A 65,687-nucleotide genomic window follows, 5' to 3' on the forward strand; every position below is an offset into this window, starting at 1 on the left:
AATCGGGATTACATTTCGCTGCAGGAATACTACTGGAATGGAATTAAATGAAATGGAAATAAAATGAATTTCTAAGAAAGGTGACAAATTACACTTTAATTTGAAATAGGGCCTTCAAGTGACTGCCACTCATCTTGATTAAGACCCATATACAGTATTGTAAATGAAACAATGCCCCATACTGAAGATTCCATCTATAAATGTTTTTCCCTGCCCTGTCTTAATTCCCAACTGGTTTTAATAATACATCATTAAAACTCCTGGTTACCTGCACACAGATTAAGCCTAGAGCGTTAGGCCGGTAATCAGAAGATCACTGGTTTGAATCCTGGAGCTGAACAGTTGAAAAATCTATTCGCTGTGCCCTTGAGCAAGGCGCTTAACCCCAATTGCTCCAGGGTCACTGGACATTGGTGACCTCGCTCCCCTCCCGCGGGGTGTCTCCGGGGAGTTGGGTTATGCAAGAAACACATTTCCATTACACTCTTGTAGAAGTTTGTAACAGGATAAATATAAGCACCCCATAAATTATTATATTCACCATTGAGCATGCTTTTTAGTCCAGGACCAACCTTAATCTGTGTTCGGGAAACAGGCCCTTAACCTAGTCCTGGAGTAAAAAGCATGCTCTATGGAAAATCTTCATTGAAATAATGTTTTAGTAGGCTTTATCTCTGTCTCTGAAATGGGCTCTAATAGATTTATCAGACTTATTTGATACAGCTGCATTCTGTCTACCCATAGCTACCTGGTCCTATGTATTTGACTACTTATATGGCCTCCATTTTGGTGCCATAAAGAGAATTGTCCCCTGCCGGTTTCTCGCCCATCCATCACTCATACACAACGCCCCGAGTTACTGGCCATAACGGTGAGTGAATGATACATATGATCACATCTCCCATTCCGCCTCATTAGCTTACTCACCTCACCCCCACTGATTCACTGGCTGGAGAGTACTAATTCAAAACCACGAGTCGTCGCGTTCAGGCGGATGTCCTGTCAGGGTGCAAGTTTAACCGCGGGAAAAATGGTTGCGGACATCAGCTCCGAGCCCTGTTAATTAGATTTATCACTGCAGGAGCCTAGGAGCCTTGCCACAAAATGAAATTAATGTGTTGTGGGGGACTCAGTGGTGGAAATAGAATATGTCTCCTTCGATTTGTGAAACAATTCTTGCTGAACCTGAAATATGTAGGCTGCCCCATGGTATGAATAAATAATTGACGGCGTGGAAAGTGCGTCGACTGAGTAGCAAGAGTTTCCTAATGGTTTCTCAGTGGATATTTGTAATACTGACAAGTATTCCTAACAGCATAGTCCTTTGTTTCTGTCACTGTAGGCCTATACACTGTATGCACAATGCCAAGTTATACAGTATCTTTGCTTACTTTCAAAACAACCTACAGTATGCCAGCCTAAACCAGCGGTTCCCAAACTAGGGGCCGCGGCCCCACGTGGGGTCACCTGATATGAAAATGTGAGAATTTCCAAAATCCTGAAGAAGAAAATATATAAATTATATACAAAAATATTATAATATCGTCTTTGCATCTCAAAACCATTGTAATGTGGTTAACCTTAAAAATCTAAATGAAAATTATTCAAACATAAAATATACAATTCAACCAGAGAGTGGGCTTAGATCATGGGAAAAGGCAGCACTTGACCGTTGCACTTGAATCATTCCCACGGTGAATGGCTAGGCCCCCTACGCTATGAAACCACACACTATTGCAGAGACTTTGATATTACCGGCCACAATTGGTGAAAACAATTTGTGGAGAGGCAGAGGCACAGAAACTCACATCAATACCTTTGTCAGATAACACTGTTAAATTAAAAATGTATGCTATTGCTAGCAATCAAGAGGAAACTCTAACTGAACGATTCAAAAACTCCCCAGCTTAGCTGTGAAGACCCGAGATGCCCATGCATTGATTTTTGTTCGCTATACATGTCGGGGGATGATATTCACGAGGACATATTGTCCTGTCTCAAAATTCCCGAACATGCAACGGCACAGTGGATGTTCAGTGTGCTGCGTGGCTATATTGACAAAAAAAAAAAGATTCCATGGGATTGAATGGTAGGCTCTTACACGTAATATCTTTGAGAGATTTCTTAGAATCTGCATGTGATGTTCATTTATAAGAAGGGAAAAAAGCTTCACCTCTGTGATTTTCCATGTTAGACCAATGGAAAAAACGTTGGTCTCTCCTTTGTCACACTTGCCGTCTCTGCGGTAGGTTTTGCTCAGATTTTAATAACAGATGGACTCCACACACCTTCACAAGACACACCATATAGTGTAGAATCTATACGGCTTAAATGAAATCGGCTATGTGTCATCTCTAAAGCTTCATCCCAAATGGCACCCTATTCCCTATATAGGGCACTACTTTTGACCAGAGCTTTATGGGTCAAAAGTTGTGCACTACATAACTAGTGCCTAACATACAAGATAAAGAGCCTGAAAGTCTTGTACAAGGGATTCTCAAGAATAGTTATTCTCGCCCTCAGCTCTGAAGAGGTCTCTCTCACAAGTTGTTGTTTTGATGTTGAGGCTGAGGACCCGCTTTAGCATTCCAGCAGCGAGGGCACATCACACAACAATCTCATGCCATTGGAATTTAGGGTTATCATTGTGTTGTTATGTCTGAATCCTCCTACTTGCTGTCTTGGGCTGGCACACTCTGCATTTAAGGCAGATAAGAAAGTAATTGAAAACTAGAAAATGTTGGGGGTGCTTGCTAGCTTGTTTTAAAGTATTTATGGTTGTGAAATAAATTATAGTAGTGGTAGTGACTGCAGTAGTAACGGTACTGGTTTTAGTTAAAGATGGAAAGATTGATTGATTGGTTGATTGATTGGATATGATAATATAGGATAGCCTGAACATGTGAAAGTTGGTTTGGTGTCTCAAGCTTGAACGGTTCAAGAGTTACTGTTGGTGAGTTATTTTACGCTAATGTAGCTCATTTATATAGTTATAGTCGATACAAGTTTTTAAGAATTTAAAGTTAGGATAGCTTGAACATTTGAAAGTTGGTTTGGTGTCTCTAGCTTGAACGGTTCAAGAGTTTATGGACAATTTTATATAGTTATAGTTCATAAAAGTTGTAAAGAATTAGAAGTTATGAACATGTGAAAGTTGGTTTGGTGCCTATACACTATATATACAAAAGTATGTGGACACCCCTTTAAATTAGTGGATTCGGCTATTTCAGCCACACCCGTTGCTGGCAGGTGTATAAAATCGAGCACACAGCCATGCAATCGCCATTAGACAAACATTGGCAGTAGAATGGCCTTACTGAAGGGCTCAGTGATTTATAATGTGGCACTGTCATGGGATGTCACCTTACCAACAAGTCAGTTCGTCAAATGTCTGCCCTGCTAGACCTACCCCGGTCAACTGTAAGTGCTGTTATTGTGAAGTGGAAACGTCTAGGAGCAACAACGGCTCAGCCACGAAGTGGTAGGCCACACAAGCTCACATAACGGGATTGCCGAGTGCTGAAGCGCATAGCCCGTAAAAAGTCTTCAGTTGCAACACTCACTACCGAGTTCCAAACTGCCTCTGGAAGCAAAGTCAGCACAATAACTGTTTGTCCGGATCTTCATGAAATGGGTTTCCATGGCCGAGCAGCCACACACAAGCCTAAGATCACCATGTGCAATGCCAAGAGTCGGCTGGAGTGGTGTGAAGCTCACCGCCATTGGACTCTGGAGCAGTGGAAACTCGCTCTTTGGAGTGATGAATCACACTTCACCATCTGGCAGTATCGACGGACGGATCTGGTTTTGGCGGATGCTAGTAGAACGCTACCTGTCCGAATGCATTGTGCCAACTGTAAAGTTTGGAGGAGGAGGAATAATGGTCTGGGGCTGTTTTTCATGGTTCGGGCTAGGCCCCTAAGTTCCAGTGAAGGTAAATCTTAATGCTACAACATACATTGACATTCTAGACGATTCTGTGCTTCCAACTTTGTGACAACAGTTTGGGGAAGGCCCTTTCCTGTTTCAGCATGATAGTGCCCCTGTGCACAAAGCGAGGTCCATGCAGAAATGGTTTGTCGAGATTGGTGTGGAAGAACTTGAATGGCCTGCACAGAGCCCTGACCTCAACCCCATCGAACACCATTGGGATGAATTTGAACACCATCAGTGCTGGCCTCACTTTTCTTTTTTAAATGCATATATATATATTTCTTTATTTTTATTAATTTTTGTTTTTGCGTGGCGTGCCAAGCCTTGGCTTGACGTTTATCATCTCACTTATTTTTGCCAGTTTTTTTTTTTTTTATATAACTGGAGAAAATAATTGAAATTGCATGTTTTGGTTTCGAAATTGCGTTGGTATTCACTGTATTTTTGTAGTTCCCAAGGTATGGCAATCCTGATTAGCCAATGGGCTTTCATGATTTTTGCAGGAGTTTCATATTATTAGTTCAGCGCAAGAGATGGGGATGGCGAACTGAGCTCGAGGAATCGAGGAATCCGGGAGAAAGAGAAATGGAAAATAATCGCGGTAGCTATTGATAAAGAACAACATCAAGACGAAGCAGCTGATCGATGCACTGTTGAGCGCTACATCCTGAGGGGTTTGTGCTGATTGTACGGAGATTGTGACAGCCGGTTAAATGGCGTCCCTTGACAAGGCTAGAACAATATGTATCTCAGGAGAAGTGCAGTACTATCATAAGGAGAGTTATACTCGGGAATACGGAGGAGGAATGGAGGGAAAAAGAGAGGAAGAGGAGGTCTAAGAGAGAGAGGGAGGAAGATTGTGAGCTTGAGTCTGTTAAAAATGGCGGAAAAAGGGAGATGGTTTGTTGAAGAAGAATGGTAGAAAGTGTTAGCAGAGTGAGCTGAAGACAGGAGGAGAAATGGAAGAGAATGAGGGGGAAGTATCGGAGGTGGTAGGTGGGGTGAAGTTCTCAGAGCCCGAGGTTTGCACCGAGGGTCAGAATAAAGATGAGTCTGTGACAGTAGGAAAAAGTGGACCCTTGCCTGTTGGCTGATCCATTTGTGGTTTCAGGGTGGGTGAAAACAGAGTTGGGTGCTGTGGAATCGGTGAGGGGAACAAGAAGTGGTCTAGTGATAATTGCTTGTGTTTCTGCTGGTCAAAGGGAGCAGGTGCTCCGTGTGAAACGAATGGGGGCAAGAGATGTGAATTGTTCTTCTCTCAAGAAAAGGGCGCCATTGAAAGGCGTGATTACTGGGGTAGCGGTAAATGTGAAAGTTGACCAACTGAAGGGGAAGATTCCCGGTGTTTGTGATGCTCGTCGTTTGGTGCGAGGCAGACAGCGTGGCGTGAGTGGAGAGATGGATGAAAATGGATGCACTCACTAACTGTAAGTCACTCTGGATAAGAGCGTCTGCTAAATGACTAAAATGTAAAAATGAGAAACAGAAGAGTTATTTTGAGTTTTGATGTTGAGTCTTTGCCCGACAAAGTGATGTTAGGATATATAAGTTATCCGGTACAAGCTTTTGTGCCGAATACATTACGTTGTTACAGGTGTCAATCTTATGGGCATGTGGCAGCAGTGTGTAGGAGGGAGGTTCCTAGGTGTGAGAAGTGTGCAGAAGGGCATGAGACAAAGGAATGTGTAGCAATGGGGAAAGTAGTGGTATGTGTTAATTGTAAGGGTGCCCATGGGGATCCGAAATGTCCGGTGCGAGAGAGGCAGGTTGAGGTTTCCAGGGTTAGAGTAGTGCAGAAGTTGTCATATGCTGAGGCAGTGAAGAAAGTAGAGGAAGATGGGTCAAGGGGGAGGGATCCTGAGAGGAATGGTGTGAGTAGTAGATCTGTACCAGTACAGAGGGATAGGCCAACAAGTGATATATGTTTCAGTAAGATTGGATTTTTGGCTTTTATAACAATGGTTATCAACTATACTGCAGGGATAGAACGTAAGTCGCAAAAAATGTAGGTTGTGGTGGCAGCTCCAGAGAGGTATTTGGGTGTGCGAGACATGACATCAGAAGAGTTACAGGGAGTGTTAAGTGGTGATGTCCCATCCTTTCAGGCTGTTGGCCTGAAACAGGAATAAATAGATTAAAATAGTGGAGTATGGTAGTTATTATTATTTTTTATTTTTATTTTTTTGAAGCAAAGTATAAGGGAGTTATACTCCAGTCTAGTAGGTGGCGGTAATGTAACATTTATTGGATGCCAACCGCCGTTAAACCTCATCGAAGAAGAAGACCCCAACTCGCCTCTCCCGCCAAATTCAAAACCAAGGCAGCACTGAAGATAAGAGATTCGTTTTCACATGGCTAGCAGCTAGCAAGACTTCTTTTGTTATTTAAAAAAGTTCAGGGCGCAAAATGTAATCAGCAAAGAAAAATAAGGCAGATGTCCGCTCATGTATTGCCTCTTGGACAAAGGAATATAGATTTGTTTTACTGAAGAGCCAGGCTGTTTGCGCTCTCTGTTGTAAAACTGTTGTTTGTCGGACATCAAGTGTACAACGTCATTTTGAAACAAGACATGAGAAAAACCTCAAGGATGAGGCGGACAAGGATGAAGGAATCAAGAAGGCCGTGTCCAGGTATGAAAAGCAAAGCAGTGTGTTTACAAATCTACATGCAGTTAAAAATCAAGCTACAGAGGGGTTCTACAAAGTTCTGCAGTGCATTGCTAAACATGGAAAACCATTTACTGATGGGGAATATATCAAGGAGGCTTTCCTCAGTAGTTCGCAGGCTTTATTTGAAGGATTGCCTAACAAAGAAGCAATCATCTCAAAGATAAAAGACATGCCTCTGTCTGCCAGAACTGTTGAAAGGCGCGTTACCGAGATGGTTGAAAATGGAAAGGAGCAGCAAACTGTAGCGTTCAAAGATGCATCTGTGTTTAGTGTGGCTGTTGATGTGAATGACATTCCACGTCTGGCAGTTGTTGCAAGATACTGTGACTCAGAGGAGGTACAGTTGGAGTCGGAAGTTTACATACACTTAGGTTGGAGTCATTAAAACTTGTTTTTCAACCACTCCACAAATGTCTTGTTAACAAACTATAGTTTTGGCAAGTCGGTTAGGACATCTACTTTGTGCATGACACAAGTCATTTTTCCAACAATTGTTTACAGAAAGATTATTTCACTTATAATTCACTGTATCACAATTCCAGTGGGTCAGAAGTTTACATACACTAAGTTCACTGTGCCTTTAAACAGCTTGGAAAATTCCAGAAAATTATGTAATGGCTTTGGAAGCTTCTGATAGGCTAATTGACATAATTTTAGTCTATTGGAGGTGTACCTGTGGATGTATTTCAAGGCCTACCTTCAAACTCAGTGCCTCTTTGCTTAACATCATGGGAAAAATCAAAAGATATCAGCCAAGACCTTAGAAAAAAAATTGTAGACCTCCACAAGTCTGGTTCATCATTGGGAGCAATTTCCAAATGCCTGAAGGTACCACGTTCATCTGTACAAACAATAGTACGCAAGTATAAACACCATGGGACCACGCAGCCGTCATACCGCTCAGGAAGGAGACGCGTTCTGTCTCCTAGAGATGAACGTACTTTGGTGCGAAAAGTGCAAATCATTCCCAGAACAACAGCAAAGGACCTTGTGAAGATGCTGGAGGAAACAGGTACAAAAGTATCTATATCCACAGTAAAACGGGTCCAATATCGACATAACCTGAAAGGCCGCTCAGCAAGGAAGAAGCCACTGCTGCAAAACCGCCGTTAAAAAGACAGATTACGGTTTGCAACTGCACATGGGGACAAAGATCGTACTTTTTGGAGAAATGTCCTCTGGTCTGATGAAACAAATATAGAACTGTTTGGCCATAATGACCATCGTTATGTTTGGAGGAAAAAGGGGGCGGCTTGCAAGCCGAAGAACACCATCCCAACCGGGAAGCACGGGGGTGGCAGCATCATGCTGTGGGGGTGCTTTGCTGCAGGAGGGACTGGTGCACTTCACAAAATAGATGGCATCATGAGGAAGGAAAATTATGTGGATATATTGAAGCAAGATCTCAAGACATCAGTCAGGAAGTTAAAGCTTGGTCGCAAATGGGTCTTCCAAATGGACAGTGACCCCAAGCATACTTCCAAAGTTGTGCCAAAATGGCTTAAGGACAACAAAGTCAAGGTATTGGAGTCGCCATAACAAAGCTCTGACCTCAATCCTATAGAATATTTGTGGGCAGAACTGAAAAAGTGTGTGCGAGCAAGGAGGCCTACAAACCTGACTCAGTTACACCAGCTCTGTCAGGAGGAATGGGCCAAAATTCACCCAATTTATTGTGGGAAGCTTGTGGAAGGCTACCCGAAACGTTTGACCCAAGTTAAACAATTTAAAGGCAATGCTACTAAATACTAATTGAGTGTATGTAAACTTCTGACCCACTGGGAATGTGATGAAAGAAATAAAAGCTGAAAGAAATCATTCTCTCTACTATTATTCTGACATTTCACAGTCTTAAAATAAAGTGGTGATCCTAACTGACCTAAAACAGGGAATTTTTACTAGGATTAAATGTCAGGAATTGTGAAAAACTGAGTTTAAATGTATTTGGCTAAGGTGTATGTAAACTTCCGACTTCAACTGTAACAGCCAAACAGTCATCACACGGACTATACCACTACGCTACCACCCATCCCACGTATTAATTGCTATCACTCATTTAACAAAACTTAATTAGAGTATTCTAGCCATGCCCAGGTCAAATAAATTGTTTGATGGGCCCACTGAATAACAGCTAGAAAACAGACACATTCCTCTCAACATTCTAATATGGTTCAGTTTGTAGTAAGTGGTGAAAATACACTGTTATGGTAGTCTAAATGTATTGAATATCATTCATACATGCAGGTTTTTGTCGTATCTACTTTAGTGCTACCTTTCCCCAGTAAACATTTTTTTTCTTCTTCTGCGTACTACAGATGTCGGATGGTAATATGACCCATTTCGTCGCAGGAGGCAAATAATCCTGCAGCAGGAGGAGTTTAATGTCTATTTAATATTTAGAATCGCTGCAGTTGGAAGTGATGTTTGTAGGCTATACAATAACCTAGACCGCAGGCCCACTGGGCGTCAGTTCAAGTAGCATATCTAGGCTACGTGCAGGCTACAGCGCGTCCCGTGTGGATTATAATAAATTGAAAATATTTGTAGGGGGTAGATGTATTTTTTGTTAGGGAAAATCTTTTTTTTTTTTGGGATCAATTGTTTTATTATATGTTCAAGGCAAGAAATTGACAAAATAAATGAATTGCCATCTCAGTGCCTGTGTGGTCCAGTTGGTATAGCCACTGACAACGGCACCCATATGCTAGACTAGGCATGGGTTTGAATCCGGCCCACTACCGCCCTTTGAATATTTGGAGGAAGTAGTACTGGTCTAGTTACTCTCTGTGGGCTGTACTGTCTGGAGGAACTAGTACTGTTCTAGTTACTCTCTGTGGGCTGTACTGTCTGGAGGAACTAGTACTGTTGTAGTTACTCTCTGTGGGCTGTACTGTCTGGAGGAACTAGTACTGTTCTAGTTACTCTCTGTGGGCTGTACTGTCTGGAGGAACTAGTACTGTTCTAGTTACTATCTGTGGGCTGTACTGTCTGGAGGAACTAGTACTGTTCTAGTTACTCTCTGTGGGCTGTACTGTCTGGAGGAACTAGTACTGTTCTAGTTACTCTCTGTGGGCTGTACTGTCTGGAGGAACTAGTACTGTTGTAGTTACTCTCTGTGGGCTGTACTGTCTGGAGGAACTAGTCCTGTTCTAGTTACTCTCTGTGGGCTGTACTGTCTGGAGGAACTAGTACTGTTCTAGTTACTCTCTGTGGGCTGTACTGTCTGGAGGAACTAGTACTGTTCTAGTTACTCTCTGTGGGCTGTACTTACACTCTACTCTAGTCATTTCTGAAAGAAGTAACTCACTTTTTACTCCGTAAAAAAAAATGTATCTCCTGTTTTTAGCTCCCCATATGATCTCTGTTTTTTGGCCAACTAGCCACCTTGCCATTGGCATAAAGAGTAAATAGATTAATCAGATGTGTAAATTGAAAATAAACATGGGCCTGTATATGTTCTTTCTTGAGCAGGGGGACCTTGCGGGCGCTGCATGATTTCAGTCCTTCACGGCGTAGTGTGTTACCAATTGTTTTCTTGGTGACTATGGTCCCACTTGCCTTGAGATCATTGACAAGATCCTCCCGTGTAGTTCTGGGCTGATTCCTCACTGTTCTCATGATCATTGCAACTCCACGAGGTGAGATCTTGCATGGAGCCCCAGGCCGAGGGAGATTGACAGTTATTTTGTGTTTCTTCCATTTGCGAATAATCGCACCAACTGTTGTCACCTTCTCACCAAGCTGCTTGGCGATGGTCTTGTAGCCCATTCCAGCCTTGTGTAGGTCTACAATCTTGTCCCTGACATTCTTGGAGAGCTCTTTGGCCTTGGCCATGGTGGAGAGTTTGGAATCTGATTGATTGCTTCTGTGGACAGGTGTCTTTTATACAAGTAACAAGCTGAGATTAGGAGCACTCCCTTTAATAGTGTGCTCCTAATCTCAGCTCATTACCTGTATAAAAGACACCTGGGAGCCAGAAATCTTTCTGATTGAGAGGGGGTCAAATACTTATTTCCCTCATTAAAATGCAAATCAATGTATAACATTTTTGACATGCGTTTTTCTGGATTTGTTTGTTGTTATTCTGTCTCTCACTGTTCAAATAAACCTACCATTAAAATTATAGACTGATCATTTCTTTGTCAGTGCGCAAACGTACAAAATCAGCAGGGGATCAAATACTTTTTCCCTGTAACTGTATATAGGTTATAGGTTGAGAGATTTTGTGAAAGAGCACAGTTATAAAGATATGGCATATAGAAGCAAACCAGATGGACATCATGAAAATGATCGGAGAGGTTGAGGGTAGAGGAAGTTCAGGAGTAAAAACAAACAAAATTGAATTATTGTAAAATTGACTGTGTCCATAAAATGTATATAGTATGTATAAGCTGGAAGTTGAGGCCTAAGCATTGTTGTTCACTAGTTTACTCCAATTAGGGAAGGGGTGGTGGGGTTGGAAAGTAATAAAGGGAAATATATTTTTTTAAAGGATATGTATATATATATATATATATATGTATTTATATGTGTATATATATGTATATGTATATATTGTTTTTTTTGCGAGAAAAAAACATATGGGGGATTGGAAGTGATGCAGACAATTACATTGATGGAAGTTACAATCTATCTGCAATATTAAAGCTGATCTACCCCTAAAAAAAAAGTAGTTTTACTTTACAGATTTTCAGTACTCTACCCAACTCTGCAAATTATACATAGCCTAACTATAAAACGTGGGCGAGCATCCACACTGGAGGAAAGTTGATCATTCTGCAGTAGGCCTACGTCTGTCAATCAACTGATGGCCCAAATCAGCTCATCAACTCAGCCAGGGAAACACAAACAGTAGATTATCGTTCTTTATGTGACTATTAATAGGATAATGGTTGGCCTACAAAATGTAGCCTATAGGAATATAATCAAATAACAAGGGGCCTATTGCAACCATTGATGGCACTAGATTATCACCAACTGAGATCTCTCTAAACCATCAATATGCGCTAAATTCACCTGCACAGCTGATCTCAATTGCAACCATTATTGGTCACCTCTACCACTCCCTAAAAGATGATGTCGGTGTTACGTTCGTCAGAGATATGTAAATAATGACAAGAGGCTCATGTCTCCGCCCTAACAATGGGAGTCGTCCCAAAAGCAGGAAGGCAGATGACAAGCTTAGGTCTGCACATTAAGCCCATAGAAACACATTGGGCTTATTTTGGCGAGAGTGCGCCTCTTCCTCTCCTCCTTAGTTCTGCTTGCAACCAAAGTCTTTCAAGATATGTTCGCCCTCTGGTTGGTATTATCACCGGAACAACTTAGTCCTTTTTGAACAGGCTAAAGGCCATTTATTTTTTACAAGCATTCTGTACAATATAAATAAAGTATTTCCTTGTTTACCGCGGCAAATCAACTGTGGCAATTTACCCGCCACTTTGTATGAATGGAAACTAATGTTGGCGTACCCTATTGTTATTATTTCATTTGTTTCCTATTTATGTTATCCAAAAGTGTCTGGTTTGGCCATTTCTCATCAAGAAAAATAAGAAATGACCCTGGACCGTCCATATTTGAAATGTGTAAATACATCAAGTCAATCTGGAGATTGCGTTATTTGTGCCAGAATCGAACCAACACCAACACAGTAGGCCTATATGTGTGTGCTGAAGGCAGTGGCACTTCCTGCTAAACCACCCCAGGCCACCATTGAACTCTAATTTTAACAGTTCATCTCGTAACCTTTGGATAAACTAGACACTTGTATGTCGTAGCCTAGTGGAGACCAATGACTATCTTGTGTTGTTAAGCTATCTATATAAAACGACGGTTGTTCATGTGTATGGCTGCATTTCAGATACATTTTTGTACATTTGAATGTTGCAGTAATAGGACCCTAGGCCTATAACTTTTGAGCGAGAGAGAACATTATTTTAAGATAATGAGCGCTTATCCCAATGACTCGACTGCCCCCCGAATGGAGAGAAAGAAAACGGGCAGATTTTTGGCCAATCACGAGGCTCATTTGAATTTCCTGATGCATCAGGAAAATTCTCCGCAACAAAAGAGTGATCAAGTCAAGATCCGACATCTGTACCTTCAAACTCACATTGAAAAGTTTCACAGGACTAAAATGCATTCAATAGCCATTTCCGCACCAAAATTATATTTCCACAGCGGAAGATAGCGGCTTAACTTAAGGGTGTATGCGTTTGATGGATGAGTGTGTTTGTGCTCTCCGAAGGCCCCCCTTTGTCTGACAATAACTCTGTTCAGGTTGACCTACTTAAATGTCCAATAAAACGGTATTACTAGTATTAGTACATGCATTGCTATCATCCTTGTAAATCATGTGACACAGGCCCCCATGGTCATCATTGACAAGCTCCCCACAGAGTGATGAAGTGCCCACAAAACAAAAACTCACAATGACCCAGTTACGAATTCCTCCAGACTGTCGCTCCGACTTAATTTTAAAAGTGAAGCTACGCGAAGCTAAATTGGGGATTGCTGCACTTCGAGCACAGGGTTGAACACGCGGAAGGAGGAAGAGTCTATTATCCATGTCTTTACCTCACATGGATGAGGTCAATCTACTACACAGATACTCTTCCAATATGTTTCATCATTACTGCCACGCTACTTCATTCTCTCTACAACTACTATCACTAGTATTATCACACAACTAGCACAACAATGGTAATCCCACAATACCAGTTCGACCACTACTCCAGTATTTTATTGAATGAATGAAAAGTATTACATGTTTCAACAAGAGTTGCGGCAGAGGTTGGAGTGGAATAATTGTGAATGTCTGTCTCCAGCAAGTCTTTTGAGTGCACAGTGGGTACTGTGGCTTCTAATGATTTCATCTCACACCATACAGGCTATCATATTGCAGAAATAATTGCTTCGGTTCCTGTGAAGAATAAAACATTATTTTCCCTTGCCTCCTATCATCAGTGAAACATTAAAAACATCCATCATAAAACTGTGCAAAAGTGTATCCCTTTGAAAATCTTCTTCAAAATTGTATTTTAGCTGCTTACCTTGTACTTTGCACATCCATGGTGTGAGTTCAGTACATTCTCCAGTTAGGGGAGGCTGAGCCTAAGTAAATATATACTGTACCTCTGATATGTTGGTCAAAATAATTTAATTAAAGTTAGGATTATGGCATTTAATACAACAGGAACCATTAAACTGATGATTCATCATACATAGAAAGTCAGAAAAAAAAGTATACTAAATAATAACTCGCACAGAACAAAATGTATTGTATTTAGGAGGTGGGATTGAGGGGGAGATGAATGGCTCCTGACAGGCCTAACCTCAAACCTTGGCCCGACACGCTGACATTTGAGTTGTCCAGTTTGCAGGGTTTGATGAGTTAGCCCAGGTGCGGCACTTGTGTCCAGGTGCAGCCACTTTGTCTCCGCAAGAGTTCAGGAAGCATGAGGCGAGGCGAGACTCCCCTAGGTACATGAAAAACATAAGGAGACCAGGTGGTGGAAGACGGTTGTAATTCTGGGGGAGCAGTTGGTTTTATTTTTAGTAGCAATGTTTCTTCGTCTACAAGGTACAGATCCACCTGCAACAGGGTATGAACCACATGATGTGGGAAGACACTGGGTGTGTTCCAGGGGGTCTGTTGTGAAGACACTGGGTGTGTTCCAGGGGGTCTGTTGTGAATACACTAGGTGTATTCCAGGGGGTCTGTTGTGAAGAGACTGGGTGCGTTCCAGGGGGTCTGTTGTGAAGACACTGGGTGTGTTCCAGGGGGTCTGTTGTGAAGACACTGGGTGTGTTCCAGGGGGTCTGTTGTGAAGACACTGGGTGTGTTCCAGGGGTCTGTTGTGAAGGCACAGGTGTGTTCCATGGGGTCTGTTGTGAAGACACTGTGTGTGTTCCAGGGGGTCTGTTGTGAAGGCACTGTGTGTGTTCCAGGGGGTCTGTTGTGAAGGCACTGGGTGTGTTGCAGGGGGTCTGTTGTGAAGACACTGGGTGTGTTCCAGGGGGTCTGTTGTGAAGGCACTTGGTGTGTTCCAGGGGGTCTGTTGTGAAGGCACTGAGATTGTGTTGAGGATACATAGTTCAAACCTGAAAAAGTGTCCCAGGCATTCTGTGCAGTAGCGTATTAGTTTTGAGCACTTCTCCACACCTTGCGTTTTGACTCGAAGTTTAAACTGGCCAACCTTCACAGCTTTGGATATTATTTAGTTTTTTTTTGGCATCAAGATGGCGTCAAGTTTCCAATTTTGCAGCGACAAGTCTGTGTCCGAATCCCGATACTTGAATTCCCACGGTTGCGATAGCTGTGTGGTTAAAGTGATCGGGAGAAAGCACAAGTGGGCTATGCACTGCAAGCAAGGTTCGAACATGCGCGGGGAGACCACATTGGATTTCAAGACCAACTGCCTCAAGCACTCGGCCATCGCAGCTTATGCAGCTAATTTATACAAAGAAAAAAGTATTCATGTTGAAGAGCCTAATTGAAATATTTATCAAACATGCTACAATAACTGTTGGAAGCACAGAATCATATAGAATGTCATTGTATGCTGTAGCCTTAAGATTTCTCTTCACTGGAACTAAGGAACCATGAAAAACAGATGGTGATGCGTGATTCATCACTCCAGAGAACGAGTTTCCACTGCTCCAGAGTCCAATGGTGGCAAGCTTTACACCACTACCAGCCGATGCTTGGCATTTCGCATGGTGATCTTAGGCTTGTGTGCGGCTGCTCGGCCATGGAAACCCATTTCATGAAGCTTCCGATGAACAGTTCTTGTGCTGACGTTGCTTCCAGAGGCAGTTTGGAACTCAGTAGTGATTGTTGCAACTGACGACAGACGATTTTACGCGCTACACGCTTCAGCACTCGGAGGTCCCATTCTGTGAGCTTGTGTGGGAAAGGTGACATCCTATGACGGTACCACGTTGAAAGTCACCGAGCTCTTCATTAAGCCATTCTACTGCCATTGTTTGTCTAAGGAGATTGCATGGCGGTTTGCTCAATTTTATACACCTGTCAGTGTGTCTGAAATAGTAAAATCCACTAATTTGAAAGGGTCTCCACATACTTTTGTATACATGGTATAGTTCAAATATTTAAAGAAGGACTATGTTGTCATAGAGCTGCGAGCAGGATTCAAACCTGCACTGGGAGACCCCAATTGGACTTCAAGTCCAACGCCTAAAGATCTTGGAGGGGAAACACTGATTTTCATTGACCCTGTGTAAAACAGCATCTACGTCTTCCACATTGTCATCGATAACCAGTAGTACAACTTTAATGGAAATATGAAAGACTGAACTTCACCAGAGACTCTTAGAACCAGCCACTTTGGGACTAGACAAGTTACCATAGATAGTCTGACCTTCATTTGACCATCCTTGCTTTATTGGTCAATTGCACAGATATTCTGTCATAGTGACCAACCTGACACACAACACACATATCACAGGCTGGGAGTTTAGGGGTAAAGTGCCTTGCTCAAGGGCACAACAGCAGTATGTAGTACAAAGAGACATTGTAGCTGGTAACCCTCTAGCTGACGGATCACTCCCTGCAGATATCCCAGCATGCAGCTCGGTGGGGTTGGAATATCGTCTTGCCTTTCGAACCTCGAAGCTACTGCCGCCCCTATTCATTTAGCTCTTTCCTCACTGCCTTGCCTTTGTTCAACCATTTGACCTGGCTTATCAACCCTTCCCACAAAGTATTTAATTTAGAAATGTGGGTGAAACTATCCTTTACAATCTCCCCTCTAGCGGTTAAGCCTAGCAGTTAAGAGCGTTGGGCCAGAAACTGATAGGTCGCTGGTTCGAATCCCTGAGCCAGCAAGGTGGAGAAATCTGCCAATCTACCCTTGAGCAAGGCAGTTAACCCCTAACAATAACTACGTCCTGGGCACTGTGGATGTCGATTAATGCAACCCCCCCACCTCTCTGATTCAGAGGGGGTGAGTTAAATGCGGAAGACACAAATCGATTTAATGCATTCAGTTGTGCAACTGATTAGGTACTCTCTTTTGCAGCGGAAGAGATGGACCAGGAAACGCTCATGCTTTTGGACGACTCGACTATAGCCTGAAGTTAAAGAAGAACATAAAAGCCTTATGTGCAATTAGTATTTTGTAAATGCCACCTTTTATATACAGTTGAAGTCGGAAGTTTACGTACACTTTAGCCAAAAACATTTAAAATCAGTTTTTCACAATTCCTGACATTTAATCCTGTCTTAGGTCAGTTAGGATCACCACTTTATTTTAAGAATGTGAAATGTCAGAATAATAGTAGAGAGAATTATTTATTTCAGCTTTTATTTATTTCATCACATTCCCAGTGGGTCAGAAGTTTACATACACTCAATTAGTATTTGGTAGCATTGCCTTTAAATTGTTTAACTTAGGTCAAACGTTTCGGGTAGCCTTCCACAAGCTTCCCACAATAGGTTGAGTGAATTTTGGCCCATTCCTCCTGACAGAGCTGGTGTAACTGAGTCAGGTTTGTAGGCCTCCTTGCTCGCACACGCTTTTTCAGTTCTGCCCACAAATGTTCTATATTATTGAGGTCAGGGCTTTCTGATGGCCACTCCAATACCTTGACTTTGTTGTCCTTAAGCCATTTTGGCATAACTTTGGAAGTATGCTTGGGGTCATTGTCTATTTGGAAGACCAATTTGCGACCAAGCTTTAACTTCCTGACTGATGTCTTGAGATGTTGCTTCAATATAGCCACATAATTTTCCTTCCTCATGATGCCATCTATTTTGTGAAGTGCACCAGTCTCTCCTGCAGCAAAGCACCCCCACAGCATGATGCTGCCACCTCCGTGCTTCACGTTTGGGATGGTGTTCTTCGGCTTGCAAGGGACCCCCTTTTTCCTCCAAACATAACGATGGTCATTATGGGCAAACAGTTCTATTTTTGTTTAATCAGATCAGAGGACATTTCTCAAAAAAGTACGATCTTTGTCACATGTGCAGTTGCAAACCGTAGTCTGACTCTATTTATGGCGGTTTTGGAGCAGTGGCTTCTTCCTTGCTGAGCGGCCTTTCAGGTTATGTCGATATAGGACTCGTTTTACTGTGGATATAGATACTTTTGTACCTGTTTCCTCCAGCATCTTCACAAGGTTCTTTGCTGTTGTTCTGGGATTGATTTGCACTTTTCACACCAAAGTACGTTCATCTCTAGGAGATAGAACGGGTCTCCTTCCTGAGCGGTATGACGGCTGCGTGGTCCCATTGTGTTTATACTTGCGTACTATTGTTTGTACAGATGAACGTGGTACCCTCAGGCATTTGGAAAATGCTCCCAAGGATGAACCAGATTTGTGGAGGTCTAAAAAAAAATTCTGGGGTCTTGGCTGATTTCTTGTCATTTTCCCATGATGTCAAGCAAAGAGGCACTGGTGCGTCAATCGACTCTAGTGGGGTTAATGCAATATTCGCTAATAAATTGTGCAATGGGTTTTGGATCTCTTGGTTCTCTCAAAGTTTTTTTTTTTCCCCTCAGGGTTGAGACCTCTCATTGTTTGGATTTGAAAATCCAGCCATTGTAATAGAAGGGGCTGTTGGTTTTTGAGTGAGAAAGACACAGAGGACAGCCAACCTGTAAAAGCTCAACCCCCTTCGTCATCGACGCATTGTGCCGACAACATCAAAAAGCCATCCCAGACTCTGTAGTCAGGAGGTGCACTGACTAACTGCAATGGAAAAGTAATTGTTTGTCTGGCTACAATATAAACACAATTTGAAGTCATATCAGGCAGAGTCTCACAAACATTAGAAACAGCATTGGGTGTGGATACGGTGGGAACGTGGATCTGAGCAAGTGTGATGTCATTACTGTTTGTGGATATGTATGTAAATATTAAGTTGTCTATTGTTTTTCTCAATGTATGTTTTTGTTTGTCAAAAAAACAAAAAGTAAAATAAAATATTACAAAAAAAGTACTTGTCTGCTTTGCTTCAGATTGCTCAGGACTTCTACATTTTAAACCCGGACTGCTCGGGGAAACTCACTGATAACTGGATTGCGGTCTTTTGCTTCGCCAGCCCAGAGAGAAGCAGGCCCAAGGTCTTCTCTTGGAAGTGCAGGTATTGTTTTTAATGACCCTGCTGTTGGTGCCTCAGATGGTCATTCACTTTTTACCGGAAACAATAAAGTTAATTCACTAAACATTCTTCTCTCCAGATACACAAGGTGACATCACTTTAAGACTTCTGCCAGTGGTCCTCCCAACACCAGTCTACAAGACGGGCAGGAAGACGTTCTGACCCAGCTTCAGTGAGACCAGAAAGTCCTTCATTGACTTGCAGCCTGTCAGTTTAGATAGTGGATAGGTAAAGGGAGGAAAAAAAAAAGTTTACTGGGTTTCTATCGCATGTTCAACTCTACTGATGGTTTTGTCACAAACTGTTGCGTTATATAGCAAGTGCCCAGTCTGGTCTTGGCACATGCGGTCTAGCCAACAGCTCGCACATACAGTGGGGGAGGCTATCTACACTGAACAAAAATATAAACGCAACATGTAAAGTGTTGGTTTCATGAACTGAAATAAAAAAGATCCCCGAAATTTTCCATACGCACAAAAAGCTTATTTCTCTCAAATTTTGTGCACAAATTTGTTTATATTCCTGTTAGCAAGCATTTCTCCTTTGCCAAGATAATTAATCCACTTGACAGGTGTGGCTTATCAAGAAGCTGATTAAACAGCATGATCATTACACAGGTGCACCTTGTGCTGAGGACAATAAAAGGCCACTCTAAAATGTGCAGTTTTGTTACACAACACAATGCCACAGATGTCTCAAGTTTTGATGGAGCATGCAATTGGCATGCTGACTGCAGGAATGTCCACCAGAGCAGTTGCCAGAGAATTGAATGTTGATTTCTCTACCTTAAGCCGCCTTCAAAGTTGTTTTAGAGAATTTGGCAGTACGTCTAACCGGCCTCACAACCGCAGACCACGAGTAACCATGCCAGCCCAGGACCTCCACATTCGGCTTCTTCACCTGCGGGATGGTCTGACACCAGCCAACCGAACAGCTGATGAAACTGAGGAGTATTTCTGTCTGTAATAAAGCCCCTTTGTGGGGAAAAACTCATTCTGATTGGCTGGGCCTGGCTCCCCAGTGGGTGGGCCTGGCTCCCAAGTGGGTGGGCCTATGCCCTCCCAGGCCCACATATGGCTGCGCACCTGCCCGGTCATGTGAAATCCATGGATTAGGGCCTAATACATTTATTTCAATTTACTGATTTCCTTATATGAACTGTAAAATCATCGAAATTGTTGTATATTGCGTTTATATTTTTGTTCAGTATATGCTATGAGATTATTATGGATAAGAGCGATATTATTTTCTCTTTGTCTAACGGCAGCCAAGCATCGATCATCATGTCACCAGAATAAGACCCTCAATAGTTATTGGAAAGGAGCATCAAGCTCATCACCTTGCACATTCACCATCCTGTGAAGTTCATCATAATTTATTTAATCTGTAGCCTAATAAACTGCATGCTTTCCCGAGTCGTAGTGGGAGGACCACACAACATATCATCGCTTGACTCCAAGTTTACTTCGATGTGATGGTTATTATATCAATATTTGCTCATAAAGGAGTTTCCACTGCCATTTCTCGCTTAATTAATTTTAACGACACAAAAATACATACGCTATATCGAATGAACAAATTGTCTGTAGGCATTTATAAAATTCCATCAGCCCAGTTGTGACTTTTTTCAAGCGTCTGGTAATTGAGCCGCATTAAATGGTTGGCTGGAAACGTGGTTAGTGGACCTATGAGCCCCAGCCCCTAATTAACGGAAGATGTAGACATCAAACAGGGATTGGGTGTTGATTGATGTAAATGGCTATAAAATATACAAAATAAATTGTGTGTGATGGTATTGTCAGTGTGCCTCTATGCTTTGCACAAGTCCTCATATTCTAAAATCAAATGAATTCTCTAACAGGTTGGGACCTACATGGTTGAGTACCTGCACCAGGCGGAGGCGAGCAGACCCTATCCATTTGTGTTGGCTCTTGGGGACTGCTCACAGGTCTTTACAGTCATTAGTGGATCGGCATTGGAGCAAGGTGCACTGCCTGGGGCACTGGATGTGTGCTTCAAGTCCTATTATGTGTTTGATATCAACTTACCCACTGTGCCCCAACATGGGAATTCTTACAGACTACGGTGTATCAGCTGCCAGGAACAGAATCCCCTGCAGTAAGACTGTTGCGAGAATGTATTTTTTTCCACTGAACAATAGTGTATAAGTATCTGCTCTTGCATGTAGTGTGAAAAGTGACAGGAGAAAGCTGTTCCTGTGAATTAATAGATCAATGGATGGATGAGCCAAGAGTGTCTCAGTCCAACGCTAATATGCTCTAAAGGCACTATTTATAGCTCTGTTAAATTGACTTTCAGTTTGTTTTTTAACGCATTTGTGCCTGCTTTATGCCTACAGTACAGTATGTTGCTCGTTTGCCTTTAGTTCAACTACTGAAGCGCGATCTGGTACGCTTTTAATTTAATTTAAATACCAATGTTAGATTTTGGGGGATTGTTAAAAGTGCTTTATGAATGAAATACAGTTATTAAGTAATTTAATAAGTAATTAAGTAATTAAATCCATGTCATTAGTAGAGTGACCTTCTTCACTTGTTCTGTGTTTTAAATCGACCCAAATGTAGACCGTTATTGTATGGCAAAACAGCATGGTGTGTGTGTGTGTGTGTGCTGTCACCTAAGATAGCCGAAGTGTGTCAGTGAATGTGAATATCTATTGATTAGCTCTGGCACTGTCTGATAGACATATCTGTGTTAATACCACTTAAGACAGAAAGTGTCATACATGCTTTGTTTTTCTCAGATTGCGATATGTGACTCGTTTCAGAAAACTATACGTATGTCGCACGTCACTACTTCACAGGAGATGCATTTTAATGTAAACAATATTTTTTTTATCAAAATGCATTTTGGGCCAGAAATACCTTCTGGAACATGTGGACTTTCATGTGCCTTAATAACAAACTTGTATTCCATCTGTAAATACAAAATAAAATGGTTAAATTAGGAGCCTAGTTGGTTTAGCCACGGAGAGAGAGAAACCTTCCCGCTAGCCATGGTTGGCTGAGATAATGGATGGATTGGACATGCCGGGAGATGAGTTTGGATGGGTCTACCATGTAGCATGCTTCTTTTTATAATAATATGCCATTTAGCAGACGCTTTATCCAAAGCAACTCACAGTCACGTGTGCATACATTTTTACATATGGGTGGTCCCGGGGATCGAACCCACTACCCTGGCGTTACAAGCGCCATGCTCTACCAATTGAGCTACAGAGGACCACATATAATGTGAGCTGCTCAGTATGTGTTGATAGTCCGTTCTACTGCGCTGTTTTTTGACATATATAACGTTAGCCATCGAGAACTACAAAAGTTTTGCTACTTTTCTCAACAAAATTGATGCCCTGAATTTAGCAGGCGCTATTGACAGATCAGTTGGAAAAAGTGATTTGCTACTTTCTGTACATGCCACGGTCAGTATGAACCGGAGTGACATGACACAACGCTGGCCAAACAAGATGTAGCTACAAACAAAACAGAGTTAAATGATTCCAGTCTGCCGTGAAGCATTCATCCATGTATACGGGTAAGAGTCTAGCAACATTTTCAGATATTATAAGTTTCTAATTTTGTCAGAAAGTCGTTTTCATTGCAAGTTAAAGCGTACTGTTAGCTAACTAGCAAACGTTAGCTTGCTGGCTTGCTAGCTAATGTTACGTGTATGATCTGTGTAGTAATATTATTTGAATCAAAAATCCATTTGCATCTTTCGTTATAGCCTAATGTTAGCTAGCTAACGTTGAACCTGGCTGGTTAGCTTTAGCTACCTGGAGATTCATACTACAGCTACTGTATGACAATGTTTGTATTGGTTGGTAGTAGAATGAGTTGGGATTATACGGGTCATTGTTTAGCTAGCTACACGTCTAAACAAAACACTTTGCCAGATTATTATATGACCCATCAAGTTATCCAGTTGTGTCTGGGGATGATTACGGCCATCTATTGTATTTCATGAACATGTGTACATGTCTAGACAATAGTGACCCATCCACTTAGCTAGATGTGGCTGGGGGTTGGTTATAGCATTTCCTTCACATGACCCATCAATTTAGACAAGTGTGTCAGGTAAGCATCATCTAATAATTATAAAATATTGAATATATCTAATATCTGTAAAGTACATTTCACTGTACTGTTTACACCTTCTGTATCCTGTGCATGTAACAAATCAACTTTTTAGTTTATTTGATATAGTGTGGGTTTACCAGAGATGGTAATGTGAAGAACAACATGACCTGCACCAAAGTCAGATTAGGATAAAGGCCAAGGACAAGATAAAGTATATTTTTACATGCAGTTTTTCCTGATTGTAGGCTACTACTTTCACCACTTTTAGTCTTGAAATCTTTGGTTGTTTACTAAACTAATCACACTGTTTAGCAAATGCCTCACATGCGAATCCTTAAAGAGATGGGTGGGCTAAGGCTTAAGAGGGTGTGAACGATGCTGAATGGGTTTAGACAGGTAGCTTAGTGGTTAAGAGCATTGTGCTAGTAACCGAAAGGTCGCTGGTTCTAATCCCCGAGCTGACTAGGTGAAAAATCTGTCAATGTGCCCTTGAGCAAGGCACTTAACCCTAATTGCTCCTGTAAGTCGCTCTGGATAAGAGCGTCTGCTAAATGACTAAAATGTAAATGTAGACAAAGAAGAGCTCTCCAGTAGGTGTACCAAAACATTCAAGGGCCATTTTCTCAAAAGTGGGGTTACAAGTGTATCAACTTTCAAAGTAGAATTATTTTCCCATTGTTCTTCAACTGTAGTGTATGACATACCATTTTCTAGCTCTGAGTTTCTACTTTTATCCAATGTAAAAAACACAATTTCAAATGTTGCTACATAAGACCGAATCGAGCCAGTCGGTCACATGAGTGTGCACGTGAAGTTCAACTGAGGCTTTAGTCTGAAGTTTGGACTGTTTGATTCATGAAATAATACAAATAAAGTATAATAATCAATCCTATCTTATGAAATCTTATCTTGTGAAATAATCCATATTTAGACAATAGGACATTGTTTCAATGTGCTATTTAAAATATATATATATATATATATATATATATATATATATATATATATATATATTCTTGTACATTCTCTGATGTGATATATGTTCTAAAATGCAGGCAATAGAAATTAATAACCCAATGATTACATAAATTACCCAGCTGCTGGGTGAGTCCCGCAACCCAATGTGCTAGGTTTATGTCACAACCCAACAAACTGGGTTATTTTAAATCAGCAATATAGTCTAATTTACCCAGCAGTTGGGTCAAACGCTCAACCCAAATGTTTGGCCAATATAGACCCAGTACTGGGTTGTCGAAATTACCCAAATTTGATTATTTTTAACCCAGCATTTTTTTGAGTAACATTAATTCATTTTGGAAAAGTAATATGAATTGCCATATTAGGCATAACTCAATTTCTACCTTTTTAAGAGGCCAATTATTTTATTTGTTTCAGTAATTGTTTTCAGTATTCTAATTTAGTTTGGTTTTCTGATTGTTTCAGTGCATGCATTCAACAAGCTTTGAATGAAGGACTTCCACAGGGCCTCCATCTCCAAAGTTCACTCAGAAAGGCAATAGTTCTGAACAGAGTTTGATTGAGTTTTTGTTGTTTTAATGATCAACATTTTGTTAATTATCTTTTAAACTTCCAATGGTTAATATATTGCTCAGTTATCACTTGGCTCATGTAAATAATTATGTAGGGTTGTCCCTTTAAACATCCTAAGGTCAACATCCCCATAGTGTTCACATTTCTCTCATGTAAATGTTGTAGCTACATAAAACACATTAAATAAACAATTAATTTGGGAAATATCAAGTCTTTGCTCTTTTCTTCATTAGCATGCTGATGATTTCAAGATGTATTGGATTTGTCTTTATCTGTTAAAGACATTGAATACATGTTATTTAGTAGATTTACCACATTTAGTATGTTTAGTTTTTTAAATTTAAAGTTATGTGTTTTGGTTTATGTAGATATATTTAATTGTTGTTTAACACACATTAACCGAAAACTTGATCTAGTTTACAGCAAACAGAATGTTCGCCACAAGTTTTCCCAGAATTGTTTGCCAGAAGTTCACAAGTTGCCGAAAATTTACCGCAACAGTTTGCCACAAAACTAATTTGCATGTGAAAATATGAACTTGCCGCAAATTTGTGGCAAATTGGCCAAAGGGAAGTCAAAAAACAAGAAGTGTAAAAAGCCCAAGTTGGCTATGCCCTACGTGCAGGTTTCTAACCTGCGTTGTGGGACCCCATTGGATTTCAAGTACATCGCCTAACGATCTCGGCCATCGCAGCTGTGGGAATGCAAGTATAGTGTTCGGAATTTGGACACACACATCACTGGTGCAAAATTGTAAACTTGATGGCACCACATGTAGAGATTATTGTCCCACAACACCTCGGTCCTATCCAAAGCTGTGAAAGTTGGCCCGTTTAAAGTAAAAGTATTTTATGAAGAGAAAGCACAAGTGGACTACGCACTGCAAGGTTTGAACATGCACAGGGAGACACCAATGGATTTAAAGACCAATGCCTTAACCACTCTGTCAACGCGACTGTGGGAATGGGAGTAAAGTGATCAGGAGCAGGCACAAGTGGGCGTTGCACTTTGAGCAAGGTTCAAACAAGCGCTGGAGACCCCATTGCATTTCAAGTCCAACGCCTTAACCACTCAGCCATCTCAGCTTGTCCATTTCACTTCTATAAAGAGAAAAGTATCCATATTGAAGAGCCTAATTGAAATACTTGTCAAACAAGTTACAATAAGCTATTTTCTGAGCACTGAGAGACAGTTTCATCACAGGAATGTGAGCAGGGTTTGAACCTGCGCGGGGAGACCACATTTGATATAAAGTCCAATGCCGTAATCACCCAGCCATGACAGCTTCTTGAGTTAACTCCTACAAAGACAAAAGTATCTAAATTAAATAGCCTAATAGAAATAGTTTTCAAGCAAGCTAAAATATGTTCTTTTCTGAGCACTTCAATCATTGGACGAGCCCATAAATTAAGGACAATTTCATGTCACAGAGGACATAGTTCAAATATTGAAAGGACTATTTTAGCATTGCTCTGTAAGCAGGGTTATAAACTGCACAGGGAGACAACTTTGGATTTCAATTCCCATATTTGAACCACTTGGCCATCACAGCTGTGGGAATGCATGAAAAGTGATCGATAGAAATCACAAGTGGGCTACACGCTGAGAGCAAGGTTCGGACGTTGGTGGGGAGACCCCATTGGATTTCATGTCCGAAGTCCAAAGAACTCGGACATTGCAGCTGTGGGAATGCAAGTAAAGTGATTGGGATTTGGAAACAGACATCATTGGTGCAAAATTGTAAACTTGATGGCACCACAAGTTGATCTTTTTGCCCCAGATCACCTCGGTCCTATCCAAAGCTGTGAAGGTTGGCCAGTTTAAAGTTCAAGTAAAAAAAACACTGGGCAGAGAATGCACAAGTGGACAATGTACTGACAGTAAGATTCAAATGTGCGCAGGGAGAGCCCATTGGATTTCAAATCCACATCCTTAACCACTCGGCTACCTCGACTTGTCCATATTGCTTCCAAAAAAAGAAAAGTCTCTGTAATGAAGAGATTAATTGAAAAGGTTATGAAGGAAGTTCTTTCCTGAGCTCTTGAATCATTGGACTGACCGATACATTAATGACATTTTCCATATCAAGACACCTTGAAAATATTACTAAGAAAGACAGTTCCATCACTACGCTGTGAGCAGGGTTCGAACCTGCGCGGGGAGACCCCATTGGATTTCAAGTCCAACGCCTTAACCACTCAGCCATCACAGCTTTTTAATTTATTCCTGCAAAGAGAAATGTATTCAAATAAATTATCCGAATTGAAATCATTTTCAAGCAAGCTAAAATTAGCTATTTTCTGAGTGCTTCAATCAATGGAGGAGCCCATAAATTAAGGAACATTTGATGTCACAGAGGACATAGTTCAAATATTGAAAGGACTATTTTAGCATTGCTCTGTAAGCAGGGTTATAAACTGCACAGGGAGACAACTTTGGATTTCAATTCCCATATTTGAACCACTTGGCCATCACAGCTGTGGGAATGCATGAACAGTGATCGATAGAAATCACAAGTGGGCTACACGCTGAGAGCAAGGTTCGGACGTTGGTGGGGGAGACCCCATTGGATTTCATGTCCGAAGTCTAAAGAACTCGGACATTGCAGCTGTGGGAATGCAAGTAAAGTGATTGGGATTTGGAAACAGACATCATTGGTGCAAAATTGTAAACTTGATGGCACCACAAGTTGATCTTATTGCCCCAGATCACCTCGGTCCTATCCAAAGCTGTGAAGGTTGGCCAGTTTAAAGTTCAAGTAAAAAAACACTGGGCAGAGAATGCACATGTGGACAATGTACTGAGAGTAAGATTCAAATGTGCGCAGGGAGACCCCATTGGATTTCAAATCCACAGCCTTAACCACTCGGCTACCTCGACTGGTCCATATTGCTTCCAAAAAAAGAAAAGTCTCTGTAATGAAGAGATTAATTGAAAAGGTTATGAAGGAAGTTCTTTCCTGAGCTCTTGAATCATTGGACTGACCGATACATTAATGACATTTTCCATATCAAGACACCTTGAAAATATTACTAAGAAAGACAGTTCCATCACTACGCTGTGAGCAGGGTTCGAACCTGCGCAGGGAGACCCCATTGGATTTCAAGTCCAACGCCTTAACCACTCGGCCATCACAGCTTTTTAATTTATTCCTGCAAAGAGAAATGTATTCAAATAAATTATCCGAATTGAAATCATTTTCAAGCAAGCTAAAATTAGCTATTTTCTGAGTGCTTCAATCAATGGAGGAGCCCATAAATTAAGGAACATTTGATGTCACAGAGGACATAGTTCAAATATTGAAAGGACTATTTTAGCATTGCTCTGTAAGCAGGGTTATAAACTGCACAGGGAGACAACTTTGGATTTCAATTCCCATATTTGAACCACTTGGCCATCACAGCTGTGGGAATGCATGAACAGTGATCGATAGAAATCACAAGTGGGCTACACGCTGAGAGCAAGGTTCGGACGTTGGTGGGGAGACCTATTGGATTTCATGTCCGAAGTCTAAAGAACTCGGACATTGCAGCTGTGGGAATGCAAGTAAAGTGATTGGGATTTGGAAACAGACATCATTGGTGCAAAATTGTAAACTTGATGGCACCACAAGTTGATCTTATTGCCCCAGATCACCTCGGTCCTATCCAAAGCTGTGAAGGTTGGCCAGTTTAAAGTTCAAGTAAAAAAACACTGGGCAGAGAATGCACATGTGGACAATGTACTGAGAGTAAGATTCAAATGTGCGCAGGCAGACCCCATTGGATTTCAAATCCACAGCCTTAACCACTCGGCTACCTCGACTGGTCCATATTGCTTCCAAAAAAAGAAAAGTCTCTGTAATGAAGAGATTAATTGAAAAGGTTGTGAAGGAAGATCTTTCCTGAGCTCTTGAATCATTGGACTGACCGATACATTAAGGACATTTTCCATATCAAGACACCTTGAAAATATTACTAAGAAAGACAGTTCCATCACTACGCTGTGAGCAGGGTTCGAACCTGCGCGGGGAGACCCCTTTGGATTTCAAGTCCAACGCCTTAACCACTCGGCCATCACAGCTTGTTAATTTATTCCTGCAAAGAGAAATGTATTCAAATAAATTATCCGAATTGAAATCATTTTCAAGCAAGCTAAAATTAGCTATTTTCTGAGTGCTTCAATCAATGGAGGAGCCCATAAATTAAGGAACATTTGATGTCACAGAGGACATAGTTCAAATATTGAAAGGACTATTTTAGCATTGCTCTGTAAGCAGGGTTATAAACTGCACAGGGAGACAACTTTGGATTTCAATTCCCATATTTGAACCACTTGGCCATCACAGCTGTGGGAATGCATGAACAGTGATCGATAGAAATCACAAGTGGGCTACACGCTGAGAGCAAGGTTCGGACGTTGGTGGGGAGACCCCATTGGATTTCATGTCCGAAGTCTAAAGAACTCGGACATTGCAGCTGTGGGAATGCAAGTAAAGTGATTGGGATTTGGAAACAGACATCATTGGTGCAAAATTGTAAACTTGATGGCACCACAAGTTGATCTTATTGCCCCAGATCACCTCGGTCCTATCCAAAGCTGTGAAGGTTGGCCAGTTTAAAGTTCAAGTAAAAAAACACTGGGACAGAGAATGCACATGTGGACAATGTACTGAGAGTAAGATTCAAATGTGCGCAGGGAGACCCCATTGGATTTCAAATCCACAGCCTTAACCACTCGGCTACCTCGACTGGTCCATATTGCTTCCAAAAAAAGAAAAGTCTCTGTAATAAGAGATTAATTGAAAAGGTTGTGAAGGAAGATCTTTCCTGAGCTCTTGAATCATTGGACTGACCGATACATTAAGGACATTTTCCATATTAAGACACCTTGAAAATATTACTAAGAAAGACAGTTCCATCACTACGCTGTGAGCAGGGTTCGAACCTGCGCGGGGAGACCCCATTGGATTTCAAGTCCAACGCCTTAACCACTCGGCCATCACAGCTTGTTAATTATTCCTGCAAAGAGAAATGTATTCAAATAAATTATCCGAATTGAAATCATTTTCAAGCAAGCTAAAATTAGCTATTTTCTGAGTGCTTCAATCAATGGACGAGCCCATAAATTAAGGAACATTTGATGTCACAGAGGACATAGTTCAAATATTGAAATGACTATTTTAGCATTGCTCTGTAAGCAGGGTTATAAACTGCACAGGGAGACAACTTTGGATTTCAATTCCCATATTTGAACCACTTGGCCATCACAGCTGTGGGAATGCATGAACAGTGATCGATAGAAATCACAAGTGGGCTACACGCTGAGAGCAAGGTTCGGACGTTGGTGGGGGAGACCCATTGATTTCATGTCCGAAGTCTAAAGAACTCGGACATTGCAGCTGTGGGAATGCAAGTAAAGTGATTGGGATTTGGAAACAGACATCATTGGTGCAAAATTGTAAACTTGATGGCACCACAAGTTGATCTTATTGCCCCAGATCACCTCGGTCCTATCCAAAGCTGTGAAGGTTGGCCAGTTTAAAGTTCAAGTAAAAAAACACTGGGCAGAGAATGCACATGTGGACAATGTACTGAGAGTAAGATTCAAATGTGCGCAGGGAGACCCCATTGGATTTCAAATCCACAGCCTTAACCACTCGGCTACCTCGACTGGTCCATATTGCTTCCAAAAAAAGAAAAGTCTCTGTAATGAAGAGATTAATTGAAAAGGTTATGAAGGAAGATCTTTCCTGAGCTCTTGAATCATTGGACTGACCGATACATTAAGGACATTTTCCATATCAAGACACCTTGAAAATATTACTAAGAAAGACAGTTCCATCACTACGCTGTGAGCAGGGTTTGAACCTGCGCGGGGAGACCCATTTGGATTTCAAGTCCAACGCCTTAACCACTCGGCCATCACAGCTTGTTAATTTCTTGCTGCAAAGAGAAATTTATTCAAATAAATTATCCGAATTGAAATCATTTTCAAGCAAGCTAAAATTAGCTATTTTCTGAGTGCTTCAATCAATTGACGAGCCCATAAATTAAGGAACAATTGATGTCACAGAGGACATAGTTCAAATATTGAAAGGACTATTTTAGCATTGCTCTGTAAGCAGGGTTATAAACTGCACAGGGAGACAACTTTGGATTTCAATTCCCATATTTGAACCACTTGGCCATCACAGCTGTGGGAATGCATGAACAGTGATCGATAGAAATCACAAGTGGGCTACACGCTGAGAGCAAGGTTCGGACGTTGGTGGGGAGACCCCATTGGATTTCATGTCCGAAGTCTAAAGAACTCGGACATTGCAGCTGTGGGAATGCAAGTAAAGTGATTGGGATTTGAAACAGACATCATTGGTGCAAAATTGTAAACTTGATGGCACCACAAGTTGATCTTATTGCCCCAGATCACCTCGGTCCTATCCAAAGCTGTGAAGGTTGGCCAGTTTAAAGTTCAAGTAAAAAAACGCTGGGCAGAGAATGCACATGTGGACAATGTACTGAGAGTAAGATTCAAATGTGCGCAGGGAGACCCCATTGGATTTCAAATCCACAGCCTTAACCACTCGGCTACCTCGACTTGTCCATATTGCTTCCAAAAAAGAAAAGACTCTGTAATGAAGAGATTAATTGAAAAGGTTATGAAGGAAGATCTTTCCTGAGCTCTTGAATCATTGGACTGACCGATACATTAAGGACATTTTCCATATCAAGACACCTTGAAAATATTACTAAGAAAGACAGTTCCATCACTACGCTGTGAGCAGGGTTCTAACCTGCGCGGGGAGACCCCATTGGATTTCAAGTCCAATGCCTTAACCACTCGGCCATCACAGCTTTTTAATTTTTTCCTGCAAAGAGAAAATTTATTCAAATAAATTATCCGAATTGAAATCATTTTCAAGCAAGCTAAAATTAGCTATTTTCTGAGTGCTTCAATCAATGGACGAGCCCATAAATTAAGGAACATTTGATGTCACAGAGGACATAGTTCAAATATTGAAAGGACTATTTTAGCATTGCTCTGTAAGCAGGGTTATAAACTGCACAGGGAGACAACTTTGGATTTCAATTCCCATATTTGAACCACTTGGCCATCACAGCTGTGGGAATGCATGAACAGTGATCGATAGAAATCACAAGTGGGCTACACGCTGAGAGCAAGGTTCGGACGTTGGTGGGGGAGACCCCATTGGATTTCATGTCCGAAGTCTAAAGAACTCGGACATTGCAGCTGTGGGAATGCAAGTAAAGTGATTGGGATTTGGAAACAGACATCATTGGTGCAAAATTGTAAACTTGATGGCACCACAAGTTGATCTTATTGCCCCAGATCACCTCGGTCCTATCCAAAGCTGTGAAGGTTGGCCAGTTTAAAGTTCAAGTAAAAAAACGCTGGGCAGAGAATGCACATGTGGACAATGTACTGAGAGTAAGATTCAAATGTGCGCAGGGAGACCCCATTGGATTTCAAATCCACAGCCTTAATCACTCGGCTACCTCGACTGGTCCATATTGCTTCCAAAAAAAGAAAAGTCTCTGTAATGAAGAGATTAATTGAAAAGGTTATGAAGGAAGATCTTTCCTGAGCTCTTGAATCATTGGACTGACCGATACATTAAGGACATTTTCCATATCAAGACACCTTGAAAATATTACTAAGAAAGACAGTTCCATCACTACGCTGTGAGCAGGGTTCGAACCTGCGCGGGGAGACCCCATTGGATTTCAAGTCCAACGCCTTAACCACTCGGCCATAACAGCTTGTTAATTTATTCCTGCAAAGAGAAATTTATTCAAATAAATTATCCGAATTGAAATCATTTTCAAGCAAGCTAAAATTAGCTATTTTCTGAGTGCTTCAATCAATGGACGAGCCCATAAATTAAGGAACATTTGATGTCACAGAGGACATAGTTCAAATATTGAAAGGACTATTTTAGCATTGCTCTGTAAGCAGGGTTATAAACTGCACAGGGAGACAACTTTGGATTTCAATACCCATATTTGAACCACTTGGCCATAACAGCTGTGGGAATGCATGAACAGTGATCGATAGAAATCACAAGTGGGCTACACGCTGAGAGCAAGGTTCGGACGTTGGTGGGGAGACCCTATTGGATTTCATGTCCGAAGTCTAAAGAACTCGGACATTGCAGCTGTGGGAATGCAAGTAAAGTGATTGGGATTTGGAAACAGACATCATTGGTGCAAAATTGTAAACTTGATGGCACCACAAGTTGATCTTTTTGCCCCGATCACCTCGGTCCTATCCAAAGCTGTGAAGGTTGGCCAGTTTAAAGTTCAAGTAAAAAAAACACTGGGCAGAGAATGCACATGTGGACAATGTACTGAGAGTAAGATTCAAATGTGCGCAGGGAGAGCCCATTGGATTTCAAATCCACATCCTTAACCACTCGGCTACCTCGACTTGTCCATATTGCTTCCAAAAAAGAAAAGTCTCTGTAATGAAGAGATTAATTGAAAAGGTTATGAAGGAAGATCTTTCCTGAGCTCTTGAATCATTGGACTGACCGATACATTAAGGACATTTTCCATATCAAGACACCTTGAAAATATTACTAAGAAAGACAGTTCCATCACTACGCTGTGAGCAGGGTTCGAACCTGCGCAGGGAGACCCCATTGGATTTCAAGTCCAACGCCTTAACCACTCGGCCATCACAGCTTGTTAATTTTATTCATGCAAAGAGAAATGTATTCAAATAAATTATCCGAATTGAAATCATTTTCAAGCAAGCTAAAATTATCTATTTTCTGAGTGCTTCAATCAAGGACGAGCCCATAAATTAAGGAACATTTGATGTCACAGAGGACATAGTTCAAATATTGAAAAGACTATTTTAGCATTGCTCTGTAAGCAGGGTTATAAACTGCACAGGGAGACAACTTTGGATTTCAATACCCATATTTGAACCACTTGGCCATCACAGCTGTGGGAATGCATGAACAGTGATCGATAGAAATCACAAGTGGGCTACACGCTGAGAGCAAGGTTCGGACGTTGGTGGGGAGACCCCATTGGATTTCATGTCCGAAGTCTAAAGAACTCGGACATTGCAGCTGTGGGAATGCAAGTAAAGTGATTGGGATTTGGAAACAGACATCATTGGTGCAAAATTGTAAACTTGATGGCACCACAAGTTGATCTTATTGCCCCAGATCACCTCGGTCCTATCCAAAGCTGTGAAGGTTGGCCAGTTTAAAGTTCAAGTAAAAAAAACACTGGGCAGAGAATGCACATGTGGACAATGTACTGAGAGTAAGATTCAAATGTGCGCAGGGAGAGCCCATTGGATTTCAAATCCACATCCTTAACCACTCGGCTACCTCGACTTGTCCATATTGCTTCCAAAAAAAGAAAAGTCTCTGTAATGAAGAGATTAATTGAAAAGGTTATGAAGGAAGTTCTTTCCTGAGCTCTTGAATCATTGGACTGACCGATACATTAAGGACATTTTCCATATCAAGACACCTTGAAAATATTACTAAGAAAGACAGTTCCATCACTACGCTGTGAGCAGGGTTCGAACCTGCGCGGGGATACCCCATTGGATTTCAAGTCCAACGCCTTAACCACTCGGCCATCACAGCTTTTTATTTTATTCATGCAAAGAGAAATGTATTCAAATAAATTATCCGAATTGAAATCATTTTCAAGCAAGCTAAAATTATCTATTTTCTGAGTGCTTCAATCAAAGGACGAGCCCATAAATTAAGGAACATTTGATGTCACAGAGGACATAGTTCAAATATTGAAAGGACTATTTTAGCATTGCTCTGTAAGCAGGGTTATAAACTGCACAGGGAGACAACTTTGGATTTCAATTCCCATATTTGAACCACTTGGCCATCACAGCTGTGGGAATGCATGAACAGTGATCGATAGAAATCACAAGTGGGCTACACGCTGAGAGCAAGGTTCGGACGTTGGTGGGGGAGACCCCATTGGATTTCATGTCCGAAGTCTAAAGAACTCGGACATTGCAGCTGTGGGAATGCAAGTAAAGTGATTGGGATTTGGAAACAGACATCATTGGTGCAAAATTGTAAACTTGATGGCACCACAAGTGGATCTTATTGCCCCAGATCACCTCGGTCCTATCCAAAGCTGTGAAGGTTGGCCAGTTTAAAGTTCAAGTAAAAAAACACTGGGCAGAGAATGCACATGTGGACAATGTACTGAGAGTAAGATTCAAATGTGCGCAGGGAGACCCCATTGGATTTCAAATCCACAGCCTTAATCACTCGGCTACCTCGACTGGTCCATATTGCTTCCAAAAAAAAGAAAAGTCTCTGTAATGAAGAGATTAATTGAAAAGGTTATGAAGGAAGATCTTTCCTGAGCTCTTGAATCATTGGACTGACCGATACATTAAGGACATTTTCCATATCAAGACACCTTGAAAATATTACTAAGAAAGACAGTTCCATCACTACGCTGTGAGCAGGGTTCGAACCTGCGCAGGGAGACCCCATTGGATTTCAAGTCCAACGCCTTAACCACTCGGCCATCACAGCTTGTTAATTTATTCCTGCAAAGAGAAATTTATTCAAATAAATTATCCGAATTGAAATCATTTTCAAGCAAGCTAAAATTAGCTATTTTCTGAGTGCTTCAATCAATGGACGAGCCCATAAATTAAGGAACATTTGATGTCACAGAGGACATAGTTCAAATATTGAAAGGACTATTTTAGCATTGCTCTGTAAGCAGGGTTATAAACTGCACAGGGAGACAACTTTGGATTTCAATTCCCATATTTGAACCACTTGGCCATCACAGCTGTGGGAATGCATGAACAGTGATCGATAGAAATCATAAGTGGGCTACACGCTGAGAGCAAGGTTCGGACGTTGGTGGGGGAGACCCCATTGGATTTCATGTCCGAAGTCTAAAGAACTCGGACATTGCAGCTGTGGGAATGCAAGTAAAGTGATTGGGATTTGGAAACAGACATCATTGGTGCAAAATTGTAAACTTGATGGCACCACAAGTTGATCTTTTGCCCCAGATCACCTCGGTCCTATCCAAAGCTGTGAAGGTTGGCCAGTTTAAAGTTCAAGTAAAAAAAACACTGGGCAGAGAATGCACATGTGGACAATGTACTGAGAGTAAGATTCAAATGTGCGCAGGAGACCCCATTGGATTTCAAATCCACATCCTTAACCACTCGGCTACCTCGACTTGTCCATATTGCTTCCAAAAAAAGAAAAGTCTCTGTAATGAAGAGATTAATTGAAAAGGTTATGAAGGAAGTTCTTTCCTGAGCTCTTGAATCATTGGACTGACCGATACATTAAGGACATTTTCCATATCAAGACACCTTGAAAATATTACTAAGAAAGACAGTTCCATCACTACGCTGTGAGCAGGGTTCGAACCTGCGCAGGGATACCCCATTGGATTTCAAGTCCAACGCCTTAACCACTCGGCCATCACAGCTTTTTATTTTATTCATGCAAAGAGAAATGTATTCAAATAAATTATCCGAATTGAAATCATTTTCAAGCAAGCTAAAATTAGCTATTTTCTGAGTGCTTCAATCAATGGACGAGCCCATAAATTAAGGAACATTTGATGTCACAGAGGACATAGTTCAAATATTGAAAGGACTATTTTAGCATTGCTCTGTAAGCAGGGTTATAAACTGCACAGGGAGACAACTTTGGATTTCAATTCCCATATTTGAACCACTTGGCCATCACAGCTGTGGGAATGCATGAACAGTGATCGATAGAAATCACAAGTGGGCTGGCACGCTGAGAGCAAGGTTCGGACGTTGGTGGGGAGACCCCATTGATTTCATGTCCGAAGTCTAAAGAACTCGGACATTGCAGCTGTGGGAATGCAAGTAAAGTGATTGGGATTTGGAAACAGACATCATTGGTGCAAAATTGTAAACTTGATGGCACCACAAGTGGATCTTATTGCCCCAGATCACCTCGGTCCTATCCAAAGCTGTGAAGGTTGGCCAGTTTAAAGTTCAAGTAAAAAAACACTGGGCAGAGAATGCACATGTGGACAATGTACTGAGAGTAAGATTCAAATGTGCAGGGGAGACCCCATTGGATTTCAAATCCACAGCCTTAACCACTCGGCTACCTCGACTGGTCCATATTGCTTCCAAAAAAAGAAAAGTCTCTGTAATGAAGAGATTAATTGAAAAGTTTATGAAGGAAGATCTTTCCTGAGCTCTTGAATCATTGGACTGACCGATACATTAAGGACATTTTCCATATCAAGACACCTTGAAAACATTACTAAGAAAGACAGTTCCATCACTACGCTGTGAGCAGGGTTCGAACCTGCGCGGGGAGACCCCATTGGATTTCAAGTCCAATGCCTTAACCACTCGGCCATCACAGCTCTTTAATTTATTCCTGCAAAGAGAAATGTATTCAAATAAATTATCCGAATTGAAATCATTTTCAAGCAAGCTAAAATTAGCTATTTTCTGAGTGCTTCAATCAATGGACGAGCCCATAAATTAAGGAACATTTGATGTCACAGAGGACATAGTTCAAATATTGAAAGGACTATTTTAGCATTGCTCTGTAAGCAGGGTTATAAACTGCACAGGGAGACAACTTTGGATTTCAATTCCCATATTTGAACCACTTGGCCATCACAGCTGTGGGAATGCATGAACAGTGATCGATAGAAATCACAAGTGGGCTACACGCTGAGAGCAAGGTTCGGACGTTGGTGGGGAGACCCCATTGGATTTCATGTCCGAAGTCTAAAGAACTCGGACATTGCAGCTGTGGGGAATGCAAGTAAAGTGATTGGGATTTGGAAACAGACATCATTGGTGCAAAATTGTAAACTTGATGGCACCACAAGTTGATCTTATTGCCCCAGATCACCTCGGTCCTATCCAAAGCTGTGAAGGTTGGCCAGTTTAAAGTTCAAGTACAAAAAACACTGCGCAGAGAATGCACATGTGGACAATGTACTGAGAGTAAGATTCAAATGTGCGCAGGGAGACCCCATTGGATTTCAAATCCACAGCCTTAACCACTCGGCTACCTCGACTTGTCCGTATTGCTTCCAAAAAAAAGAAAAGTCTCTGTAATGAAGAGATTAATTGAAAAGGTTATGAAGGAAGATCTTTCCTGAGCTCTTGAATCATTGGACTGACCGATACATTAAGGACATTTTCCATATCAAGACACCTTGAAAATATTACTAAGAAAGACAGTTCCATCACTACGCTGTGAGCAGGGTTCGAACCTGCGCGGGAGACCCCATTGATTTCAAGTCCAACGCCTTAACCACTCGGCCATCACAGCTTTAATTTATTCATGCAAAGAGAAATTTATTCAAATAAATTATCCGAATTGAAATAATTTTCAAGCAAGCTAAAATTAGCTATTTTCTGAGTGCTTCAATCAATGGACGAGCCCATAAATTAAGGAACATTTGATGTCACGGAGGACATAGTTCAAATATTGAAAAGGACTATTTTAGCATTGCTCTGTAAGCAGGGGTTATAAACTGCACAGGGAGACAACTTTGGATTTCAATTCCCATATTTGAACCACTTGGCCATCACAGCTGTGGGAATGCATGAACAGGTGATCGATAGAAATCACAAGTGGGCTACACTGAGAGCAGGTTCGGACGTTGGTGGGGAGACCCCATTGGATTTCATGTCCGAGTCTAAAGAACTCGGACATTGCAGCTGTGGGAATGCAAGTAAGTGATTGGGATTTGAAACAGACATCATTGGTGCAAAATTGTAAACTTGATGGCACCACAAGTGGATCTTATTGCCCCAGATCACCTCGGTCCTATCCAAAGCTGTGAAGGTTGGCCAGTTTAAAGTTCAAGTAAAAAAACACTGGGCAGAGAATGCACATGTGGACAATGTACTGAGAGTAAGATTCAAATGTGCGCAGGAGACCCCATTGGATTTCAAATCCACAGCCTTAACCACTCGGCTACCTCGACTGGTCCATATTGCTTCGAAAAAGAAAAGTCTCTGTAATGAAGAGATTAATTGAAAAGGTTATGGAAGATCTTTCCTGAGCTCTTGAATCATTGGACTGAACTGATACATTAAGGACATTTTCCATATCAAGACACCTTGAAAATATTACTCAAGAAAGACAGTTCCATCACTCGCTGTGAGCAGGGTTCGAACCTGCGCGGGAGACCCCATTGGATTTCAAGTCCATGCACTTAACCACCGGCCATCACAGCTCTTTAATTTATTCCTGCAGAAATGTATTCAAATAAATTATCCGAATTGAAATCATTTACAAGCTAAAATTAGCTACTTTTCTGAGTGCTTCAATCAATGGGATTGAGCCCATAAATTAAGGAACATTTGATGTCACAGAGGACATAGTTCAAATATTGAAAGGACTATTTTAGCATTGCTCTGTAAGCAGGGTTATAAACTGCACAGGGGAGACAACTTTGGATTTCAATTCCCATATTTGAACCACTTGGCCATCACAGCTGTGGGAATGCATGAACAGTGATCGATAGAAATCACAAGTGGGCTACACGCTGAGAGCAGTATTCGGACGTTGGTGTAGGGAGACCCCATTGGATTTCATGTCGAAGTCTAAAGAACTCGGACATTGCAGCTGTGGGAATGCAAGTAAAGTGATTGGGATTTGGAAACAGACATCATTGGTGCAAAATTGTAAACTTATGGCACCACAAGTTGATCTTATTGCCCCTAGATCACCTCGGTCCTATCCAAAGCTGTGAAGGTTGGCCAGTTTGAAGTTCAAGTAAAAAAACACTGGGCAGAGAATGCACATGTGGACAATGTACTGAGAGTAAGATTCAAATGTGCGCAGGGGAGACCCCATTGGATTTCAAATCCACAGCCTTACCACTCACCTACCTCGACTGGTCCATATTGCTTCAAAAAAGAAAAGTCTCTGTAATGAAGAGATTAATTGAAAAGGTTATGAAGGGAAGATCTTTCCTGAGCTCTTGAATCATTGGACCCGACCGATACATTAAGGACATTTTCCATATCAAGACACCTTGAAAATATTACTAAGAAAGACAGTTCCATCACTACGCTGTGAGCAGGGTTTCCGAACCTGACAGGGAGACCCATTGTTCAGTCCAACTTAACTACTCGGCCATCACAGCTTGTTAATTTATTCCTGCAAAGAGAAATTTATTCAAATAAATTATCCAATTGAAAATAATTTTCAAGCAAGCTAAAATTAGCTATTTCTGAGTGCTTCAATCAATGGACGAGCCCATAAATTAAGGAACATTTGATGTCCCAGAGGACATAGTTCAAATATTGAAAAGGACTATTTTAGCATTGCTCTGTAAGCAGGGTTATAAACTGCACAGGGGAGACAACTTTGGATTTCAATTCCCATATTTGAACCTTGGCCATCACAGCTGTGGGGAATGCATGAACAGTGATCGATAGAAATCACAAGTGGGCTACACGCTGAGAGCAAGGTCGGACGTTGGTGGGGAGACCTATTGGATTTCATGTCCAAAGTCTGAACTCGGACATTGCAGCTGTGGGAATGCAAGTAAGAAGTGATTGGGATTTGGAAACAGACATCATTGGTGCAAATTGTAAACTTGAAGTAGCCCACAAGTTGATCTTTATTTGCCCCAGATCACCCTCGGTCTATCCAAAGCTGTGGGTTGGCCAGTTTAAGTTCAAGTAAAAAAACACTGGGCAGAGAATGCACACGTGGACAATGTATGAGAGTAAGATTCAAATGCGCGAGGAGACCCCATTGGATTTCAAATCCACAGCCTTAACCATCTCGGCTACCTCACTGGTCCATATTGCTTCCAAAAAAGAAAAGTCTCTGTAATGAAGAGATTAAGAATTAGAAAAAGGTTATGGGAAGTTCTTTCCTGAGCTCTTGAATCATTGGACTGACCGATACATTATAGGACATTTTCCATATCAAGACACCTTGAAAATATCTACTAAGAAAGACAGTTCCATCACTACGCTGTGAGCAGGGTTCGACCTGCGCAGGGAGACCCCACTGGATTTCAAGTCCAACGCCTTAACCACTCGGCCATCACAGCTTTTTATTTTATTCCTGCAAAGAGAAATGTATTCGTAAATAAATTATCCGAATTGGAAATCATTTTCCAAAACAAGCTAAAATTATCTATTTTCCTGAGTGCTTCAATCAAAGGACAGTCCACAGTAAATTGAGAGGATTTAATGATCTCAGAGGACATAGATTCATAATATTAGAAAGGACTATATTTAGCATTGCTCTGTAAGCAGGGTTATAAACTGCACAGGGAGACAACTTTGGATTTCAATTCTATTTTGAACACCAACTAACAGCTGTGGGAATGCATGAACAGTGATCGATAGAAATCACGGGTGGGCTACACGCTGAGAGCAAGGTTCGGACGTTGGTAGGGGAGACCCCCATTGGATTTCATGTCGGAAGTCTAAAAGAACTCGGAGATTGCAGCTGTGGAATGCAAAGTAAAGTGATTGGGATTTGAAACAGACATCATTGGTCAGAAATTGTAAACTTGATGGCACCGCAAGTTGGATCTTATTGCCCCAGATCACCTCGGTCCTATCCAAAGCTGTGAAGGTTTGGGCCAGTTTAAAGTTCAAGTAAAAAAACACTGGGCAGAGAATGCACATGTGGACAATGTACTGAGAGTAAGATTCAAATGTGCGCAGGGAGACCCATTGGGATTTCAAATCCACAGCCTTAACCACTCGGCTACCTCGACTGGTCCATATTGCTTCCAAAAAAGAAAAGTCTCTCTGTAAATAAGAGAGATTAATTGAAAAAGTTATGAAAGGGAAGTTCTTTCCTGAGCTCTTGAATCATTGGACTGACCGATACATTAAGGACATTTTCCATATCAACACACCTTGAAAATATTACTAAGAAAGACAGTTCTCCTACGCTGTGAGCAGGGTTCGAACCTTTGCTGGGAGAACATTGGATTTCCAAGTCCAACGCCTTAACCACTTCGGCCATCCAGCTTTTTATTTTATTCTGCAAAGAGAGAAATTTATTCAAATAAATTATCCGAATTGAAATCATTTTCAAGCAAGCTAAAATTAGTCTATTTTCTGAGTGCTTCAATCAAGGACGAGCCGCATAAATTAAGGAACATTTGATGTCAGAGGACTAGTTCAAATATTGGCGGACTATTTTTAGCATTACGTTCTGTAAGCAGGGTTATAAACTGCAGGGGGGGCAACTTTGGATTTCAATTCCCATATTTGAACCACTTGTGTCACAGCTGTGGGAATGCATGAAACAGTGATCGATAGAAATCTACAAGTGGGCTACTACGCTGAGAGCAAGTTTCGGACGTTTGGTGGGGAGACCCATTGGATTTCATGTCCAGTCTAAAGAACTTCGAGGACGTAGCATGGGAATGCAAGTGATTGGGATTTGGAACAGACATCATTGGTGCAAAATTGTAAACTTGATGGCACCACAAGTGGATCTTTTGCCCACTCACCTAGTTCTATGCAGCTCTGTGAGGTTGGCCAGTTTTAAAGTTCAAGTAAAAAACACTCGGCAGAGAATGCACATGTGGTGTGACAATGTACTGAGAGTGAGATTCAAATGTGCGCAGGGAGACCCCATTGAGTTTAAATCCACAGCCTTAACCACTCGGCTACTGGACCTTTGTCCATATTGCTTCCAAAAAGAAAAATCTCTGTAATGGAAGAGATTAAATTAAAAGTTTATGAAGGAGTCTTTCCCGAGCTCTTGAATCATTGGACTGACCGATACATTAAGGACATTTTCCATATCAAGAGCACCTTGAAAACATTACTAAGAAAGACAGTTCCATCACTACGCTGTGAGCAGGGTTCGAACCTGGCGGGGAGACCTCGATTTGGATTTCAAGTCCACATGCCTTGACCACTCGCCATCCACAGCTCTTTAAATTTATTCCTGCAAAGAGAAATGTATTCAAATAAATTATCCAATTGAAATCATTTTCAAGCAAGCTAAAAATTAGCTATTTTCTGAGTGCTTCAATCAATGGACGAGTCCCATAAATTAAGGAACATTTGATGTCACAGAGGACCCATAGTTCAAATATTGAAAGGAATTATTTTCAGCATTACTATCTGTAAGCAGGGTTATAAACTGCACAGGAGACAACTTTGGATTTCAATTCCTATTCAGAACCACTTGGCCATCACAGCTGGGACTTGCGTGAACAGTGATCAAGAGGAAATCACAAGTGGGGGGCTACACACGCTGAGAGCAAGGGTTTCGGACGGTGGTGGAAGAGACCCATTGAGTTCCTTGTCCGAAGTCTAAAGAACTCGGACATTGCAGCTGTGGGAATGCAAGTAAAAAGTGATTTGGGATTTGAAACAAGACATCATTGGTGAAAACTAAACTTGATGGCACCAGCAAGTTGATCTTTATTGCTCAGATCACCTCGGTCCTATCCCAGCTGTGAAGGTTGGCCAGATAAAGTTCAAAAAAAAAACATGGGCAGAGAATGTACATGTGGACAATGTACTGAGGTAAGATCAAATGTGTGCGCAGGAGACCCCATTGGATTTCAAATCCAGTCCTTAACCACTCGACCTGCGACTGGTCCATATTGCGTCCAAAAAGAAAAGTCTCAATGCTAATGACGAGGATTATTAAAGAAGTTGAGAAGGGGAAGATTCTTTTTGGAGCTCTTGAATCATTGGACTGACCATACATTAGGACATTTTCCATATCAAGACACCCTTGAAAATATTACTTAGAAAGACAGTTCCATCACTACGCCTGTGAGCAGGGTTTGAACCTGCGCGGGAGACCCCATTGAATGCCAAGTCCACTGCCTTTAACTCGGCCATCAAGCAGCTTTTTGTTTATTCATGGCAGAGAAATGTATTCAAATAAATGATCTAATTGCGAAAATCATTTTCAAGCTTAAGCTAAAATGTAGCTATTTTCGAGGTGCTTCAACGTCGATGGGCCACCCATAAATTAAGAAACATGATGTCAAGCAGAGGACAGAGTTCAAATATTGAAAGGACTATTTTGGCAATTGCTCTGTGAAGAGGAAGTTAGGAACTGCACAGGATATTAACTTTGATTTCCAATTCATATTTGAACCAACTTGGTCGCATCACAGCTGTGAGGAATGGGATGAACAGTGATCGATAAGAAATCAAGGTGGGCTACACATTGAGAGCAAGGTTCGGACGTTGAAGGTGGGGAGACCCCATTGGATTTCCCACATCCGAAGTCTAAGAACTCGGACATTGCAGCTTGGGAATGCGAAGTGATTGGGATGTGGAAAGACATCATTGGTGCAAAATTGAACTTGATGGCACCATGTGGATCTTTTGCCCCAGATCACCTCGCGGGTCCTATCCAAAGGCTGTGAAGGTTGGCCAGTTTAAAAGTTCAGGTAAAACACATCAGGGGCAGAGAATGCACATGTGGACAATGTACTGAGAGTAAGATTCAAAGTGTGCGTAGGAGAACCCATTGGATTTCAAATCCACAGCCTTAACCACTCGGCTATGAACTGGTCCATATTGCTTCCAAAAGAAAAGTCTCTGTAATGAAGAGATTCAATTGAAAAGTTATGAAGGGAAGAATTTCGAGCTCTTGAATCATTGGACGACCGAATATTAAGGACATTTTCCTTATAACAAGACACCTTGAAAACATTACTTAAGAAAGCACAGTTCCATCACTACGCTGTGAGCAGTGGGTTCGAACCATGAGTGGGAGACCCATTGGATTTCAAGCTACCCAATCTTACTCGGCAAAATCACAGCTCGTTTAATTTATTCCTGCAAAGAGAAATGTATTCAAATAAAATTCATCCGAATTGAAATCATTTTTTTCAGAAAGCAAATTAGCTATTTTCTGAGTGCTTCAGCAATCAATTGGACGGAACAAATTAAGAACATTGATGCTTTATGTGGGACATAGTTTAAATTGAAAAGGACTATTTTAGTACATTGCTCTGTAAGCAGGGTTATAAGTCCTGCAATAGGGAGACAACTTTGGATTTCCCAATACCTATTTGAACCACTTGGCCATCACAGCTGTGGGAATGCATGAACAGTGATCGATAGAAATCACAAGTGGGCTACGCTGAGAGCAAGTTGTCGACGTTGCAGTGGGGAGACCCCATTGGATTTCAAGGTCCAAGTTCTAAAGAACTTCAGACATTGCAGCTAGTGGGAATGCAAGTGAAGTGAGTGCGATTTGGAAACAGACATCATTGGTGCAAAATTGAACTTGTGGCACCACAAGTTGGATCTTATTGTCCCCAGACTGCCTCGTGTCCTATCCAAAGCTGTGAAGGGAACAATGAAGTTCAAGAAAAACACTGGGCAGAGAAATGCACAATGTGGACAATGTACTGAGAGTAAGATTCAAATGTGCGCCAGGGAGACCCAAATACTTTCAAATCACAGCCTTTAACCACTGCCAACTACGACCGGTCCATATTGCTTCCAAAAAGAAAAGTCTCAGAATAGAGAGAGATTAATTGAAAAGGTTATGAAGGAAGATCTTTCCTGAGCTCTTGGAATCATTGGAACCAACCCGTGCAGCGAGACTATTTTCACAAGACACCTTGAAAATATTAATAAGAAAGACAGTTCCATCACTACGCTGTGAGCAGGTTCGAACCATAGGGGAGACCCCATTATTTCAAGTCCAACGCCTTAGAACCACTCGGGGCCATCACAGCTTGTTAATTTATTCCTGCAAGAGAAAATTTATTCAAATAAATTATCCGAATGTTTGAAATATTTCAAGCAAGCTAAAAATTAGCTATTTTCTGAGTGCTTCAATCAATGGACGAGCCCATAAATTAAGGAACATTTGATATCAGTAGAGGACATAGTTCAAATTGTTGAAAAGACCTATGGCTTAGCATTGCTCTGTGCTAGTAGGGTTATAAACTGCACAGGGAGACAACTTGGATTTCAATTCCCATATTTGAACCACTTGACCTGGGCAGCTGTGGGAACAAAGGAACAGTGATCGTGGAGGAAATCACAAGTGGGCCAATAACGCTGAGACAGGTTCGGACGTTAGGAGATCCCTATTGGGATTTCATTCCAAGTCTAAAAGAACTCGGACATTGCAGCTGGAATGCAAGAAGAAGTGATTGGGATTTGGAAACAGACATCATTACAAAATTGCAAACTTGATGGCACCACAGAAGTTGATCTTATTGCTCAGATCACCTCGGGTCGATCCAAAGCTGTGAAGGTTGGCCAGTTTAAAGTTCAAGTAAAAACACTGGGCAGAGAATGCAAAATATGGACAATGTAATTAGAGTAGTAAGATTCAAATGTGCGCAGGAGACCCCATTGGATTTCAAATCCACAGCCTTAACTACTCGGCTACCTCGACTGGTCCATATTGCTTCAAAAGAAAAGTCTCTGTAATCAAGAGATTAATTGAAAAAGGTTCTGTAGGAAGAGTCTTTCCTGAGCTCTTGAATCAGTGGACTGCCGATACATAGGAATTGCTCCCTATCAAGACACCTTGAAAACAAATATTAAGAAAGACAGTTCCATCACTACGCTGTGAGCCAGGGTTCGAACTCGGAGACCCCATTGGATTTCAAGTCCAACGCCTTAACACTCGCCAATCACCTACAGCTTGTTATTTATTCCTAAGTAAAGAGAAAAATGTATTCAATAAATTATCCGAATTGAAATCATTTTCCAAGCAAGCTAAAATTAGCTATTTTCTGAGTAAGCTTCAAATCAATTGACGAGCCCATAAATTCAGGAACAATTGAGTAACAGAGACATAGTTCAAATATTGAAAGGACTATTTCAGCATTGCTCTGTAAGCAGGGTTATAAACGGTACAGGAGACAACTTTGGATTTCAATCCCATATTTGAACCACTGGGTGGCCATCAAGCTGTGAGATGCATGAACAGTGATCGATAGAAATCACAAGTGGGCTACACGCTGAGAGCAAGGTTGGACGTTGGTAGGGAGATATTGGATTTCATGTCCGGTCAGCAAGAACTCCGGACATTGCAGCTCAGTAGGAATCAAGTGGAAGTGATTGGGGATTTGGAAACAGACATCATTGGTGCAAAATTGCAAACTTGATGGCACCACAAGTTGATCTGTCTTGCCCCCAGATCACCTCGGTTTTATAAAGCTGTGAAGGTTGGCCGTTTGAGTTCAAGTAAAAAAACACTGGGCATGAGAATACATGTGGACAATGTACATAAGATTCAAAGTGCGCAGGAGACCCCTTGAATATCAAATCCACAGCTTAACTACTCAAGCTACCTCGACTGATCCATATTGCTTCCAAAAGAGAAAGTCTCTGTAATAAGAGATTAATAATAAAGAAGTTATGAAGGAAGATCTTTCCTGAGCTCTTGAATCATTGGACTGACCGATACATTAACGACATTTTCCATATCAAGACACGCCCAAGAAAATATTACTAAGAAAGACAGTTCCATCACTACGCTGTGAGTACAGGAGTTCGAACCTCTTGTGCGAGGGAGACCAGGCCCTTGATTTCAAGTCCAACGCCTTAACCACTGGCCATCACAGGTTAATTTATTCCGCAAGAGAAAATAGTATCAAATAAATTATCCAAATTGAAATCATTTTCCAGCAAGCTAAAAATTACTATTTTCTGAGTGTTCAATCAATGGACGAGCCCATAAATTAAGGAACAATTTGATGTCACAGAGGACATAGTACAAATATTGAAAGGACTATTTTAGCATTGCTCTGTAAGCAGGGTTATAAACTGCACAGGAGACAACTGGGATTTCGATCCCATATTTGAACCACTTGGCCATCACAGCTGTGGGAATGCACTAACAGTGATCGATAGAAATCATCAAGTGGGCTACACGCGAGAGCAAGTGGGTTCGGACGTTGGTGGGGGACTTATGGATTTCGTGTCGCGGTCTAAAGAACTCGGACATTGCAGCTGTGGGAATGCAAGAGAAGTGATTGGGATTTGGAAACAGAACATCATAAAGTTGTAAACACTTGAGTGGCACCACAAGATCTTATTAAGATTCCACCACATACCCGCGGTCTTATCCAAAGCTGTGAAGGTTGAAGCATGAAAGTTCAAGTAAAAAAACACTAGGCAGAGAATACACATGTGGACAATGACTGAGAGTAAAGATTCAAATGTGCGCGAGGGAGACCTCATTGGATTTCAACCAGCAGCCTTAACCTTGACTGGGCACCCTCTAAACGTCCACTTGCTTCCAAAAAAGAAAAGTCTCTGTAATGAAGAGATTATATTGAAAAGGTTGGTGAAGGAAGTTTCTTTCTGAGCTCTTGAATCATTGAACCGAACCCGATACATTAGGGACTATTTTTCCATATCAAGCACCTTGAAAATATTACTAAGAAAGACAGTTCCATCACTAATGTCAGAGCAGGGGTTCCTCGAACCTGTGAGGAGACCCCATTATTTCAAGTCCAACCTTAACCACTCCAGGGCCATCAAGCAGCTTTGGATTATTTTATTCCTGCAAAAGAGAAATTTATTCAAATAAATTATCCGAATTGAAAATCATTTTCAAGCAAGCTAAAAATTAGCTATTTTCTGAGTGCTTGAATCAATGGATCGAACCATAAAATTAAGGGGAACATTAGATGTCACAGAGGGACATAGTTCAAATATTGAAAAGACTATTTTAGCATTGGCTCCGTGGGCTAGGGGTTATAAACTGCACAGGGAGACAACTTTTAGGATTTCAATATCACATTTTGAACCATCGGCCAGCTGTGAGAATGATGAACAGTGATCGATCGAAATCGCCAAGTGGGCTTGCAGTGAGCAAGGGGTCGGACGTTGGGTGGGGAGACCCCATTGAATTCAATGTCCGTCTAAAGAACTCGGACATTGCAGTGTGGGGAATCGTACAGTGATTGGTGAGTTTGGAATAGAGATCCCATAGTGCAAAATTGTAAACTTGAATAGCACCACAAGTTGATCTTTTGCCCTGAATCGCACCTAACGATCCGTATCCAGAAAGCTTGCTTTAAAGGCCAGTTTTGAGTTCAAGAAAAACACTGGGCAGAGAATGCACATGTGTGGACAATGTACTGAGAGTAAGATTCAAAATGTGCGCAGGAGAGCCCCATTGGATTACAAATCCACATCCTTAACCACCTAACTACCTCGACTGGTCCATTGCTTCCAAAAAAGAAAAGTCTCTGTAAGAAGAGATTAACTGAGAAAGGTTATACAAAGTTCTTTCCTGAGCTCTTGAATCATTGGACTGACCCGATACATTAAGGAGACATTTTCACATATCAAGACACCTTTGGAAAACATACTAAGAAAGACAGTTCCATCTATACGCTGTGAGCAGGGTTTCGAACCATGGGAGACCCTGCGCTGGATTTGCCAAGTCCAACGCTTAACACCTCGCCATCACAGCTTGTTAATTTATTAATGCAAAGAGAAAATGTATTCAAATAAATTTATCGGAATTGAAATCATTTTCAAGCAAGCTAAAAAGTTAGCTTTTCAGGTGCTTCAATCAATGGACTAGACCCATAAATTCAAAGGAACATTTGATGCTACAGAGGAGACATAGTTCCAAATATGTGAAAGGACTATTTAGCTTGCTCTGTAAGCAGGGTTATAAACTGCAAAAGAGACAACTTTGGATTTAATTCCCACATTTGAACCATGGCCGTCACCAGCTGTGGGAATAGCATGAACAGTGATCGATAGAAATCTGCAAGGTGGGCTACACGCTGAGAGCAAGGTTGGACGTTGGTGGGGAGACCCCATTGGATTTCATGTCCGAAGTCTAAAGAACTCGGACATTGCAGCTGTGGGAATGCCGAAGTGATCGAGTTTGGAAACAGACATCATTGGTGCAAAATTGTAACACTGATGGCACCAAGTTGATCTTATTGCCCCAGATCACCCTCGGTCCTATCCAAAGCTGTGAAGGTTGGCCACGAAAGTCTGCCAAGTAAAAAACACTGGGAAAGGGAGGAATGCACATGTGGACAATGACTGAGAGTAAGATTCAAATGCGCGCAGGGAGACCCGGTGGATTTCAAATCCTAGCCTTGACCACTCGGCTACCTCGACTGGTCCATATTGCTTCAAAAAAGAAAAGTCTCTAATGGAAGAGATTAATTGAAAAGGTTATGAAGAGGAAGATCTTTCCTGAGCTCTTGAATCATTGGACTGACTGGATACATTGCGGACATTTTTCCATATCAAGAACCTGTGAAAACATTACTAAGAAAGACAGTTCCATCACTACGCAGTGGTAGGGTTCGAAACTCTAAGGAGACCCATTGGATTTCAAGTCCAATGCCTCAACCATGCACAGCTAATTATTTCTGCAATGAGAAATGTATTCAAATAAATTATCCAATTGAAATCATTTTCCAGCAAGCTAAAATTAGCTATTTTCTGAGTGCTTGAATGAATTGGACGAGCCCATAAAGTTAGAGACATTTGATGTCATGAGACATGTAGTTCAAATATTGAAAGGACTATTTTAGCATTGCTCTGTAAGCAGGGTTATAAACTGCACAGGGAGACAACTTTGGATTTCAATTCCATATTTGAACCACTTCGGCCATCACAGTGTGGGAATGCATGAACAGTGATGGAAGTAGAATCACGGGCCACACGCTGAGAGCAAGGTTCGGACGTTGATAGGGAGACCCATTGGATTCAAGTCATAAGATACTGGACACATTGCAGCTGTGGGAATGCAAGAAGTGATTGGGATTGAACTCGACATCATTAAGTGCAAACGTGTAAACTTGAGTAAACGCAGCAAGTTGATCTTGTCGCCCCCCAGATCACCTCGGGTCCCTATCCAAAAGCTGTGAAGGTTGGCCAGTTGAAAGTCTGGCAGAAAAACTTGGCTGAGAATTACATGTGGACAATGTACTGAGAGTAAGATTCAATAATGGAGGAGACCCATTGATTTCAATCCACAGTCTGCTACTACAAGCTTACCTCGACGTCTATTGCTTTCCAAAAAAAAGAAAAAGTCTCTGTAATATAGAGACATAATTGTAGTTATGAAGGGAAGATCTTTCCTGAGCTCTTGAATCTTGGACTCGACCAGATACATTGGAGGACATTTTCTATCAAGACACCTTGAAAATATTACTAAGAAAGACAGTTCCATCACTACGCTGTGAGCAGGGTTCGAACCTACGAGGGAGACCCATTGGATTTCAAGTCCAACGCCTTAACCACTCGGCCATCACAGCTTGATAGTTATTCCTGCAAAGAAATTTATTCGACAATTATCAATTGAAATCATTTTCAGCAAACTAAAATTAGCTATTTCTGAGTGCTAATCAATGGACAGGCCATAGAATTAAGACATTGATGTCACAGAGGGACATAATTCAAATATTGAAAAGACTATTTTAGCATTGTATATGGCAAGTTCTCATTGCTGGGGGTAACTGATTCATGCCCATATTTGAACCACTTAGCCATCACAGCTGGCAGGAATGCATGAACAATGATCGTCAAAGGAAATACAAGTGGGCTACCTTTGGAAGCAAGGTTGGGCGTTCGATGAGGAAGACCCTATTGATTTCATGTCGATCAAAAGACTGGACATTGCAGCTGTGGGAATGCAGAAGTAGTGATTGGATTGGAAACAGACATCATTGGTGCAAATTGTAAACTTGATGGCACAGAAGTTGATCTTTTGCCCGATCACTGGGACTATCCAAAGCTGTGAAGGTTGGCCAGTTTAAAGTTCAAATAAAAAAACACTGACAGAAGAATGCATGTGCTGGACCAATGTGCTAAAGAGTAAAGATTCCAAATGTGGGAGAGCCCATTTGGTTCAAATCACATCCTTAACCTGTTACCTCTGACGTCATATTATTCCAAAAGAAAGTCTCTGTAATGAAGAGATTAATTGAAAGGTTATGAAGAGTTCTTTCTGAGCTCTTGAATCATTGGACTGACCGTGCAGTAGGACATTTCCATATCAAGACACCTTAGAAAATGCTGAAAGACGGTTCATCACTACGCTGTGTGAGCAGGAGTTCGAACCTGCGGCAGGAGACTATTGGATTTCAAGTCGCGCCTTAACGCACCGGCCATCACGACATGATTATTAATGCAAAAATGTATTCAAATAAATTATCGATTCAAATCATTTCATTAAGCTACATTAATATTTCTTAGTCTTCAATCAATGAATACATAAATTAAGAACATTTGATGGCAAGGACTGGATTAACTCATTGAAGGACTATTTTAGCATTGCTCTGTAAGCAGGGTTATAAACTTTTTAGGAGACAACTTTAGTTCAATTCCCATATTTGAACCTTTGGCCATCACAGCTGTGGGAATGCATAGACAGTGATCGATAGAAATCTGGGCTACATGAGAGCAAGGTTCGGACGTTGGTGAGACCTATTGGATTTCATATCGAAATCTAAAGAACTCCGGACTGGCTGTGGAATGCAAGTAAAGTGATTGGGATTTGAAACAGACATCCCATTGGTGCAAAATTGTAAACAGTGGCACCAGGTTGATCTTTTGCCCGATCCTCAGTCCTATCCAAAGCTGTAGTTGGCCAGTTTAAGTTCAAGTAAAAAAACACTGGGCAGAGAGAATGCACATGTGGACAATGTACTGAGTAAGTCAAGTATGCGCAGGAGGCCCATTTAGTTCAAATCCACATCCTTAACCTCAGCCTGCTGACATCCTGTGCTTCCAAAAAAGAAAAGTCTCATGTAATAGAGATTAATTGAAAAGGTTATGAAGGAAGTTCTTTCCTGAGCTCTTGAATCATTGGACTGGCCGATACGTGGGACATTTTCCATATCAGACACCTTGAAAATATTACTAAGAAGAACAGTTCCATCACTCGCTGTGAGCAGGGTTGAACCCTCTGTGGGAGACCCCATTGGATTTCAAGTCCACTTGCTTAACCACTCGCCATCACAGCTTATTAATTTATTATGCAAAGAAATGTATTCAAATAAATTATCCAATTGAAATCATTTTCAAACTTATTAAAGTGGCAGCTATTTTACAGGTACTTCAATCAATGGAAGGCAAGCCCATAAATTAAGGAACATTTGATGTCTGCAGAGGACATAGTTCAAATATTGAAAGGACTATTTTAGCATTGCTCTGTAGCAGGGTTATAAACTGCACAGGAATAACTTTGGATTTCAATTCCATGTTTGAACCATGGCCCATCACAGCTGTGGGAATGCATGAACAGTGATCAGATGAAATCACAAATTGGGCTACTGCCTTCAGGGCAAGGGTTCGGACGTGGTGGGAGACATTTGGATTTCATGTCCGAAGTCAAAGAACTTCGGACATTGCGGCTGTGGGAATGCAAGTAAAGTGATTGGGATTTGAAACGGAGCATCATTGGTGCAAAATTGTGACTTGATGGCGCCCTGATTTGATCTTATTGCCAGATCCTCGTCCTATCCACAGCTGTGAAGGTTGGCCAGTTTAAAGTTCAGTAAAAAAACACTGAGCAGAGAAGTACATGTGGACAATGTACTGAGAGTAAAAGATTCAAATGTGCACAGAGACCCATTGGATTTCAAATCCACAGCCAACATTGTACTAAAACACTCAAACTAAGATCTGTGCTTCAAAAGAAAATCTCTGTAATGAAGAAGATTAGTGAAAGGATTGCAGAAGGAAGATATGCAGGCTCTTGGGTCATTGGACCCCAGCCGATACATTAAGGACACTCCATATCAAGACACCTTGAAAATGTACTAGAAAGACAGTTCCATCACTAAAACACAGGCAAGTTTAGAACTATCTTGTGGGGAGACCCATTGGATTTCAAGTCAGCGCCTTAACCACTAAAACCTGTCTGACTTGTTAATTTATTCCTGCAAAGAGAAATTTATTCAAATAATTATCCAATTGAAATGTTTTAAACAGCTAATTAGCTATTTTCTAGTGCTTCAATCGGTGAGCATAAGTCAAGGAACATTTGATGTCTGGGGACATAGTTCAAATATTGAAAGGACTATTTTAGCATTATCTGTAAGCAGGGTTGCAACTGCACAGGAGACAACTTTAGTTCAATACCCATCTTTGAACCATGCAGCCACTGCATCACAGCTGTGGAGAATGCATAGACAGTGATCGATAGAAATCATAAGTGGGCTACATGCTGAGCAAGGTTAGAGACCCAGTTGGTGAGGAGACCCTATTGGATTTCATGTCGAAGTCTAAAGAACTAGGACATTGCAGCTGTGGGAATGCCCAGTAAGTGATTGGGATTTAGGAAACAGACATCATTGGTGCAAGAATTGTAAACTTGATGGCACCACCAAGTTGATCTTTTTGCCCAGGATCACCTGGTCCTATCCAGCTGTGAAGGTTGGTAGTTTAAGGGTTCAAGTAAAACACTGGCTGAGAGAATGCATATGGACAATGTACTGAAGTAGATTCAAATATGTGAAGTCATTGGTTTCAAATCCACATCTTCTTTCCACTGTTTCTCTGACATCATGTGCTTTAAAAAAAAGTCTCTGTGAAGGTGGTGAGTTATGAAGAGTTCTTCCTGAGCTCTTGAATCATTGGACTGACCCGATACGTAGGACATTTTCCATATCAAGACACCTTGAAATATTACCCAGAAAGACAGTTCATCCTCGCTGTGGGCAGGAGTTTCGAACCTGCGTGGGAGACCATTGGATTTCAAGTCCAACGCCTTAACCACTCGACCATCACACTTTATTTGTTATTTAAAGAAATGTATTCAAATCAGTATCAGAGTGAAATCATTTCAAGCAAGCTAAAGTGGCCCTATTTTCAAATTACTTCCAATCAATGGGCGAGCCCATAAATTAAAGACATTTGATGTCACAGAGGACACCAGTTCAAATATTGAAAGACTATTTCTTTGTTGCTCTGTAAGCGGTTATAAACTGCACAGGAGACAACACATGATTCAATTCCATATTTTGAACCACTTGGCGCCATGCATGGGAATACGCCAGACAGTGGGTGAAAATCCCCAGTGAGGCTCTGCTGAGCAAAGTTGAGACGTTGGTGGAGACCATGGTTCATGTCCGAAGTCAAGAACTAGGACATTGCAGCTGTGGGATGATAAAGTGATTGGGATTTAGTGAACATCATTGAACAAATTATGACTTGTTGGCACCACAAGTTGATCTTATTGCCCCAGATCACCTCGGTCTATCCGAAAGCTTGAAGGTTGGCCAGTTTAAAGTTCAAGTAAAAAACATGGGCAGAGAATGCACCTTGGCCGGACAATGTACTGGTAAGATTCAAATGTGTAGGGGACACATTGATTTCAAATCTGGCCTTATACTCGGCTGCATAGACTTAGATCGTGTTGCTTCCAAAAAAGAAAAGTCTCTGTAATGAAGATTAATTGAAAAGAGTTATGAAGGAAGATCTTTCCTGAGCTCTTGAATCATTGGACTGACCGATACGGCAGGACCCATTTCTGCTCAAGACACCTTGGCTTATTACTAGAAGAACCAGGTTCATCACTCGCTGCTGTGAGGCAGGGTTAGAACCTCTGGGGCCATTGGATTTCAAGTCATGCCCAACCACTAGAGCCATCTGCTTTATTTTATTCATGCAAGAAATGTATTCAAATAAATTATCCAATTGAAATCATTTTCAAGCAAGCTAAAATTATTTCTTTCAAATTACTTCAATCCGTGGGAGCCCATAAATTAAGGAACATTTGATGTCACAGGACCCTTAGATTCCAAATATTGAAAGGACTGACACAGCATTGCTCTGCTTAGGGTTATAAACTGCACAGGAGACAACTTTAGTTTCAATTCCCATATTAGAACCACTTGGCCTTCAGCTGTGGGGAATGCATGAACAGTGATGGTAAATCACAGTGACTACCACTTTGAGAGCAAGGACCGGACGTTGGTGGGGAGACCCCATTGGTTCATGTCAGTCTAAAGAACTGGACTATTACAACCTGTGGGAATGCAAGTAAAGTGATTGATTTGGAAACAGACATCGACTGGTGCAAATTGTAAACATTGGCTGCCACAAGTTGATCTTATTGCCCAGATGCCTCGGTCCTATCAAAGCTGTGAAGGTTGGCCAGTTTAAAAGTTCAAGTAAAAAACACTGGGCAGAGAATGCACATGGACAATGTACTGAAGTAAAAAGATTCAGAAGTATAGCAGGAGACCCCATTGGATTTAGTCTGACCATACTCCAAGCTACCTCGACTGGTCATATTGCATGCCCAAAAAAGTCTGTAATAGAACATTAATTGAAAAGGTTATGAAGGAAGATCTCCTGAGCTCTTGAATCATTGGACTGACAGATACATTGAGACATTTTCCCTTATCAAGACACCTTGAAAACATTGCTAAGAAACAGTTCATCACTCGCTGCTGACAAGGGTTCGAACCTGTGGAAATTCATTGGATTTCAGTCCCAATGCACCAACCTCGTATCTGACTCTTTAATTTATTCCTGCAAGAAATGTATTCAAATAAATTATCAATTGAAATCATTTCCGGCAAGCAAAATTATTTATTTTCATTATTCAATCAATGGGCGAGCCCATAAATTAGAACATTTGATGTCACAGAGGACAGAGTTCCAAATATTGAAAAAGGACTATTTTAGCATTGCTCTGTATGGAGATTATGCAAACTGCCTGAGGAGACGCTTTGGATTTCAATTCCATGTTGAACCATGGCCATCACAGCTGTGAATGCAGACTATTGATCTGATAGAAATCCTGCAAGTGGGCTCTGCCGCTGAGGAAGGCAGAGTTGGTAGTGGGGAGGACTATTAGTTTCATGTCCGAGTCTAAGAACTAGGACATTGCAGCTGTGGAATGCAAGTAAAGTGATTGGGATTTGGAAACAGACATCATTGGTGCAAAATTGTAAACTTGATGGCACCACAAGTTGATCTTATTGCCCCAGATCACCTCAATTCTCTCAAAGCTGTGAAGGTTGGCCAGTTTAAAGTTCAAGTAAAAAACGCTGGGCAGAGAGTACATGTGGACAATGTACTGAGAAGTAAGATTCAAATGTACTTTTTTAGGGAGACCCCATTGGATTACAAATCCCCCAGCCTTAACACTCGCTACCTCGACTTGTCCATATTGCTTCCAAAAAAAGAAAAGTCTCTGTAATTAGAGATTAATTAAAGGATTATGAAGGAAGATCTTTCCTGAGCTCTTTGAATCATTGAATGACCATTGACCAGGACATTTTCCATATCAAGACTGTAGAAATATTACTAGAAAGACAGTTCGCTCTTTCGCTGTGAGCAGGGTTGAACCTCTTATGGAGATATTAGTTCAGTCCACGCCTTATTACTCATGCATCACAGCTTGTTAATTTATTCGCAAGAGAAATTTATTCAAAATAAATTATCGAATTGAAATCATTTTCAAACAATAAATTAACTATTTTTAAATTAGCCAATCAGTAAATGACCCATAAATTAAGGAACATTGATGTCACAGAGGACATAGTTCCGATATTGAAAAAGACTATTTTAGCATTGCTCTGTAAGCAGGGTTATAAGCTGAGGGGAGACAGCACTGGATTTTCAGCTACCCATATTTGAACCACTTGCCACATACAGCTGTGGGAATGTGAGCCGATCGATAGAAAATCACAGTGGGCTGCCGCTGAGAGCAGGTTGGACGTTGGTGGGAGGCCTATTGGATTTCATGTCGAAGTCTAAAGAACTCGGACATTGCAGCTGTAAGATCACAGTAAGTGATTGGGATTTGAAACAGACATCATTGGTGCAAAATTGTAAACTTGATGGCACCAAAGTTGATCTTTGCCCGATCACCTGGGGTCCTATCCAAAGCTGTGAAGGTTGGCCAGTTTAAAGTTCAAATAAAAAAAACACTGGGCAGAAGATACACATGTGGACAATGTGCTGAGGTAAGATTCAGAGTAATGGCAGGAGGCATTGGTTTCAAATCCACATCCTTAACCACTCGGCTACCTCGACTTGTCCATATTGCTTCCAAAAAGAAAAGTCTCTGTAATGAAGATTGGTGAAAAGGTTATGAAGGAAGTTCTTTCCTGAGCTCTTGAATCATTGGACCCAGCCGATATTAGGTTGTTTCCATATCAAGACACCTTGAAAATATTACTAAGAAAGACAGTTCATCACTACGCTGTGAGCAGAATTTAGATCTGCGCAGGGGGCTAATTAGATTTCAAAGTCCACTTGCCCCGCCCGCCACTCACGACATCACAGCTTGTTAATTTATTAATGCAAAAGAAATGTATTCAAATAAATTATCCGAATTGAAATCATTTTCAAGCAAGCTAAATTAGCTATTTTCTGAAATTACCTTAATCAATAGAACGAGCCCATAAATTAAAGGAACATTGATGTCACAGAGGACCTGGTTCAAATATTGAAAGGACTATTTTATTTATAAGCAGTTATAAACCTTTAGGGAGACAACTTTAGTTTCAATTCCCTTATTTTGAACCACTTGGCCATCACAGCTGTGGGAATGCATGAACAGTGATCGATGAAATCACAAGTGGGCTACACCCGCTGAAGCAAGATTCGGTGGTAGGAGACTGTTAGTTCATGTCCAGTCTAAAGAACTCGGACATTGCAGCTGTGGAATGTCTAAGTAAGTACAGTGGGATTTAGAAACAGACATCATTGGTGCAAAATTGTAAACTTGATGCTTCAGTTGATCTTATTGCCCCAGATCACCTAGGTCTATCCAAGCTGTGAAGGTTGGCCAGTTTAAAGTTCAAGTAAAACGCCCAGGTGAGAATGCACATGTGGACAATATACCTAGTAAAAGATTCAAATATATACTTGGGGGCCGTGGATTTCAAAATCCTGGCCTTAACCACTCGCTACCTCGACTTGTCATATTGCTTCCAAAAAAAGAAAAGTCTCTGTAATTAAGAGATTAGGTGAAAAGGTTATGAAGGAAGATCTTTCCTGAGCTCTTGAATCATTGGATGACCGATACATTAAGGACATTTTCCATATCAAGACACCTTAAAATGTTACTGAAAGACAGTTTCATACTCGCTGTGAGCAGAGTTGAACCTATGAGAGATATTGATTCAGAATCAACGCCTTAACCATAAGCCCATCTGTATTAATTTATTCCTGCAAATTTATTCAAATAAATTATCAATTGAAATCATTTTCAAGCAAGCTAAAATTAGCTATTTTTCGTGCTTCCAGTCATTAGATGAGCCCATAGAATTAAGGAACATTTGATGTCACAGAGGACATAGTTCAAATGTGAAAAGACTATTTTAGCATTGCTCTTAAACAGGGTTATAAACTGCACAGGGGCAACTTTGGATTTCCAATGCCATATTTGAACCGCTTGGCCATCACAGCTGTGGGAATGCATGAACAGTGATCGATACGAAATCACAAGTGAGCTACGCTGAGAGCAAAAGGATTCGGAGCGTTGGGTGGGAGACCCTGTGATTTCATCCGAGAGAATCTAAAGAACTGGACATTGCAGCTGTGGGAATGCAAGTAAAGTGATTGGGATTTGGAAACAGACATCATTGGTGCAAATTGTAAACTTGATGCTTTTGAAGTTGATCTTTTTACCCCCGATCACCTCGGTCCTATCCAAAGCTGTGAAGGTTGGCCAGTTTAAAGATTCAAGTAAAAAAGCACTGGAGCAGAGAATGCACATGGACAATGTACTGAAGTAAAGATTCAAATGTGCACCAGGGAGAGCCCATTGGATTTCAAATCCACATCATAACCACTCGGCTACCTCGACATCCCTTATTGCTTCCAAAAAAGAAAAGTCTCTGTAATGAAGGAATTAATTGAAAGGTTACGAAGGAAGTTCTTTCCTGAGCTCTTGAATCATTAGATGGGCCGATACATGGGACATTTTCCATATCAATGCCTTGAAAATATTACTAAGAAAAGACAGTTCCATCACTACGCTGTGAGCAGGAGTTCGAACCTGTGAGGAGACTACCCCCATTGGATTTCAGTCAGCGCCTTAACCGCAGAAGTATCACAACATTAATTATTAATACAAGAAGAAATGTATTCAAATAAATTATGAATTGGAAATCATTTTCAACTGTATTAAAATTAGCTATTTTCTGAGTGCTTCAATCAATGGGCAGACCCATAGTCAAGGCATTTGATGTCACAGAGGACATGGATTCAAATATTGAAAAGAGCTATTTTAGCACATTGCTCTGTAAGCAGGGTTATAAAGCTGCACAGAGCAACTTTGGATTTCAATTCCACATATTTGAACCACTTGGCCATCACAGCTGTGGGAAATGCATGAAACAGTGATCGATAAATCACAAGTGGGCACCCACGCTGAAACGAGTTCGGACGTTGGTGGGAGACCCCATTAGATTTCATGTCAAAAGTCAAGAACTCGGACATTGCAGCTGTGGGAATGCAAGTAAAGTGATTGGGATTTGGAAACAGACATCATTGGTGCAAATTACCTTTAAGCAGTGGCACCACAAAGTTGATCTTTATTGCCCCCAGATCACCTCGGTCCTCCCAGCTGTGGAGGTTGGCCAGTTTAAAGTTCAAGTAAAAACACTGGGCAGAGAATGCACACATCATGAACAATGTATTGAGTAGATTCAGGTATTGTAGGAGACCCCATTGGATTCAAATCCACAAGCCCTTTAACCCTCCGCTACCTCGACTGGTCCATATTGCTTCCCAAAAAGAAAGTCTCTGTAATGAAGAGATTAATTGAAAAAGGTTATGAAGGAAAGATCTTTCCTAGGCTCTGCGAATCATTGGACATGATACATTAGGATGTTTCCATATCAAGACACCTTAAAAATATTACTAAGAAAGACAGTTCCCATCACTACGCTGTGAGCAGGAGTTTCAAGCCTCTTGCGAGGAGACCCCATTGGATTTTCAAGTCCAATGCCTTAACCACTCGACCATCACAGCTTTTTTTAATTTATTCCTGCAAAGAAAATGTATTCAAATAATTATCGAATTGAAATCATTTTCCAACTTAAGCTAAAAATTAGCTATTTTCTGATCTTCAATGAATTGTGAGCCATAATTAAAGACAATTGATCTCTGAAGGACATAGTTCAAATATTGAAAAGGACTATTTTAGCATTGCTCTATGGCGGAGTTCTCAACTACTGAGAACAACTTTGGATTTCAATTCCCATATTTGAACCACTTGGCCATCAGCTGTGAATGCATGAACAGTGATCGATAGAAATCACAAGTGAGCTACGCTGGGAAGCAGAGTTCAGGACGTTGTTGAGAGACCCCATTGGATTTCATGAAGTCTAAAGAACTCGGACATTACATGTGGGAATGCAGAAGTAAAGTGATTGGGATTGGAAACAGACATCATTGGTGCAAGTATAAACTTAGTGGCACCACAAGTTGATCTTATTGCCCCCAAGAGTACTGGTCCCTATCCAAGCTGCAGGTTGGCCAGTTTAAAGTTCAAGTAAAAACTGGAGAACCCAGAGAATGCACATGGACAATGTACTGAGAGTAAGATTCAAATGTGTGGGAGGCCCCATTGGATTTCAAATCAGCCTAACCATCGGCTACCTCGACTTGTCATATTGCTTCAAAAAAGTCTGTAATTAGAGATTAATTGAGTTATGAAGGAAGATCTTTCTGAGCTCTTGAATCATTGGACCCCGGCCCGATACATTAAGGACATTTTCCATATCAAAGACACCTTGAAAATATTACTAAGAAAGACAGTTCCATCACTACGCAGGCAGAGTTCGAACCTGCGCAGGAGACCCCATTGGATTTCAAGTCAACGCCTTAACCACTCGGCCATCACAGCTTGTTAATTTATTCCTGCAAAAGAAATTATCAAATAAATTATCGAATTGAAATCATTTCAATAAAGCTAAAATATATTTTCTGGGTGCTTAATCAATGGGCAGCCATAAATTAAGGGACATTTGATGTCACAGAGGACATAGTTCAATATTGAAAAGACTATTACTAGCATTGCTCTGTAAGCAGGGTTATAAACACTGGGAATAACTTTGAGTTTTAATACCCATATTTGAACCACTTGGCCACTTCACAGCTGTGGGAATGCATGAACAGTGATCGATAGAAATCACAAGTGGGCTACGCTTCAAAGAGCAAGAGTTCGGACGTTGGTGGGGAGACCCTATTGGATTTCATGTCAGAAGTCTAAAACTCGGACATTGCAGCTGTGGAATGCCAAGTCAAGTGATTGGGATTTGGAAACAGACATCATTGTTCAATTATAACAGTGGCACCACAAGTTGATCTTTTTGCCCCGATGCCTAGGTCTATCCCAGAAGACTGCTTGAAGGTTGGCCAGTTTAAAGTTCAAGTAAAACACTGGGCAGAGAATGCATGTGGACAATGTACTGAGTAAAAGATTCAATGTATAAGAGCCCATTGGATTTCAAATCCACATCCTTAACCACTCATTTACCTGGAAGCTTGTCACATGTTGGCTTCCCAAAAAAAAGAAAAGTCTCTATGTGAAAAGAATTAATTGAAAAGGTTGAAGGAAGTTCTTTCTGAGCTCTTAAGATCATTGGACTGACCGATACATTAGGACATTACTCATATCAAGACACCTTGAAAATATTACTAAGAAAGGCAGAGTTCCATCACCTACGCGCACTGTGAGCAGGTTCGAACCTGCGCGAGACCATTGGATTTCAAGTCCAACGCCTTATGCCTAAATATCACAAGCATTAATTTATTCATGCAAGAGAAATGTATTCAAATAAATTATCGGTGAAATCATTTTTCAAACAAGCTCAATTAACTATTTTCTGAGTGCTTCAATCAATGGGCAAACCCATTAAATTAAGAACATTTGATGTCACAGAGGACATAGTTCAAATATTGAAAGGACTATTATTTTAACATTGCTCTGTAAGTTATAAACTGCACAGGAGACAACTTTGGATTTCAATTCCCATATTTGAACCACTTGGCCATCACAGCTGTGGGAATGCATGAGCAGTGATCGATAGAAATCACAAGTGGGCCGCACAAGCTGAGAACAGGTTGGACGTTAGAGGATACCCCATTGGATTTCATGTCTGAAGTCTAAAAACTCGGACATTGCAGCTCAATGGGAATGCAAGTAAAGTGATTGGGATTTGAAACAGACATCATTGGTGCTGGAAATTGTAAACTTGTTGGCACCACAAGTTGATCTTATTACCCAGATCACCTCGGTCCTATCCAAAGCTGTGAAGGTTGGCCAGTTTAAAGTTCAAGTAAAAAAAAACACTGAGAGAATACACATATGCACAATGTACTGAGTAAGATTCAAATGTGCGCAGGAGATTTGCATTGGTTTCAAATCCACAGCCTTAACCTCATTTCTCAATGGTCCATGTTGCTTCCAAAAGAAAAGTCTCTGTAATGAAGATTAATTGAAAAGGTTATGAAGGAAGATCTTTCCTGAGCTCTTGAATCATTGGTTTGTGATACATTAAGGACATTTTCTATCAAGACTGCCTTGAAAATATTACTAAGAAAAGACGGATTCCATCACTACGCTGTGAGCAGGGGTTCAAACCTTATAAGCGGGAGACCCCATTGGATTTCCAGGTCAGTATAGCAACCACTACGGCCATCACAGCTTTTAATTTATTCCTGCCAAGAGAAATGTATTCAAATAAATTATCAATTGAAATCATTTTCCAGCAAGCTAAATTGGCTATTTTCTGAGTGCTTCAATCAGTGTAGTATAAATTAGGGAACAATTGATGTCACAGAGGACATAGTTCAAATGTGAAGGACTATTTTAGCATTGCTCTGTAAGCAGAGATTTATAAACTGCAGAGACAACTTTGGATTTCAATTTATATTTGAACCCACTTGGCCATCACAGCGTAGGGAATCGCGAACAGTGATCGATAGAAATCCTGTAAGTGAAACTGCGCTGGAGGCAAGGTTCGGACGTTGGTAGGGAGACCCCATTGGATTCATGTCAAGTCAAGAACTCGGACATTGCAGCTGTGGGAATGCAAGTAAGTGATTGGGTTGGAAACCAGACATCATTGGTGCAAATTATAAACTTGATGCACCACAAGTTGATCTTATTGCCCCCAAGATCACTCGGTCCTATCCAAAGCTGTGAAGGTTGGCCAGTTTAAAGTTCAAGTAAAAGCATGGGCCAGAGAATGCACATGTGGACAATGTACCAGGGAAGTAGATTCAAATGTGCGCAGGAGACCCCCATTGGTTTCAAGTACAGCCTTAACCACACTCGGCTACCTCGACATCCCATGTTGCTTCAAAAAAGAAAAAGTCTCTGTAATTGGGAATTAATTGAAAAGGTTATGAAACGAATCTTTCCTGAGCTCTTGAATCCCATTGGACAGCCGATACATTGAGACCTTTCCATATCAAGACACCTTGAAAATATTACCCCACAAGACAGTTCATCACTACGCTGTGAAACGAGGAGTTGAAAACTACTTGGGAGACCCATTGGATTTCAAGTCCAACGCCTTAACACTCGTATACAGCTTGTTAATTTATTCCTGCAAAGAAATGTATTCAAATAAATTATCGAATTGAAATCATTTCAAGCAAGCTAAAAATTAGCTATTTTCGAGTCTTCAATCAATGAATAATTGCAATTAAAGACATTTGATGTCACAGAGGACATAGTTCGATAAATCTGTTTTAGCATTGCTCTGCAAGCAGGGTTATAAACTGCACAGGAGACCTTTGGATTTCAATACCTATATTTGAACCACTTAGCTGCATCTGCATTTGTAGAATGCATGAACAGTAGTGATAAAATCACCAAGTGAGCTGCACACATGAAGCAAAGTTCGGACACGTTGGTGGGAGACCCTCTATTAGTTTCATATGAAGTCTAAAGAACTCGGGACATTGCAGCTGTCAGGAATGCAGAAGTAAGTGATTGGGATTTGGAAACAGACATCATTGATGCAAAATTGTTAAGCGTGGCACCACAAGTTGATCTTTTTGCCCGATCACCTCGGTCCCATCCCAAGCTGTGAAGGTTGGCAGTTTAAGTTCAAGTAAAAAAACACTGGGCAGAGAATGCACATGTGGACAATGTACTTAGTAAAGATTTCAAATATGTTAAGGGAGAGAGCCCATTGGATTTCAAATCCACATCCTTAACACTAAGCTACCTCTGACTTATTCATATTGCTTTAAAAAAGAAAAGTCTCTGTAATGAAGGGGTGGTAGAAAAAGGTTATGAAGGAAGTTAACGGGCTCTTGAATCATTGGACTGACCGATACATTAAGGACATTTTCCATATCGGGCACCTTGAGAAATATTACTAAGAAAGACAGTTCATCACTTCCCACGTGAGCAGAGGTTGAACCTCGCTGGGGAAGCCATTAGTTTCGAGTCCAGCAACCTTGTGCCCAGCCATCACAACCCCAATTTATTAACGCAAAAATGTATTCAAATAAATTATCCGGTGAAATCATTTTCAAACAAGCTAATTAGCTATTTTCTAAATTGGCTTTGTCAATGGGCTGAGCCCATAAATTAAAGGAACATTTGATGTCTGAGGACCTCGTTCAAGTATTGAAAGAACTATTTTAGCATTTATATAAAACAGAGTTCTTAATTAAGAACACTTTAGTTTCAGTTTTATATTTGTTCCTCCCAGCCTTATTTTAGCTGTAGAATGCATAAGACAGTGATCGATGAAATCACCCGTGGAGCTGCTGGCTTGAGCAAGGTTTAGGGCGTTGGTGGGGAGACATTGGATTTCTGTAATCTGAAGTCACAAAGAGCCTAGGACATTGCAGCTGTGGGAATGCAAGTAAGTGATTGGGTTTTGGAAACAGACATCATTGGTGCAAAATTGTAAACTTGATGGCACCACAAGTTGATCTTATACCCCAGATCCTGCCGGTCCTATCCCAGCTGTGAAGGTTAATGGTTAAAAGTTCAAGTAAAACACTGGGCAGAGAATGCACATGTGCACAATGTACACTGAGTAAGATTCAAATGTATGGGGGCCCATTGGATTTCAAATCCACAGCCTTAACCACTCTGGCTACCATAGAAGCTGGTACATAGCCTTCCAAAGAAAAGTCTGTAATGAAATTAAAGAGTGAAAAGGTTGAAGGAAGATCTTTCACAGGCTCTTCCAGATTATTGGACTGACCGATACATTAAGGACATTTTCCATATCCAGACACCTTGAAAATGTTACAAAGACAGTTCCATCACTACGCTCGACAAGGTTTCCAAACCTGTGAGGCCATTGATTTCGTCAATGCCTTAACCATAAACCATCACAGCTTTTTTAATTTATTTCACTGCAAAAGAAATGTATTCAAATAAATTAT

The 65,687-nt window shown here is 41.1% G+C and overlaps 15 non-coding genes across 15 annotated transcripts; all 15 read right to left on the bottom strand.

Moving 5' to 3' along the window:
* Positions 1–26,507: 26,507 nt before the first annotated feature.
* On the bottom strand, positions 26,508–26,589 carry trnas-uga. The gene has a single exon. It is a non-coding gene; the product is annotated as a tRNA-Ser (tRNA).
* Positions 26,590–27,433: 844 nt separating this feature from the next.
* trnas-uga lies at positions 27,434–27,515 on the bottom strand. Its single transcript has one exon. It is a non-coding gene; the product is annotated as a tRNA-Ser (tRNA).
* An 842-nt stretch (positions 27,516–28,357) lies between these two features.
* On the bottom strand, positions 28,358–28,439 carry trnas-cga. Its single transcript has one exon. It is a non-coding gene; the product is annotated as a tRNA-Ser (tRNA).
* An 843-nt stretch (positions 28,440–29,282) lies between these two features.
* On the bottom strand, positions 29,283–29,364 carry trnas-uga. The gene has a single exon. It is a non-coding gene; the product is annotated as a tRNA-Ser (tRNA).
* An 841-nt stretch (positions 29,365–30,205) lies between these two features.
* trnas-uga lies at positions 30,206–30,287 on the bottom strand. Its single transcript has one exon. It is a non-coding gene; the product is annotated as a tRNA-Ser (tRNA).
* An 841-nt stretch (positions 30,288–31,128) lies between these two features.
* Positions 31,129–31,210, bottom strand: trnas-uga. Its single transcript has one exon. It is a non-coding gene; the product is annotated as a tRNA-Ser (tRNA).
* Positions 31,211–32,055: 845 nt separating this feature from the next.
* On the bottom strand, positions 32,056–32,137 carry trnas-uga. Its single transcript has one exon. It is a non-coding gene; the product is annotated as a tRNA-Ser (tRNA).
* Positions 32,138–32,979: 842 nt separating this feature from the next.
* Positions 32,980–33,061, bottom strand: trnas-uga. Its single transcript has one exon. It is a non-coding gene; the product is annotated as a tRNA-Ser (tRNA).
* Positions 33,062–33,905: 844 nt separating this feature from the next.
* trnas-uga lies at positions 33,906–33,987 on the bottom strand. The gene has a single exon. It is a non-coding gene; the product is annotated as a tRNA-Ser (tRNA).
* An 845-nt stretch (positions 33,988–34,832) lies between these two features.
* On the bottom strand, positions 34,833–34,914 carry trnas-uga. The gene has a single exon. It is a non-coding gene; the product is annotated as a tRNA-Ser (tRNA).
* Positions 34,915–35,757: 843 nt separating this feature from the next.
* trnas-uga lies at positions 35,758–35,839 on the bottom strand. The gene has a single exon. It is a non-coding gene; the product is annotated as a tRNA-Ser (tRNA).
* An 842-nt stretch (positions 35,840–36,681) lies between these two features.
* On the bottom strand, positions 36,682–36,763 carry trnas-uga. The gene has a single exon. It is a non-coding gene; the product is annotated as a tRNA-Ser (tRNA).
* Positions 36,764–37,609: 846 nt separating this feature from the next.
* Positions 37,610–37,689, bottom strand: trnas-uga. Its single transcript has one exon. It is a non-coding gene; the product is annotated as a tRNA-Ser (tRNA).
* A 2,668-nt stretch (positions 37,690–40,357) lies between these two features.
* Positions 40,358–40,438, bottom strand: trnas-uga. The gene has a single exon. It is a non-coding gene; the product is annotated as a tRNA-Ser (tRNA).
* A 10,087-nt stretch (positions 40,439–50,525) lies between these two features.
* On the bottom strand, positions 50,526–50,605 carry trnas-uga. Its single transcript has one exon. It is a non-coding gene; the product is annotated as a tRNA-Ser (tRNA).
* Positions 50,606–65,687: the final 15,082 nt, after the last annotated feature.

This window comes from Coregonus clupeaformis, unplaced genomic scaffold, assembly GCF_020615455.1.
Source record: "Coregonus clupeaformis isolate EN_2021a unplaced genomic scaffold, ASM2061545v1 scaf1808, whole genome shotgun sequence".
Lineage (NCBI taxonomy): Eukaryota > Metazoa > Chordata > Actinopteri > Salmoniformes > Salmonidae > Coregonus > Coregonus clupeaformis.